The sequence below is a fragment of the Hypanus sabinus genome, unplaced genomic scaffold, assembly GCF_030144855.1.
Source record: "Hypanus sabinus isolate sHypSab1 unplaced genomic scaffold, sHypSab1.hap1 scaffold_81, whole genome shotgun sequence".
NCBI classification, from domain to species: Eukaryota; Metazoa; Chordata; class Chondrichthyes; order Myliobatiformes; family Dasyatidae; genus Hypanus; species Hypanus sabinus.
Genome location: NW_026781662.1, coordinates 1,147,651 through 1,219,739, shown reverse-complemented (window position 1 = coordinate 1,219,739; position 72,089 = coordinate 1,147,651). Strand labels below are relative to the sequence as shown.

The following is a 72,089-nucleotide window of genomic DNA, read 5'->3' as shown; positions in this document are numbered from 1 at the left end:
CCGTCCTCAGGACGAAGCCGTGCAACAATTCACGACACAAATTATTGGGGTAAATTAGGTCGTTTCCAGACAGCCGCCGAGCAGATTAGATTGGAACGTGTAGTGGTGTGTGTGTGTGTGTGTGTGTGTGTGTGTGTGTGTGTGTGTGTGTGTGTGTGTGTGTGTGTGTGTGTGTGTGTGTGTGTGTGTGTGTGTGTGTGTGTGTGTGTGTGTACGCCAGAAGCCAGCAAGCAAACAGCTTTATTATTTATCCCCAGCGCGGGTCTTACACAAACACACTGGACAAGGATTGTCTGAATTTGCCCTATCTGTATAACACTCCTCACACTGTATTCCTCAATGAAATTTCCCATCGTGTTTCGAACTTCAAGTCCCCAGCCAACAGTCCCTGTAAATTTCATCAGGCCAAATTTATCTCCCTACTATTAAAGGTTTTTTCCATTATTCACGAGGAAGAAAGATTGCCTCATCAAAAATATTAATATTAGCTCAAGATTGTTTGCTTTCTTATGTCTAATCATACACTAACATATACCATCCTTTCCTGGAGACGTCCGACCTGCATTAATAATAGCGTTCTTAATTCACACATAGACAACTCAACATCACTGATACTATCATTGCTCCACCTGACTGCCAACACACCAGTGCACTCACTGAGAACCTTATCCCTACACATTTAACCTCTTCGCTTAAGTTATCTTGTTTATGAAACGCGGCAAATGACACAGTCAATAACTCAACCGTCTCCATTTGAGTAGCAATCATTTTACCCTCATCAATCAATACTGAAACATCAGGTTCATTACGGACCGTACTACGCATTTCCTTTAATGATTAGCCAAACTTCCCTAAGTTTAATATCCCTTCCAGAATAATCTCAATATGTCCTCCAGTAAAGGCTTTTCGCAATCTTCAACAATTTCCTCAGCACAGCCTGTAGCCTTTTTATTGTTGATAAGGTCACTGGGAGACTGATGCTTCTTAACTTGCCTAAACTCTTCAATTCCCTCCCTAATTTCTCCTATGCACTCTTCAGTCCACCACGGTGCAGCTTTTCTCCCATGAATTCCATTTTAACAGGAATCACTTTCAATACTATTGGATGAATAATGTGACATTACATTTTATTGTTGAAATCGACATCAACCTCAACATTCAGCCCTGACAGACGCTGATCACGTAAAGCTTTAAACTCATCCCAATTTGGTTCAACAACAAAAAAAAAAAATCACGTCCGCCCGATCTGCCTCTTGTCCCTGATATAAATCTAAACAACGGCTTATGAAGACAGACAGATGTCACTTCCCAATCTTTCATCACCCATAGCGTCCAACATGCTGACGACAGCCAATATGTTCTGAACTAAAACTAAATATCTCCGTGTATCAGAGTTATTATAAATATTGTGTTTCGTGGTGAGAGTTTCCTGAACACATATCACATCGGGAGGATTTCACAAGTCAGATATCATGTATTTTTTATAGAGTATGGAACATTAGTAATCATTTTTCTCGCATTCCTCTGCAATATTTTAATCCCATAATGTCGACTGGGATTCAGACACCAAACGCTTCAGAGCTTCATTTACAGCTTCCCACATAGCATCAGTTATAACAAGATACTCCTCTGCAGGTTTCAAAATACTTTCAATTTCCACAGTTTGATGTGACGACTCAGCAACAGAATTCGCCAGGTCGGTTCTAAACATCACGAAATTTATTTTATCCAGCTGTAAAGTACCGTTAATAAGAGAACTGTCATGCCGACATAGGTCCATTGATTTCACGGGCTCTTCTCCCACTGGGAAGAGAAGAAACTATCATCGTTTTGTTTAACTGTGTACAAGATCAATCTCACTGACTGACGTTCATATGAACTGACCGTCGTATGAATTCATATTTGGCGACAGGCACGTCGGCCGCTGACAACTGCGGGAAAAAGTGGATCTGAGCAACGACAGGCCGCGTGCACATCTGCCCCAATCTCAGCCCAACCACTTCTGCTCCTTCGCCATTTTGGAGTTGATCGATTTGCTGCAGTCGGTAGGTCGCCAGCCCGCCGTTAGTCTCTTCGGGCGGAGTTTGTTGTGGATCAGGAACAGTGTTGAGGAGCGAACTAGGAGCAAACGCAATAGGACTGCTGCACCATCGATAACTCTCCGAGACGTGAGCTAAGGTAGGCTTTTATTGGCTGGAAGAAAGCACAAGCAGCAAGTGACTACCACAGAAGCAGTCAGCAGGGGGGCCGTGTCCAGACAGGTATATGTAGTTCACCACAATGACTACAACTCCCAGGCGGCTATGCGCCTCCCCAGCCCACAACCCCAGTTCAACAACTGCCGCTGAGAAAATCCAAAGACTGCCCGATTTCCCGTTATCTGGGCAATATCCTTGTATACCACCGTCCAAAACCTCCAGAACTTTTTTTTTCTCTATAGTTTTATTGCAACACTTCAGTTGCGATTAAACTAGAGATCCATGAAAGTGCAGAGTAACTACTTCACACCAGAACTCAGCGCCGCGACTAGTAGTGACCACTACCCATCATCCTATGCAGCTACTTTCAGTGAGTTATTGTCATTGGCGCTCCGGCTCGCCGGCGAATGTTAACAGTGCCTTGTAAGATTTCTCATCCTGTCTCTCGTCCGTTCTCTTCACCTCAGATTACAAGTTAATTGAAACAAGTGAGTGAACCATTTGCCGATACATTTATAAACAGCAGAACGCGTTAGGAGCCAGGGTTACTTGTGAGATAATGCCAGCTGTATGGTAACGAATCATGGCCAATCGTCCCACCGAGTCCGCACTGACAGCAGATACACCATCGCACTGATGTTTCATTAATGAAGACCGTCTAATCTGTTCTGTCGGTTCGCAATCAGAGCAAGACATTAACGAACAATTAAACGACCTATTGTGAAGGCAAATTATATCGGTAACCACAACCTTCAGGAACGGAGCGTCAAGTCGACCAGCTTTGAAGTCACGCTCCAGCCGGAAGGACGTCAGTAGAATCGAGGAAGGTGTCGTCTCTTTAACAGAGGCTTGGTGAATTCGGGACATGTGAGAAAAATTTTATAATTCGGTACAGAAAGAATACAAATTCATGTTGAGAGAAAGACAGAGAGAGAGATCAGCATTTCGATACCAATTGTGGCCATTGATGCTACGATTAATGTCTCTTTTTTTTCGCCTGTGTCTGAAACAATACACCGAAACAGGTAAATATTGAGTTTACTCGACAGCACAACGAACTAAGGTGAGAGGCCTCTTACAGATATCATAGAACATAGAGCCTATGTATTGCCATACCAGCTAAAAAGCAAATCAAAGGCACTCAAACTCTAATCCCACCATCCTACCATGTCCATATACCTCGATCGTCCTTACATTCAAGTGAATATCAAATCAGTAGATGGGCACATCGTATACCACCTATAAATTTCCTGATATTGCAAGTATTGCTGGTCGAATCTCAGATGGAGACGAGAGAGCGAACAGGGGCGGGATAAGCCAATGTGTGGTGTCACAGCAAAAACCTTGCACTGAACGTCAGAGAGAGGAAAACAGATTTTTGTGGACTTCAGGAAGGATGGAGATACCGATCCTCATCGGGGGTGGGGGGGGCGGGGCGGGGGGGGCGTAATCAAAAGTGCAGAAAAGAAGCAGTTTCCAGTTCATGGGTGTTAAGATCTCTGAGGACATAACCTGGTGCCGGCATATCGATGCGGTTATAATGAAGGCAAGAGAGCGGCTATACAGTACTTCCGTACAATGTCCTCTGTATGTTACTCAAAAGGGCATCTTTGGTTGGTTAAGAGTGGGAATGCTTCTTTGTCTGATAAGCGTTTCTCTCGCAGTTGTTTAGCTTTAGACTTGCTGCCGTGGGGATTGTATTCATTTGTTATACATTTGTTCATTGCTAACCAATGAGGCTGGGAGCTTGGGGGAGGGGTGTCCCGGGTTTTCAGGAGAGGAGGGAAGGGGACGCCGAGGAAGGCGGACGTGCGCTGCACTGCTTGGTTGAACAGCGGGGTGGTCCCAGGACGTGGAGGTCGGAGAAAAGTGACGAGGGGCCGAACGATGTGCACGAAACTGACTGAACTTTGATGTTGGCGCCTTTTACTTTTTCTTTTCTTTCATATATATATATATATATATCTAAAGGTTCCAGGAAGCGAGGGGCGAGTTTCTTAGGCTCGTTTTTGAGAAGGATGTCTTTGGATGAAAGCCACACCATCTGCCCAGGTCGATACTCAGGCGCAGGAGTCTGGGGATTGCGCAGATTTATAGGGATGCTTTCGAAATTCTGAGATCTCACAGAGTTTTGGTGTCTGCGGATTTGGAGTTGTGACGTGTCTAAATTTTACATCATTCACAGATACTTTCATAATAGATATATTTTTAATGTCCAACAGTATTCTGGTTATTTCATGGTGGCGGCGGCAATTTGGTGATCGGTTTGAAGTGATCCTTGCTCTGGTAAAATCTAATGTGCATATGTGCATGTCAACGGGATTGTGGTGCAGACTGAAATTCGGATTGCGCCGGTATAGGGGTGCGAGGTTGAATATGTGACTCCACGCAGATTTGCTGTACAACCATACTTCTGTGTAGTGGTTGATCTCCAAATGTATTCTGGGGCATATGTGAATCTTTATTGTCCAGGCCGGCATTTTCTGAATTCTTTAAAATGATTCGCATTCTGAGATTATGCTTTGGGACGTGTCAGAGTGATTAGGGTGCGCGCCGATTTGGGGATAGAGCAGATTCAGGACGTCACCTACAAATTTGCGAGGCACAGTTACTTACGCAGTCATCATGTGTACTGTTCGAGATGATTATTTTCTGGGATTACGTAAAACGCATTTGAGGTTCCCAGCGGGTTTGATGCACACGTGGATTTTGGGTGCGCTCTTTCTTGAGGATGTGTGCGTATTTGGGGTGCACATGGGTTTGAGATGCGAAATTAATTGGAACTTGCGCAGACTTAAGGGTTTCTTCTCCGATAAAGGGATGCAAACCAATTGGGGGTTTGTGCACCTGCACTCCATCCGCCGAACAGGCGGTATCTCCAAGTGGTCACCCATTTTAATTCCACTTCCCATTCCCTTTCCGATATGTCCATTCATGAGTTCCTCCACTATCACGATAAGGCCACACTTAGGTGCGAGGAACAACAGCTTATAATCCGTTTGGTTAGCTTCCAACCTGATGGCATGAACATTTCTTTCTCAAACCTCTCCTTCACCATTTTCTACCCCTTTGTCTCTCTCTCTTAATATCTCCTTGCCCGCCATAGCCTCCCTATGGTCCAGCTCCCCTTGCTTCATTTTTTTCTTTCCTCCATAGCCTTCTGTCTCTTTCAGCAATCTAATTCCAAGCACTTTGCTTCATCCATCCACCTCCAAGTTTTACCTGTCGTCTGGCGTTTCTCTTTCCCCTCACATCACCTTTCAAATCTGCTCCTCTACTCTTTTTGCCCTCCAGTCCTGCTGAAGGGCTTCAGCCCGAAACGTCGACTGTGTTCTTTTCCATAGATGCTGCTTGGCCTGAGAAGTTTCTCCAGCATTTGGTCTAATCAATCCCCCCCACCCCGTTTTGTTAGGTGCTCAGTTATATTGGGCCGTAATGTACAGCATACAAGTCTGCATATACCTTTGATTCATCTAATCGCATTCAGGAGTTGGGTAAATCTCCAGTTGAATGCTATACACAGGAGAGAAAGTTAAAATATGTTTGTCTTAGGAATGCATTCCTGTGAATGACCGGGACACGCTGTTACATTATCACACTGGTCAGTGTTAAGTCTCCAGAGACAACAACATTATCATCACGGTCAACGGTGGTCAAATGCATGTGCACCCTCATACCCAGCAGCAGTATGCACGTATCTCGAAAATGCGTGTGAGTCAGAAAATCTGCGTACTTCCCCAAGGAAGGACGCACATTCGGCGACTCAGACGAAGAATCATTTCAAACACAAAATGGCTGCCTTGTCGTTAACTGCTCCACGCATCCCAAAGGTCGGGAGCACATCACCAAATCTGCCGATCAACCCGAATCCTTATGAACTCCCAGATACACACACAAAAATGTGGCGACTCCATATTCGCCGACAAACCCCCAAATATGTTATCCCCAAATACGAGCGCATCCCCATAACGAGAACAAACCCCAAAAGCCGTGTGCATCCATGTGCACCCCGAGACCCTGTGCAACCCATTTTAGCTGACACGCAATACCCAATACCGAATGCAGCTCGCACCCTAAACCCGCTGACAACCCCACATGCCCATGAGATTGTTCCGAGCAAGATGCATTCGAAACAGTTGAGAAAATGGCATCGTCGACGTCAATAATCCGCACTCAACACATTCGTGTGCAAATCTTGACCCGCCAACACACCCAAATCTAAGTGTGTGCACGGCCATGCTTGAGACTAAATTTCGAGTGATGTCTAAGTTTCTTCCTGAAATCTCACCGGCGGTTGTTTTTTTTTGCCTTCTCTTAAATTGCACTAATTTCTAAAGGCGCAGCTCAGTACCTTTAATTTTTAAATATGTTACAGTATTGATGAAGAATTAGACCAATAGTCTGTAGAGTTGCCCAGCGCTCCGGATTATCGGAATTTACTTTAGCAGAGGCTTTGCTTCGATAAATCAAAACAGCCCGCCGTGAATCCACAAAACGTGTGCATATCACCAAATCAGTGCGCACTCCAAACACACTGACACACCACATATATAATAGATAACTCTAAAGCAGAATTCCTGTCCAACAGTTCAGAATATGGCTGTTCCAACAATTAAAATTCGCACCACCCGAAAATATGATTGCAACTATTGATTGTTAAACAAACAGCCCCCGGAATATACGAACATCACATCATCTAATTACGTCCCCGTAATTGACTACAGACCCCTAAATTGGCGCGTATCCCCAAATCCTTGTGCGTATTTGCTGCCAAACCCTAAATCTACGCACACCCAAATTCAGCGCTCACCACATATATTTGTGGATTCAATTTTAAATCCGTGCGTATTCCCAAATCCAAGTTCACACGATAGCAGTGTGCACCCCTTATTCTCCGAAAATGCCCAATATCTGCACGACCCAATTCAGTGCGCACCCCAAGGCCGCTGACATCCTGACATGAAGTTTAGAATCCTTTCAAGAATTCATTCCTCGACATTAAAATCCGCACACAGCCCAAAGTTAATGTGCAACTTCAAATGCGCCAACAAGCCTAAATCTTTATCTCACCCCAAATCCCTGATTACATGTACACAGCCCCAAATCCATGTACACCTCAAATACGGGTTCCATCAACTAGGAACGCACCCTAAAATTCATGTGAATATCATACCCGCGGAGAAAACCACTTGCACATTAGATTATCGCAGAGGAAGTATCATTTAAAATAATTCACGTCAAATTTCAAATTAAATTCATTATTCACGTGATCTTTGAGATTCGGCACACTTTCAAACCGCAGGCACCGCAAATACGTGAAAAATCCCCACAACGTCAAAACCGTGGACGCACACGCACTAATTAGATTATCTCAAAAGAAAAAAAAACAGACAAAATCTGTGTACAACGAGCCCCACAAATGAATGTGAAAGTTTCAGCGTGTTTGGGCTGCGCACGGTGATGCGCACCAATTTGACGATGCAAATGGATCTGGTGATGCGCACCAATTTGACGATGCAAATGGATCTGGTGATGCGCACCAATTTGACGATGCACATGGATTTGGTGACGCGCACCAATTTGACGATGCACATGGATTTGGTGATGCGCACCAATTTGACGATGCACATGGATTTGGTGATGCGCACCAATTTGACGATGCACATGGATTTGGTGATGTGCACCAATTTGACGATGCACATGGATTTGGTGATGAGCACCAATTTGACGATGCACATGGATCTGGTGATGCGCACCAATTTGACGATGCACATGGATCTGGTGATGCGCACCAATTTGACGATGTACATGGATTTGGTGATGAGCACCAATTTGACGATGCACATGGATTTGGTGACGCGCACCAATTTGACGATGCACATGGATTTGGTGACGCGCACCAATTTGACGATGCACATGGATTTGGTGATGCGCACCAATTTGACGATGCACATGGATTTGGTGATGCGCACCAATTTGACGATGCACATGGATCTGGTGATGAGAACCAATTTGACGATGCACATGGATCTGGTGATGCGCACCAATTTGACGTTGCACATGAACATGGTGATGTTCGCTGATTTGGGTTGCCTTTTTCAGTCGTGGGACACAGATAGATTTGTTGAGTTGACGGATCAAAATTTGCGTCTGGATTATTAATATCGAGGCTGCTATTTTTTTCCATTGTATTTTATTGATTGTTTCTCCGGGGAAATCTGATGTACAAGTGGCGGAGTCCGCGGGTTTAGGGTGTGCACTGAACTTACGATTGCGCAATTTTATTTCTTGTCGATGAATATGGGTTGCACACGGTCTTGTGGTTCATGTGGATCTGGGGTTGTGCCTGGATTTAGGAGTGTTCTCTAATAAAGAGTTGCAAACTGATTTAGGGGAGTGCTCTGATGTAAGGGTGCGCACCTTTTAGGGATAACAAATTTAGGGTAGAATCTCCACGTTTTTGTGAGTGCATATCGATTTGGTGACGTGGTGGTTTTTACCAGACAGCCATTTTCTGTTAACAATGATTATCCGTCTGGTCTTCTAATATGCCTGTGGTAATTGAGGATGTGCGCAGATGTGGGGCTGCAGGATTAGTGATCGGGATTTTCGTGTAGTCTTGACTACGGGGCTGCATACGGATTTGGGTTGATCGGTGTGTCGTCGATCTGCAAAAGGACTTTGGCGCACACATGGCTTGCTGACCACGAGACGGTCATTTTCTGTATTGGTTAATAATCCCTTATGGCTCTCGGGTGTCAGAGGGTTTGGGTGCGCACCGAATTTGGGTTTGCGCAGATTTAGGGGTGCTTTGGCATATATGGGTGGCAACCGATTTGCGATGCGAACGGATTTAGTGAAATCAGGGGATTTGGGGTTTCATGCAGATTTGGTTTTTTTAGGTGTGTTTCGGCGAGTACTTGTGCACAGTGGTGTGTGGATTCGGAATCTGATGGTGCTTTCTGATTGCACTAAATTGCACAAACCAATATGGGTGCATAGGACGTCAGTATGGATTTGGTCCTCGCGATTTCTTTAAGGTGAACGCTGTCACTCCAAAGCGATCCTTCCTTTGGGAAAACCAAATGTGTACACGTGAGTATCAGCAGGTTTGGTGATGTACACGGTCTTCGATGCTCCCGGATTTGGGGTCCTGACAAATCTCACGGTTGTTTAATTGATAGATACCTTATTAATAAATACACTTCCAGTTTTCTACTCTGCTCTTGCTATGATTTTTAAGTTGGAAGTTGCTACTTTCTGAACTATTTGAAATGATTTCTCCTCTCGGATAACGAAATCTGTAAGTGGGAGGTGTTGACAGGTTCGGTGCGCGCACCCATTTGGGTGTGCATACGGATTTGGGAGTGCACGTGGATTTTGGTTGTCGGTGGAATTGGGTATAATGCCAAAATTGAAATTGCTTATTTTACAGATACTCGGATAAATAATGCACTTTAACGTTGAGCCTTGTTCTTGCTATTTTTTAAAGTAGTTTGAGCTATCTTGTGAAATGTTTGAAATGTTTCTGTGTCTAGGATAAACAATTGTACATATAGGGGCGGACTCGGATTTGGGGATTTGGGGACTCGGATGTGCGCAGCGAGTTTGGGTACACACGGATTTGGGTGTGTCGGTGTATTGGGGGCTTGACGAATTACAATGTTGTTTCACTTATATATACTTTAATAATAGAATTCGGAAGTTTGTTTTAGATTTTTGAAATCGAAGCTATTTTGTGAACTGTTTGACCTGACTCGTGATTTCGGATAATCCACCGTGCATGTGGGTTTGTCGTCAGGATTGGGGTGCATATGGATTTATGGCGAGTTCTTACTCGGTCATGCGCACAGATTTATGGTTGAATACGGACTTCGGAATGTGCGCAGATTTAGGCGTCTGTTGTCTAATATGGAGGTGAACAGGTTACACCCAGATCTGTGTCTGTCAAATGATCTGGAATTGCAGCTGCATTTTGAGATTCGTGCTGATTTTAACGTCAAAGCAGTTATTTTCTGATCGATTTGAAATGATTCCCTCTGAGATAATCTATTATGCATGTTGGAGAATCAGCGTGTATGGAGAGAGCACTGATTTTTGGGATTACGCAGATTTAGGGCGGTACGGCAAATATGCCCTCGCACACCATTCTGGGGATGTGAACAGATTTAGTGATGTGTCCGACAATATAGAGGTGCACGCTTATTTGTAACGCTCATTGATGAGCGAGGAGCGTGCAGGCCAGTATGTGAATGTTTACTGGTTTTGGCAAATATGTCCTCACACAATACTCTGAGGATGCGAACAGATTCAGTGATTTGGAGTTGTTAGATATCTGAAGGTTGTTTCATTGAGAGATAATTTCAGAACCAATGCTCCCTGAACTTTTCACCAGTATTCTTCAAACTTTATGCGGGAGGCAGCCATTTTGTGAACTGGTCGAAATTATTTTTGCCCTGTGACACTGTGTAGGGGTGTCAGCGGGTTTGCGATGCCCATTGAATTGAACATTACACAGAGTTAAGGCAAAATAGTCAAACATGTAATGCCTTTGATGGCTGGATCACAGACGAATGAGGGGGACGGATGTTGTTTCTGGAAATGATCGAATGTTTAAAGGCATCGATAAAGTAGATGTGGAGAGAAGGTTCCCCGTGGCGGGACAGTCAATACCAGCGGACCCACATCGGAATGGAGGTCCGTCCATTCAGAACGGAGATTGGGAGTGTTATCACACACGTAAATGTGTGTGATAAAACCATCAGCAGCAATAGAACAGACCTGGAGTCTGGTATCGTTGTTAATAAACATTATTCAAGAGTTACAGTCTGACGACGGTCTGTAAGAAAGTTCAGTTCAATCCATAGAACTGATTTGAGAGAGAGAGGTATTTGTAATCTGAATAAACAGGGGTCGTCGGTCTTGCCGTTCTCCTCTGAATTCTTCAAGTTAGCCAAATATGACTCCCCTAAGGGTACCGACTTCACTGGTATATCTACTAACGCAGGCCAGGGTTAAACACAGCTGTAGTTTGCACAGCTTCACCCTTGCACTCACTGTGACGGCCTCTGATCAATCTCGATCCTCAAACCACCCTCGTGTACACTCGAAGAGTTCATCCAGTGACTCCTTCGTCACCAGCCTCCGTGAGTCTCTTCTGTTTGTCTTCCAGAAAGACAGTCGACCTGACACACACTGAACATCAGCTGTCCATCATGTAACTCCTCCTCTCTCTCCATAGCAACTCGGGCAGCAGTAGAAGACATCTGCTGTTCGTAAAACTGTATTTCGTCTCTCTCTCTCTCTCTCTCTCTCTCTCTCTCTCTCTCTCTCTCTCTCTCTCTCTCTCTCTCTCTCTCTCTCTCTCTCTCTCTCTCTCTCTCTCTCTCTCTCTCTCTCTCTCGCTATCAAAGGCACAGTCCATAACGAATGAAACATTAGAATCCATCACAGGAAAAATTTATTTCCTCACAGTATGGTAAGTCTGTGGAATGGGTTGCACAGGCGGCTGTGGAGTCGGACTTTAGATATATTGAAGTCAGAGGTGAACAGGTTGTTGATTACTCAGACCATGAAGGAATACGGTGAAAATACAGGAGATTGGGGATGAGATGGACCTTGATCAGACATGATGATGAAGTGTCACAGCAGACTCGATGGCTTAATTCTGCTCCTATATCTCATGGTCTGATTTTAGGTTCCTGTGTTGCCGGGTGTCAGCATCTCAGTCGATATGCCCTTGGACCAACCCAGAGTGGGGGAGAGGGAGAGACTGACAGAGACGCAGGAGAAGAATAGTAGGAATAGTAGGAACAACTGAAATGGATAGTGGTGCACAGTAGAGGGGAGTCAGGGAGTCGGGGTAGGTTTTAGCGGATGGATGGGGTAACATAAAACGGTTTGGATGTCAGAGAGGGAGGAGATGACGGACACGAAGAAGGTTGTAATTGAGTAAGTATTCAGGTTGAGAGGTCACCTTGCTGTTGAAAAAGACGTTCGAGAGCGCCACCACTTTCGGCTCTGCTCACCCCTTCTCTTCTGTGACCTCTTACCCGAAGGCCGATGTGAGAATTATGGCTCAGATGACTGAACACTCGCCGGTCACCGGGTTCCGAATGTCTACCTGGGAGGGCACGGAAAACCTTTGCCACCTGGAAAGTTTGTATTTCAGGCGCTCGTGCTGAGCGCTCAGTGCTCAATCGTAGGAAATCTATTTCCAGCTCTGTTGGTTGTGATCCAACACCTCCCAGTATTCTTATGAAACAGCGCCTGGGCTCCAACTGAGAAGGAACATCTTTGACAGAAAACAGCCTGGCCAAATCCACACTTGCAAGATTATTCATGACGCCAAGAAATGGCAGCCTTCATTCAATTTAGAACTAAACCCGATGTCATAAATACCCTTTTCCATTATCACCTTGAATCTAACGGCAATATCATCACGAGATGCAAAATGTTCACCTGCACAAACTTTTGTCACCTGCCTTGTTCCATTCCGCAGGAGAAGATACAGTATTGCACTCTCTGGTTGGAATTATCTACCTACTGATTAACGAAATTTTCTTGAGAACATTTGAGAAACCACCCCACTGGTCCTTCCACGGGACGGGGCTCACAGTTAATACCTGGAAAAATCACCCAATATCACAAACTTATGTTTCTTTACAGATTTGTTCCTCTGAATCCCCGGGACTATTAGGTGATTGAAAATATGGCCCCATGATCGAGTTCATAACTTTCTTATTCCTCATTTCCTCCCAAATAAACCTCACTGGGACGGGTTCCCCAGTGTGTCCTGACTGAGCACCGCCGTGACATTTTCCATGACGCAAAGCCGCCCCTCATGCTTGCATTGTTTGCTCATTAGCACGACTCAAACAGCCGAATCCCAGAATATTAAGCTAACGGTCCTGCCTCTCCTACAACAAAGTCTCACTACTAGCTACAATGCCATACTTCCAGACTTTGACCCCCGCCCTGAGCTCAACTGCCTTTAGTACAATACTTACTGCATTGAAACGTAGGCAGCTCAGAACATGAGTCCCGGCTGGATCAATCTTTGACTTCCTGGTTTTGTCTGAGGTCTTAGCTACATCTGTTCCAACAAGCTTTTTTCTATCTGTGATTGCATTACGGTTTTCACTCCCTCGTAAGTCTAGATTTATGACCTCTTTTATGCCAGGAAATCCCGCTGAGATATTATTTCAACTTAAGTTGTTGTGCAAACTGAGAGAGTTGCTCGTTGGCAGAGGAAGTGAAGGAGCTGCGCACGGCAGGCCGGTTTGGCGTGGCCTCCAAGCAGGAGTCTGTGCTGCCCCCCGGTGTTCGTTCGGCAGAAGACAGGCTCTGTTGTGGTCGACTGCAGATATCAGTGGTATTCAGTTGACCCAAAGCTTCAAACTGCGTGGGTATTTTTTTTCTATTTTATACATATTTCTGTGCCTTCTGCCGTGTTTGAAAGCTGATAATGCGTTTTGCACCTTGTTTGTGGAGTAACGTTGTCCTGTTTGGCTGTATTCATGGATGTTCATGTGTCGTCCTGTCCTGTGAGACATACCTCGACTTGGCTATTTTAAACTGTGTTTCCCGACCAGAAGTAATCAAACTGTTATACCTGTTATTGAGCCGCTGGGCCACAGGGGGACGCTGTGCAGGGCCTGGAAGTTTTACCCCATTTAATCTCCGGACCGTCACCCAGTTTCCTGCGAACTGAACATTCTGTCTATTTTCCTCCCAATATGACCTGATACAGAGTCATCGTATAACGACAAGATGACGAGAGGTATTGAACGTGTGGACAGTCCGAGGTCCGAGGTTTTTCCCGGCGCTGAAATGGGTGCCACAAGAGGACACAGGTTCCAAGTGCAAGGGAGTAATTATAGAGTAGATGGCAGTGGTGTCTTTTACTCAGAGAGTGGTGAGGGCGTAGAATGGGCTGCCGGCAACGGTGGTGAAGGCGTAAAAATTAGGGTCTTTTAAGAGACTTTTGAATAGGTACATGGAGCTTAGCTCTTTTTAAGGTAGGGACGTGTTCGGCTCAACATTGTGGGCCGAAGGGCCTGCCTTGTGCTGTAGGTTTTCTATGTTCCTATGTTTCTATCTCTAATTTCCCTTGCTGATGAACCCGCCTTGCGGATCTGTTGTTGTTCAAACAAACGCGAGGCACTAGTTTATAATGCACACAATTCCCGCTCCCGAGCTCTGATTGGAGGCTGTCCCAAGGGGAAAATACATATGAGTCTCTGACACCGTCAGTCAGACGCTGAGTGAAACTCCCTCAACAACATTACATCACATAAGTTCCGAGTCAGACAAGGAGTGAATCTTCCTCCGCGCTGTCCCAAATTTTCGGAAAAGGAGTGAAGCTCGCACTCACAGTCGTATAACGCAATTCCGGAGTCAGTCACTGAATGAATCTCCCTCCACACTGTCGCATCACACACTGCCGGTGTCAGACACAGAGTGAATCTCCCTCCTCACCGTCCCATGAATCACTACCCAGGTCAATAGGAGAGCTAAACCCCCTCCGTCCTCCCTCTCCCCTCTCAACAATCCCCAGCGCTCCGCCATCGCAGTCGTCTGGAATTCTGTCCCGGATACTGTGAGTGCGCGTGACAGGATGTGGATTATTCAGCGCGCACGTGCTCCCAGTTTCAATCACCGACTCCAAATCCCGGACTGGGGCCCGTCCCTCTGCAACGGGATGATAGAATCCCTCATCTTGAAACCACAGTCGGTAGCAATGTTACCGAGCGACAGGTTGTATTGAGGACACAGGGGGGCTGGCGAAAGGCTCAGACAGATTAGGAGAATGAGGATAGACGTGGCAATTAGAATACAATGCCGGGAATCGTATGAGCATGGAATTTGAAAAAAAGAAATAAAAGCGTAGACTGTTTTCTAAATGGAACGTTTTTTTAAAAAACCCAGGCAACCTGTTCATATTCTATGCCTTCTCAGAATGGTCTAGATCAATCCCCTCATAACTACTGTTGAAACAAACTTTGAACCGCAGATCTATTTAGAATGTATAAATAGCCTATCTGACATTAGTAAGTGGGTGATTAATCCTTCATCAGTGTTTCAGAGATCTAAAATCTATTTCAATAGGTACGGGTCAAATTGACCAGAACAGCCTCAATGTACAAAAGTTTGTAGCACCTGTACAAAGGTTTAAGTTTTTTAAATATTTCCATGTTAGGTCATTTTGGGTCACTTCAGGAAAAGTTATCAAATTTCGGCTAAAAATGGCATTCGTGCTGTTTTTATTGCTGTCAAATGTCAAAACGTGTCAAATCTGATCCGGCACAGTATGTAAGGGTTAAAAACAATCTGCGGTGCAGAGGGATTTGGGAGACTTCGTGCAGCTTTCCCAGAAGTTTAACCTGCAGCTTGAACCGGTGGTGAGGAAGGCAAATGAGATGACAGCATTCATTTCGAGAGGACTGGGACGTAAAAGCATTGACGTCATTTTCAGGCTCAATACGTCACTGGTGAGGTCACATTTGGAGTTCTGTGAGCAGGTCTCGATCGCTTATCTCACAGGGGATGTGAGCCATGGGAGACGGCTGACGGGAATGATAACGGGATTGGACGTCGTATAATTGGAGTATTTTACAGCTCCGGGAGACAGAACACACACACACAGCGATTCAGGAACACCTTCTTCCCATTCGCCATCACATCTTTCAACGCATCAGCAAGAACTCGACATTTCTGCGGTGTTTATTAATATTTGCAATTTACATTAATTGTACACCTTTGCGCCGTACTGATGCGTCAAAAGTACAAATTTCAGGTGTTATATGCTTCAGATAATAATTGAAACAGCGGTTCCGGTGGAAAACATCCGATAGGGTGGACAGGACACTTGGCACGCTGGTCTTCACCAGTCACACTGAGTACAGGATTCAGGTGGTCTTGTTACCGTGGTACAAACAGTCGGTGAGGCCGCCCTGCTTTATGACAAAATGTCAGTGAACTGGATAAACTGTACATGGAATTCTCCAGGGATACTGCCAGAACTCGGAGGACTGAGTTATGGAGAGAGCGAGGGACATTGGGACTTCAGTCTCTGGAGCGTAGTTGTAAATTTACAGAGTTACATGAACCCGAGAGGGGCACAGACAGAGGGAATGCGCACAGACCTTCATCAAGGGTTGGGTTATCGAGAACCAGACGGCACAGGATTGAGGTGAGAATGATTGGAAAGCAGAAAGAGAGGGAACGATCAGGGAGACGGGGGGGGGGGGTTAGATAGAACACGGAGGGGAGTTAGAGAGTGCTGGGGGAGGGAAGGGGAGAAAGGTGAGAGGTGGGCAGAGGGAGCAGAGAAAGTGCGGGCGGAGAATATTCGAGGAAATAAGGGGAGGAGAGGGGGCAGAGAGAAGTGTAGAGGGAGCGGGGAAAAGCGGCACGGGGAGATAGCGAGAAAGAAGAGGATAGACGGTGAGAGTAATTTGTCGGTGTCTAGTGGGGAGAATATGTTTGCGACAAGAGGATGAGATGGAGTAGGAGGGAGGGGCAGAGAGGGTGGGGAGGGCATTTGACAGGATTTACGAGTGAGAGTGAAGGGGAGAGAAGGAGGAGAAAATGGGGGAGTCACTTGATTCATGTCGACTCCACTGGCTGTTGGCAGAGATTCTGGATCGTTTCAGGAACATCCGGGAATAAAGGTGTCGACTTCTCGCAGATAAAACGCCAATCACGATCACAATGGTTATCCCTTTCGCACTGACTGCAGACGAGCGTTCCAGAGGACGGATTGTACAGGACACTCCGGCCCGCAGTCCTATACAGGAGGGTTAAACAATTTCAACAGAGACAAAACAGCTTCAGTAGAGGACCCGAGCGGAGTCCGTCCGCAAGCTAATCCCATGAATTCGATCTCTCCTAATTGCCTGTGTGAGTCTCCAAACTCATCCCAGTCAACCACTCTCCCCCCATGGGCCTTTGTCAGTACCCAGGGAGAAACCACGGTCCCAATGTCTCCCCACAATCCTGTGACCCCAAACTAATCCCACCGAACCGCTTCCTCACCAGAATCCTCTGTCATTCCCCATACGAGTCGAACAGGACCTCCCTCACCCCTCTGATCTCTTTCAGTCCCCGAACAAATCCCGCTGTCCCACCGTCTAATCACGTTGCCCAGCTCTTTACCCGTAGATCTTTATCATTCAGCAAACGAATCACACTGTTCCTCCCTCTCCTCACAGCCCGGCGACTAGCTCCGAACTAATCACTTTACCTCACTGTGTGCCCATCGCCCTGTACTGGTCTCCAAACTAATCCAGTTGTCCTACTCTCGCCCCTCAGATCTAAGTCATTCAGTAATCCCGCTGTTGCTTTCTCTTCTGACAGGCCGGCGACTGTCTCCAAAATGATCCGACTGCACCGCGCTCTCCTGACCCTCATGGGTCAGTACCAAAATAATCCCTGTGTACTGTTCTCTCCCTACTGCCCCCTGCCATTTTCTGAAATATTCCCACTGCCCTGTCCTTCCCCGGTCCCAAAATGCTACCCCCTACCCACATACAAACAAATCCCAATACCCCTCACTTTTTCCACAATATTACGTCAGACCGTAAACGAATCCTATTTTCTCCCATCAGGACGATCACAATACCGAACTCTCACCCGACAGATCAGTCCAACTCTCACCTGTTTTCGCATTTTCCAATCCAGTATGTATGGGTTTGGTTCACAAGGTTGCGGGATACAAAGTTCTAGGAAATTTAAGTTTATTGTATTAATGCCAAGAATCGAAAACTATGATACGGAGCTTCTCTCAGTTGGTTACAGCAGGAATCTCTTTCTGTGTGTGTAAGACCCCATGACTGTGTGATGGGAGAATGTGGAGGGTGATTCACTCTGTGTCTGACCCCGGGAGTGTGTGATGGGAGAATGTGCAGGGAGATTCACTCTCTGTCTGATCCCGGGAGTGTGTGATGGGAGAATGTGCAGGGAGATTCACTCTCTGTCTGATCCCGGGAGTGTGTGATGGGAGAGTATGGAGTGAGATTCACTCTCTCCGACCCCGGGAGTGTGTGATTGGACAGTGTGGAGGGAGATTCACTCTGTGTCTGACCCCGGGAATGTGTGATGGGACAGTTTGGAGGTAGATTCACCCTCTGCCTGACCCCAGGGGTGTGTGGTGATTCCTGTGGTTCTGTGGGATCTTCTCGTGCTGTGACACATACCGCTTCATCCCTTGAATTGATTTCGAGCAGACTTGAATCACGTTTTGAACATTCTTGAATCGCTTTGTATAAAGATGTTTCAAACGTGGAAAAGTAATAACACCGGTCTTTATTTGTAACATAGTCCTTGGAACAGTTTTGCTCTGAAAATCATGAACAAGGAACAGTGAGACACAGAGTGAATCTCCCTGCACACTTATCCCTCACACACACCCGGGATGACGCACAGAGTGAATGTCATTCCATGCGGTCCCATCACGTTCACCGGAGGTCAGGCACAAAGAGAATTTCCCTGCCCCGAACATCGTCCCATAGCACATTAACAGGATCAGGCACAGTGCATATCCCTCCACACCATCCATCATACACTCCCGGAGGAAAATACCTCAGCACACACGTCAAATAGACACAGATATAAAACATAGATTAGTACTGCACAGAACAGGCACTTCGGCCCACCATGTTGTACCGACTCTTAAACCCTGCCTCCCAAATATCCCCCAACTTACGTTCCTTCATATACCTATCTAGTCGTGTCTTAAGTTTCACGAGTGTTTCTGCCTCCACCACTGACTTGGGCATTCCACCCACCAACCACTCTCTGAGTAAAAACCTTCCTCTAATAACCCCCTTGAACTTCCCTCCCCTTAACTGCAAACCATGTCCTCTTGTATTGAGCAGTAGTGCCCTGGGTAAGAGGCGCTGGTTGACCACTCTATCTATTCCCCTTAATATCTTGTATACCTCTATCATGTCTCCTCTCATCCTCCTTCCTTCTGCAAAAAGTAAATCCCTAGCTGCTGGAATCTCTGTTCATAACTCGTACTCTCTAAACCAGACAGCTTCCTGGTAAATCTGCTCGGTAGCCTTTCCAATGCTTTCACATCATTCCTACAGAGAGGCAACCAGACAGGACACAGTATTCAAAGTGCGGCCTAACCAGGGTTTTATAGAGCTCTTTCATTCCCTCGCGACTCTAAAAACACTATCCCTTGAATTATGAAAGCCAACACCTTAAATTCTCTATCTACCTGTGAGGCAACTTTCAGCGATATGTGGACATGTACACCCAGGTCTCTCTGTTCCTCCTCACTACCAAGTATCCTGCCATTTACTTTGTACTCTGTAATGGTGTTTGGCCTTCCAAAGTGTACCACCGTGCACTGCTGCCAGCTGAACTCCATCTGCCGCTTCTCTGCACATTCCTGCATCCTATCCATTTCTCTCTGCAATCTTCAAGAATCCTCGACACTACTTACAGCCCTATCAACCATTGTGTCGTCTGCAAACTTGCCAACCCACCCTTCTACCCCCACATCCAGGTCGTTAATAAAAAACCACGAACAGTACGTGTTCCAGAACCGATCCACTTGGAACACCAGTATTCACAACCTCCATTCGGAATATACTCCGTCCGTCACGGCACACTGCTTTCTGCAGGCAAGCCAAACCTCGTGGGATCACATGCCTTCTGACTTCCTGAATACGTCTATCGTGTGCAAACATATTAAATGCATTTTTAAAATCCATATAGATCGCATCCACTGCACTACCCTCATAAATATGCCTGGTCACCTCTGCAAAAACTCTACAGGTTTCCTAGGCACGGTCTACCCTTCACAAAAGCATGCTGACTGTCCCTGATCAGACCATAATTCTCCAAATGCAGGAAGATCCTATCTCTAGGAATATTTTCCAACATCTTTCCCTTCGCAGACATAAGAACTATTATTACCTGAACAATCCCTACCACCTTTTCTGAACAAGAGAGCAACATTCGCCTCCCTCCAATTCACGGGTGCCATTCCAGTGGACAACGAGTACAGAACGATTCTAGCCAGTCAGCAATCTCTGCCCTTGCCTCGTGGAGCAGCCTGTGGACTATTCTGTCAGTCCCCGGGGACTAATCCATCCTATGGTACTACAACAAATCCAGCACCTCGTCTCCCTTAATATCGGCACATGGTACAGGTAGCAATCCTGAGATTACCACCTTTGAAGTCCTGCTTTATAACTTCCCACCGGGCTCTCTATACTCACTCTTCAGGACCTCCTCACTCTTTCTTCCTACTATTGGTATCGATGTGTACAATGACATCTGGCCGTTCACCCTCCCACATCAGAATGCTGTGCACGCGATCAGAGACCTCCCTGACCCTGGCACCCGTGAGTCAATAAACCACCCGGGAGTCTCTGTCACGACCACAGTATCTCCTGTCTGTACCTCTAACTATCGAGTCCCTTATCACTATCGCTCTCCTCATCTGCCCCCCTCCCTTCTGCACTGCAGAACCTGTCAGTGCCAGAGATCCTTCTGCCGTAGCTTGTCCAAGGTGAGTCATCCCCCCCAACACTATGCAAATCGGTATACGTGTTGTTGACGGCAAAGGCGACAGGTGAGCCCTGCTTTACCTGCCCTTTCCACTTCCCTGGCCTGACGGTCACCCAATTGCCTGTGCGCTGCTCCTTTGGCATAGCTACCTCCCTGTATATTATCTATAAACTTCCCATTCTCCGGAATGATCCAGAGGTCATCCAACTCCTGCTCCATTTCCTGAACGCGGTTTGTTAGGAGCTGCAGCTGGATGCTCTTCTTGCGGCTGTCCTTGTAAGGGACGCCAGAGGTCTCGCTGACTTATAACCTCCTGCAAGAGGAGCATTCCAGCATCCTGCCTAGCATTGTCTCCACTCTAAACGAGCAAAATAAAATCTAACGGATTAAGGGAGCTAGGACATTACTCTCAGGGAAGAAGGAGGATGAGAGGGGACAAGATAGAGGTGTACAAGTTATTGAGAGGAATAGATAGAGTGGACAGCTGCGCCTCTTCCCCAGGGCACCACTGCTCAATACAAGAAGACCTGGATTTAAGGTAAGGGGAGGGAAGTTAGAGGGGGATATTAGAGGAAGGTTTGTTTTACCCAGAGGGTGGTTGGTGCGTGTAATGCACTGCCTGAGTAAGTGGTTGAGACAGATACACTAGTGAAATTTATGAGACTACTAGACAGGTATATGGAGGAAATTAAGGTGGGGGATTATATGGGAGGCTGGGTTTGAAGGTCGGCGCAACATTTTGGGCCGAATGGCATGCACTGTGCTGCATTGTTCTTTGACTGAGGAGGACAGTTGGTTAGGAGAGATGGGTAGAAAGAGGGAGAGAGTTGGGGAAAGGAGCGAAACTGAAACATATTAGAGGCATCATGGACGGTAGAGAGAGAGTGCGAAAGGGCAAGTGGGCAGAGATGTACAGGGGATAGCAGGGAAAAAGAGATGGGAGAGTGAAGTCTGAGGGTGTTCGGAGAGAGAGAAAGGAGGCGATAGAAAGGGAGTTGAGAGGAGGGGAAGAAACATTTGGTGGTGGAACAGCGTACATTGAGAGGGAGACGAAGAGGTGCGGTAGTGATACTGGGAGGTGAAAGAGAGGCGGAAAGGTTGGGGAAAGAGAGAAGCAGGGGAGTAGCATGTGGGAAGAATGGAGGGGAGTGGTGCCGGAGAGAAGGTGAAGGCGACAGAGGGAGGGAGACAGATGAGGAAGGAGGACATCAAAGGGACTGAGGTGGGGAAGAGGCAAGGAGGGGACAAATGAGATTTTGGAGGTGAGGAGAGGGAAGACCGTAAGACCATAAGACCATAAGCCAAAGGAGCCGAAGACGGCCGTTCGGCCCATCGAGTCTGCTGCCATTTCATCATGAGCTGATCCAATCCCCCCTTTAGTCCCATTCCCCCGCCTTCTCACCGTAATCTTGGATGCATTGACTATTCAGATACGTATCAATCTCTGCCTTAAATACACCCAATGATAGCCTCCACTGCTTCCTGTGGCAACAAATTCCACAGATTCCCCACCCTCTGGCTATATATTAAAAAAATCGCAGGGGAGGTGAAAATAAGTGAAGGTGAGCCAGTGGGTCGGATGAATGAAGACAGGACGTCCGTCACCTCCGACCATCTCCGCATCTCCCGGTTCAGCATGACTCTGAAGAAATCATCTCCCGTTCCTCGGTGCGCCGGAGGGATTACCCCATACCTTACGGTCATGGGAGTACCCACTCCTCCTCCTTCTCCTGTTCCCCACTCGTCCCCCTCTAATATCCTTCTCCGCTCTGACCCTCCGCATCCTCTCCGGCGCTCTCTCCCTCACCTTAACTGTCCTGTGTGAAAGGCGGCGGCTCCTGCAGTGGGACATCGCGAGGTAAAGGGGGTGAGAAAGGTGGGGGGTGAAAAAGAAGTGGAACGCGAAAGGTGCAGGAAACTCGTCGTTGGAATCCCGGCTCCTGGGGAAATCCGGAAAAGCTGCCTGCCCTTCACAATTCCACTCGTCCTCCCACCCCGGAGGGATGTGGCTGCCCACCAGCGTGGTGCGTGGTGCACAAGACGGGTGGGGCTCCCTCAACACAGCGCTTCGCAGTGCTGTACGCAGCACGACACCGAGAACTGAGGAGAGCCGTGCAGAGGGAAAGTGATGGAAAGGAATGGAGAAGGGAGGAAGCGAGGGTGAGGGAAGAAGTAAGAATGACGGAGGTGCATGAGGAAAGGGGAGAGGTGAAGGGAGAGCGGACAGGTGTGGGGAAGGGGACGGGGTGTAGAGATGACGGAAATGGAGAGGTTGAGAGTTGGTGGGGAAGGAGGAGAGGCAAGGAGGGAAGAAAGTGCAGATACGGGCGATGTTGGTCGAGGGGAGAGAGGGAGTGAGTGTGGCAGACGTAAGGAGGAGGAAGAGGGCTAAAAGAAAAGAGGAACGATGTGGTGCAAGAGAAGGAGAGGATTGGGGGAGGATTAAGGAAGTGAGGGATGGATATTGGGCGACGGAGGGGGAGGGTGGGAAATGGGAAGAAGGGAGAGTGATTCTGACAAACAGCTGGAAGTTCGGGGCTGAACGTTACCAAATTCCCAAACACCACCTACATCCCAACCCCTGAAAAAACGGAATGGAGGGGGATAATGCAGGGAACTGTGATCGGGGTGCAAACGGTGGATAGGCTGGGGGTGTATCACTAGTTTGGGGTGACACGGGAGGTGGAGAGGAGAAAGAGAGAGCGGCAGAGAAATGGGAGAGTGAGTTGTGATAATGGGGAAGAGGTGAGAGAGAGGGAAGGTGGGAAAGAAGGGAAGAGAGGAATGGTGGAGGCAAAGTGGTGAGAGAGAGAGAGTCATGGAGAGAAAGAGAGAGAGAGAGAGAGAGAGAGAGAGAGAGAGAGAGAGAGAGAGAGAGAGAGAGAGAGTCATGGGATAAAGAAAGGAAGATAGAGTGCCCCACTGGAAGAGAAAGTCGTGGACACCCCGTGGGGGACACGATTTACCAGGGGAGCTGTTCACGTTACTCGGAAGGAGGGGCAGCTCACTCACCTCGGTCGGGCATGGGTGTTTGCCCTGGGGCCGTATTTTCTCGCAGACCCGACGATGAACAGGAGCAATGGGAGTGTCCTTTGCACAAACCATGAACCAACCGGTTATTTAAATCTCCTGAAGAATAGAGGCTCTGTATGAGTGAAACAAATCACATCGACGTTCCTTCCACCCGCCCTCCTCCTCTACCTCCCACCGTCCATTCCTTTCGTCTCTCTGCCCATTCGACTGCTCCCTCCCTCATCGTCTACATTCCTTCACACTCATCCCTACCACCCGCCCTCCTTCTCTACCTCCTACCGTCCATTCCTTTCGTCTCTCTCCCCATTCGTCTGCTCCCTCCCTCATGGTCTACATTCCGTCTCCCTCATCCCTCCGTTCGCTTCCACCCGCCCTCCTTCTCTACCTACCACCGTCCATTCCTTTCGTCTCTCTCCCCATTCGACTGCTCCCCCTCATCGTCTACGTTCCTTCACTCTCATCCCTCCCTTTCCTTCCACCCGCCCTCCTTCTCTACCTACCACCGTCCATTCCTTTCGTCTCTCTCCCCATTCGACTGCTCCCTCCCTCATCGTCTACATTCCTTCACACTCATCCCTACCACCCGCCCTCCTTCTCTACCTCCTACCGTCCATTCCTTTCGTCTCTCTCCCCATTCGTCTGCTCCCTCCCTCATCGTCTACATTCCTTAACACTCATCCCTCAGTTTCCTTCCACCCGCACTCCTGCTCTACCTCCCACCGTCCATTCCTTTCGTTTCTCTCCCCATTCGTCTGCTCCCTCCCTCATCGTCTACATTCCTTCACACTCATCCCTCCGTTCGCTTCCACCCGCCCTCCTTCTCTACCTCCCACCGTCCATTCCTTTCGTCTCTCTCCCCATTCGACTACTCCCATCCTCATCGTCTACATTCCTTTTCCCTCTTACATCACTTTCCTTCCACCCACCCTCGTTCTCTACCTTCCATCTTCTATTCCTTTCGTCTCTCTCCCCATTCGTCTGCTCCCTCCCTCATCGTCTACATTCCTTCTCCCTCATCCCTCAGTTTCTTTCCACCCGCACTCCTCCTCTACCTCCCACCGTCCATTCCTTTCGTCTCTCCCCCATTCGACTACTCCCATCCTCATCGTCTACATTCCTTTTCCCTCTTACATCACTTTCCTTCCACCCACCCTCGTTCTCTACCTTCCATCTTCTATTCCTTTCGTCTCTCTCCCCATTCGACTGCTCCCGCCCTCATCGTCTACATTCCGTCTCCCTCATCCCTCCCTTTCCTTCCACCCGCCCTTCTTCTCTACCTCCCTCCGTCCATTCCTTTCGTTTCTCTCCCCATTCGTCTGCTCCCTCCCTCATCGTCTACATTCCTTCACCCTCATCCCTCCCTTTCCTTGCACTCGCCCTCCTTCTCTACCTCCCTCCGTCCATTCCCTTCGTTTCTCTCCCCATTCGTCTGCTCCCTCCCTCATCGTCTACATTCCTTCACACTCATCACTACCTTTCCTTCCACTCGCCCTCCTTCTCTACCTCCCACCGTCCATTCCTTTCGTTTCTCTCCCCATTCGACTACTCCCCCTCATCGTCTACATTCCTTCACACACATCACTACCTTTCCTTCCACCCGCCCTCCTTCTCTACCTCCCACCGTCCATTCCTTTCGGCTCTCCCCCATTCGACTACTCCCATCCTCATCGTCTACATTCCTTCTCCCTCATCACTCCCTTTCCTTCCACCCGCCCTCCTTCTCTACCTCCCACCGTCCATTCCTTTCGTCTCTCTCCCCATTCGACTGCTCCCGCCCTCATCGTCTACATTCCGTCTCCCTCGTCCCTACCACCCGCCCTCCTTCTCTACCTCCCACCGTCCATTCCTTTCGTTTCTCTCCCCATTCAACTGCTCCCCCCTGATCGTCTACATTCCTTCTCCCTCATCACTCCCTTTCTTTCCACCCGCCCTCCTTCTCTACCTCCCACCGTTCATTCATTTCGGCTCTCCCCCATTCGACTGCTCCCCCCTCATCGTCTACATTCCTTCTCCCTCATCCCTCAGTTTCCTTCCACCCGCCCTCCTTCTCTACCTCCCACCGTCCATTCCTTTCGTCTTTCTCCCCATTCGACTACTCCCATCCTCATCGTCTACATTCCTATTCCCTCTTACATCACTTTCCTTCCACCCACCCTCGTTCTCTACCTCCCATCTTCTATTCCTTTCGTCTCTCTCCCCATTCGACTGCTCCCGCCCTCATCGTCTACATTCCGTCTACCTCATCCCTACCACCCGCCCTCCTTCTCTACCTCCCACCGTTCATTCATTTCGGCTCTCCCCATTCGACTGCTCCCCCCTCATCGTCTACATTCCTTCTCCCTCATCCCTCAGTTTCCTTCCACCCGCCCTACCTCTCTACCTCCCACCGTCCATTCCTTTCGTCTCTCTCCCCATTCAACTGCTCCCTCATCGTCTACATTCCTTCTCCCACTTCCCTCCCTTTCCTACCACCCGCCCTCCTTCTCTACCTACCACCGTCCATTCCTTTCGTCTCTCTCCCCATTCGACTGCTCCCTCCCTCATCGTCTACATACCTTCACACTCATCCCTCAGTTTCCTACCACCCGCCCTCCTTCTCTACCTACCACCGTCCATTCCTTTCGTCTCTCTCCCCATTCGACTGCTCCCTCCCTCATCGTCTACATTCCTTCTCCCTCATCCCTCAGTTTCCTACCACCCGCCCTCCTTCTCTACCTCCCACCGTTCATTCATTTCGGCTCTCCCCCATTCGACTGCTCCCCCCTCATCGTCTACATTCCTTCTCCCTCATCCCTCAGTTTCCTTCCACCCGCCCTCCTTCTCTACCTCCCACCGTCCATTCCTTTCGTCTCTCTCCCCATTCGACTGCTCCCTCCCTCATCGTCTACATTCCTTCTCCCTCATCCCTCAGTTTCCTTCCACCCGCCCTCCTTCTCTACCTCCCACCGTCCATTCCTTTCGTCTCTCTCCCCATTCGACTGCTCCCTCCCTCATCGTCTACATTCCTTCTCCCTCATCCCTCAGTTTCCTACCACCCGCCCTCCTTCTCTACCTCCCACCGTTCATTCATTTCGGCTCTCCAGCATTCGACTGCTCCCCCCTCAACGTCTACATTCCTTCTCCCTCATCCCTACCACCCGCCCTCCTTCTCTACCTCCCACCGTCCATTCATTTCGGCTCTCCCCCATTCGACTGCTCCCCCCTCATCGTCTACATTCCTTCTCCCTCATCCCTCAGTTTCCTTCCACCCGCCCTACTTCTCTACCTCCCACCGTCCATTCCTTTCGTCTCTCTCCCCATTCAACTGCTCCCCCCTGATCGTCTACATTCCTTCTCCCTCATCACTCCCTTTCCTTCCACCCTTCCTCCTTCTCTACCTCCCACCGTCCATTCCTTTCGTCTCTCTCCCCATTCGACTGCTCCCCCTCATCGTCTACATTCCTTCACACACATCACTACCTTTCCTACCACCCGCCCTCCTTCTCTACCTCCTACCGTCCATTCCTTTCGTCTCTCTCCCCATTCAACTGCTCCCCCCTGATCGTCTACATTCCTTCTCCCTCATTTATCCCTTTTCTTCCACCCGCCCTTCTTCTCTACCTCCCACCGTCCATTCCTTTCGTCTCTCTCCCCATTCGACTGCTCCCCCTCATCGTCTACATTCCTTCACACTCATCACTACCTTTCCTTCCACCCGCCCTTCTTCTCTACCTCCCACCGTCCATTGCTTTCGTCTCTCTCCCATTCGACTGCTCCCCCTCATCGTCTACATTCCTTCACACTCATCACTACCTTTCCTTCCACCCGCCCTTCTTCTCTACCTCCCACCGTCCATTGCTTTCGTCTCTCTCCCCATTCGACTGCTCCCTCCCTCATCGCCTACATTCCTTCTCCCTCATCCCTCAGTTTCTTTCCACCCGCCCTCCTTCTCTACATCCCACCGCCCATTCCTTTCGTCTCTCTCCCCATTCGACTGCTCCCCCTCATCGTCTACATTCCTTCTCCCTCATCCCTCCCTTTACTGCTCTCCTATTTCTGCTATCTACCAAACACTGTCCTTCCTATCCACTCCGCTCCTCACATTCCATCCCTCCCTCTCTTCCTCCGGTTTACACGTCCCCACATGTCTCCCTCTCTCTCTCAAACGCCTCTCCCTCTAATTTTCTACCCCTCTTCTTCTTCCTCTGTTTTCTCATCTCCATCACTCTTATCTTCCCTTCACTTCTGCCTAACTCGCATCACGTCCCATTCCCCCTCCACCCACTCACTCCACTGTACCCACCTCTCTCTCCGCAAACACCCGATCATTCCCCCATCTCCCTCCCCCTCTTTCTACCCACTCTCACTACTCTTCTCTCCTCCACTTTTATCTTCGTGGGCCACACTCTCGCACACTCTCAGTCCCTCTCCACGGCACCTCCTCCACCGTCTGCTCTCGGTTCCTCTTTATCAGCCTCTCATGTCGTGTTTGTTGGTGTCGGTCTGACTCCTTTGTCAAAACAGGTTTCCTCTGACAACGGTCCTTCCCCTTTCTGAGCTCAGAGACGCAGAGTATCCTCGACAGGATGGACGATAGCGAGACTTACATGAATGTGAAGTTCTCAAAAACACGGTCTTCCTCCCGAAGTGAGTGGGCAGAGAGACGGAGGGAGGGAGGTTCACTCTGTGTCTGGTGGGACGGTGTGGAGCGAGATTCACTCTGTGTCTGACCCCGGGATTGTGTGGTGGGACGGTGCGGAGGGAGCACACTAAAATATATTTTAATCCTCTCTCGCCCCTTCGCTCTCCTCGTCCTTCTCTCACTCTGCACAATACTTATCCCTTCCCACCTTTTCTCTTCCTTTCCCTCTCACGCTTATTCTTCTTTCCCTCTCTTCTCCGCTCTCTTCTCCTCAGTCAGACCCTTGTCCACCATCTCCCTTTATCTATTCTCTGTCTCACTTCTCCCCATGTTGTTTTTTCTTTTTCTCTCGCTCCCCTCTAACGCCACCCTCCTCTCTCTCTCTACTAAACCACAGACTCCTCCCTGCCCACTCTCCCCCGCCATGTCTCTCACGGTATTCTCTCTATTCCTTCTCTCCCACTCTCTCTCTCTTCCCCTTCCTCTTTCCCTCCTTTCCTGCCTCAATCTCACTTATAAATTCAGCCCGCTCGATAAATATCTCCGAGCCTCTCTCTACTCCTTCTATACCGGGATGAACATTCGGAAAGCGAACGCCTCATCAATACAGAAACAGGTCATTTACTCTATTCTGCACCTCACTGTCCCCGAATTTCTGCTGCGCTCTCACTCTGCCTTGTCTATCTCTCTCTCGCAGACTATCAGACCTCCACCAACACAAAGTTGAACATTCGGAAATTCGAACCCCTCATCAATATACAAACAGGTCAGTGATGCAGCAATGACGTCATTCCAGATGGCTCACGTGTCATACTCCCAAAGGCCCTATTGTGTGAGGCATTCGTGTCCACCAATTCCCTGGCCGCTCGTTCCACTGACTGACCACCAACTGGGTAACAAACCGTTGTCAATCGGCTCACCAGCTGAATCATTTTTCCCCTCTCTCCTTATACCTGTGCGCTCTCGCTCTCGATTGTCCAGGTCTAGGGGAAATAATTGCACCATTCACTCTGTTTGTGCTCCTCGTGGCTTCATATACCTCTGAAAGTTCATCCCTTCGCTACAAGGAATAAAGTCGGAATCTACCCAACCTCTTTCCCTAACTCAGTCCCTGGAGTCCAGGCGACGTGGTCGTAAATCTCCCGGTGCACTCATTTTCAGTTTGATTGCATCTTTCCGGGAACAGGACGACCAACACTGAACACCGTACTCCAGGTGTATCAACGTCATGTACAACTACAACATGGTCGCCCGACTCCTGTAGTCGGTGACACTCTGATGAAGGCTTGCGTTCAGATGCATTCTTCACCTCCCTGTCTACCTGTGACTTCACTTTCTGGGAACCGTGTTCCTGGATCGCGGGTCCTTCTGTTCTCCAACACTCTTCAGTGTTCCCCCGGAACGCTGTGAAAGTCCAACCCTGGGCTGTGTTACTGAAATACGATAACTCGCACTTTTCCGATTTAGACTGCATTTCTTCTGCTAGTGACGGGTTCCAGGTCTGAGAGAGGAACTGCAACCATAAACCTTTCCTCCTCACACAGCCCCAATTGTGTATCAGTCAGTCAATCGTGCCTGCATCGCGCCCATCTTCCAGAGCCGTGTACCATCTGGGACATTGTTAAAATCTAGGTATATTACATCTACCATCCCGATTTGATCGGTCCTCCGCAATCAAATAAGTCAGAAATATCTCCTGGGTTCCACATCATCATCCAGAGCAGACAACCATTGAAGCAATTGTTCATATCTGTATTAAATACGCTACATACACTACCGGTGCTTGATATGTCAGACCGGTAAAATCATCCCGACAACTCACCCCGGGTCTCACACCATTCAGAATCTCCATATCTCTTCTATCTTCCACCATCCCTCTATTCCCTTCTCCCTCCCTCTATCACTGCTCCGTTCCTCCTACGTCTCTCCCTACCCCTCTCTCTTCCATCTTCCAGAACGATCAACTATCTGCGACCTTGTGAAGGGACTTGTAAAATTCAGCGTACATTCTGCCTACCAATCTGCAGAAATCAGTCAGTAAACTCTCTCTGGGCCCCAGAGCATTCTACAGATTAGCTTACAGCTGGAAACAATAAACGCCTTATTGAGTTCCCTACACATCGGGTCTACCACCTTGCTCTCATGAACCGTCCTGGTTCCTGAACCCTCATACAGAGACTGCAGAGCACTGTGGACACACCTGAGCACATCTCGGCAAACTGCCTCCCCTCCAGGAACTCTGTCCACACCTCCTGCTGTCATCATCATCAAAGAACCAACCCCACTACCCGGTCATGCTGTCTTCTGCACCCACCCCATGGGGAAGAGATACGAAAGCATGTCTCACTAGAACATAGAACATATAAATGTATAGCACATTACAGGCGCAACGGTCAACAATGTTGTGCCGACGGATCAGTCAACCTATTCTCATAATGTACGCCACCGAATCCAGGCAACTACCTTGTAAATCTCCTCTGCACTCTCGCTACAGTGTCCACATCCTTCCCGTAGTGAGGTGAGCACAACAGAACACAGTGCTCCAAATGGGATCTGGCCATGGTCTTCTATAGCTGTAACTAGGCTCAAGGAGGTTTTCTATCCAACTGTTAACAGAGAACCGAACAGTCCCATATCAGGATATTAGGGACGCTGAACTTCACAATCGTCACCTCGTGACCCTTCCACCTTACTGTCTGCCTGCATGCACTTTATCTGTAACTGTGACACTTTATTCTGCATTCTGTGACTGATGCACCGCCTTATATCCCAGCGAAGTGATCTGTATCTCTGGAAGTCACTGACACTTGTCCTGATTCTGCTAAAAATAAGTGATATTGTTGAAAACGTAGATGGGGGCTTTGTAGTTCTACACATGATACGTGAAGTTAAGTGGTGTTGTGGACCGTGTAGAAGATCTGCAAAGATTTCAGTAGGATGTGGATCAGTTTCTGATGTGGGTTGGAGAAATGGCGGGATGAGCTTAACCCGGACAAACTCAGAAGTTGAACTTCGGTCAGTCAAATGGTAAGAGATAGCGCAATATTAAAGTCAAGAACCAAAACAGTGTTGATTATCAGAGTGATGCCGGGGTCCAGTGTCATTGTTCGTGCCCATGCTTACTGACAGGGACTTATGCAGGTACATAGCATTCCTGTATTAGGCTGCATCACGCGTATTATATGAGGATTGGGAAGATTTTAGAAACTTGCTGGAGGAAACTAAGAATGTCACTAGGAAGGAAAAGATGAATTATGAAAGGAAGCTGGCGGCGGATATCAAAGAAGATACTAAAATAATGGCATGTTATAGAAAGCTAATGGCATGTTGGCCTTCATAACAAGCCGAGTTGAGTATATGAGCAAGGAGGTCGTTCTGCCGTTGAACAGGGCCCAGGTGACTCCACTGGGAGTTCTGTGTGCAGATTTGGTCTCCAATTTTGAGGTAGGAAATTCTTGCTATTGGGGTAGTGCAGTGTAGGTTCACGAGGTTAATTCCCGGGTTGGCGACAATGTCATACGTTGAAAGATTGGAGCGACTGGACGTATACACTAGGAATTGGAAAGATGAGAGGGGATCTGATTGAAACATATAAGGGTGTGAAGGGATTGGACACGCTAAAGGCAGTAAACCTGTTCCCGAAGATGAGGGAGTTGAGAAATAGAAGCCACCGTTGAAGAATAAGCGGTAGGCCATTTAGAGGATTTTGTTTACACCCAGAGAATTGTGGATCTGTGGAATGCTCTGCCTCAGGAGGCAGTGGAGACAGCTCTCGGGATGCTTTCAAGAGACAGTTAGATAGAGCTCTTAAAGATAGCGGAGTCAAGGGATATGGGGAGAAGGCAACAACGAGATACTGATTGTGGAAAATCAGCCATGATCACAGTGAATGAGCGCTGCTAGCTCGAATGAATTTTTATTTATATAAAATGTAAAAGAGAATCAAGGGTAGATATTTGATAAATAGAAAACGTCGCCGGGGATATTGTAATGAGAGACCCAGAGAAGACAGAGGAACTGAAAGTATCCTTTGCATTGGACTTCACATTGGAAGGTCTGCAGTATAACAGACATTCAAGAGTGTCAGGGAAATTACGTCTCTGCAGTGCAAGTTACGATTGAAAAGATGCTCAGGAAGCTTAATGGTCTGAGAGTGGATAAATCTACTGGACCCGACGGAATGCACCCTCGGGTTCAGATGAAGGTAGCTGGACTGATTGCAGAGACAATGATCTTCCAGGAATCGATAGATTCTGGCATTGTACAAGATGACTGGGAAATTGCAAATGTTACTCCGCCATTTAGGTAGGGTGTACGCAGCAGAAAGGAAACTATAGAACTGTTAGCCTGACAGCAGAGTTTGGAAAGTTGTTGGAATCCATTGTTATAGACAAACTGTGCGCTCTAATCCTCGATTCTCCAGGTCTATAGGAAATGACTCTGCGCATTCACGTTGTTTGTGCCCAACGTGGTTTTATAAACCTCTGTCAGTCACCCATGAACTCCAAGGAATAAAATCCTAACCTGCCCGAATTATCTCAATAACTCGGTCCCTCGAGTCTCGGCAATATCCCCGTAATGCTCCCTCTGCAGTCTTTGCTGCTCAGTGGCATTTCTCCTAGCGCAGGTGGACAAACACTGTTCTCCAAGAGTGGCCTTCCCTACATCTTGTACAAACGCAAAGTCACCTATCGACTCCTGTATTCAGAGCCTTGATTGATGAAGATGAAATCTTCACCACCATATCCAACCTTGACCACAATTTCTGGGAACCGTAAATCCGTCGCCGTGGGTCCATCAATTCTATAATACTTCCCATATTTCCTCCTCTTCAATGTGAATGCCCCACCCTAGCGTGTCTTTCTGAAATACGACAGTTCGCACTGATCTCAGTCCATAACCGCCCACTCCTTTCCTGTCCGCATACCTATCCATTTTTTTAATGACAATAACGAACCTGCCTCCACCACTTCTACTGGAATCTCATTCCACACAAAGCTACCACTCTCTGTGTAAGAGTTCCACCCTCGTGTTACCCATAATCTTTTGCACCTTTACTCTCAACTCATGTCCTCTTGTTTAAGACTCCTCGACTCTCAATGAAAAACGGCTATGCACGTCAACCCTATGTATCCCCCTCATAATTTTAAATACCTCTTTCAAGTCCCCCTTCAATCTTCTCTGCTCCAAAGAATAAAGACCTAACTTGTTCAACCTGTCTCTGTATCTTAGCTGTTGAAACCCAGAAAAATCTCTAGTAAATGTCCTCCATACTCTCTCTATTTTGTTGACATCTTTACTATAATTCAGTGACCAGAACTGCACACAATAGTCCAAATTTGGTCTATCAATTCCTTGTACAATTTTAACATTATATCCCAACACCTATACTCAATTCTCTAATTTGTAAAGGACAGCTTTCCAAAAGCTTTCTTCACCACCCTATACACATGGGATTACACCTTCAGGGAACAATGCACGATTATTCCTCGATCATTCTGTTCTACTGCGATCCTCAGTGCTCTAACATTTACCATGTATATCCTACCAAAATGTAGCATCTCACATTTAACAGCATTAAACTCCATGTGCCATCATTCAAGCCATTCTTCTAACTGAACTGTATCACTCTGCAAGCTTAGAAAACCTACTTAATTCCCCACAACGCCACCTATCTTGCTATAATCTACATACTTAATAATCCAACTTAACCCCCCATCATCCAGATCATTAATGTATATGACAAAAAATGGACCCAATACAGATCCCTGAGGCACAGTACTACTCACCGGCCTCCAACCTGACAAACAGTTCTCCACCAGTACTCTCTGGCATCTCCCATCAAGCCCTGTGAATCCATTTTACTTCTTCAATATTAGTACCGACTGATCCTTCCTAAATAACCTTACGTGTGGAACTTTGACAAAGGCCTTACTGAAATCCATATAGACAACATCCACTGCTTTACACTCGTCAACTTACCTTCTCACCCCTACAAAAATTCAATAAGATTTGTCAAACATGACCTTCCACACATAAATCCATTTGACTGCTCCTAATCAGAGCGTGTCTATCCAGATATTTATAGATACAATCTCTAAGAATACTATCCATTAATTTATACGCCACTGAGTCAAACATGCAGGCTGATATTTGCTAGGTTTAATCTTAGAACCCTTTTTAAACAATGGAAGCACATGAGCAATACGCCAATTCTCCGGAACAATCCCCGTTTCTAATGGAATTTGAAATATTTTGTCAGTACCTCTAACATTTCTGCAGCAACTTCAGTCAAGGCCCTAGGGAAATCCCAAATGGACCAGGAGACTTATCAACTTTTATATTTTTTTAAAAGCGCCAGTAATTTTATAATCATAGTTTCCATAACTACGCTACTAGTTTCCATTATCTTACACAAAACAATATCCTTCTCTTTAGTGAATACAGAAGAAAAGAAATTGTTCAAAAATTCCCCCCTCTCTTTTAGCTCCACACATGATTTCCTAAGGGACGAATTTTATCCGTCACTGTCCTTTTGCTTTTCATATAACTGTAGAAATCCTTTGGATTTACTTTCACCTTACTTGCCAAAGCAACCTCTAAGCTGCTTTTAGCTTTTCTAATTTATTTATTTAGATTTTTTTACATACTTTATATTCCTCGAGCACCACATTTACAACATGCTACCTATATTTATTGTAGGTACCTCTCGTTTATACGAGCCAAGTTTCCAATATCCCATGAAAGCCATTGCCCTCTCAAAATTTTAACCTTTCCTTTCAACCTAACAGGAACATAAAGATTCTGTACCCTCAAAATATCACATTTAAATGACCACAATTGTCCCAATCCACTCCTTCTAAATCCTTCCGCATCTCCTCAAATTTAGCCTTTCTCCAATCAAAAATCTCAACACTGGGTCCAGTCCTATCCTGCTCCATAATTATATTAAACGTAATGGAATTGTGATCACTGGATCCGAAATGTTCCCCAGCACATACCTCCGTCACCTGACCTAGTTCATTCCCTTAAAGTAGATCCAACACAGCCCCTTCTCCAGTTTGTTCCCCAAGTATTGCTGCGATAAACTATCCTGCACACATTATACAGACTCCGAACTATCCATCCCTTTGACTGTATGGGCTTCATAGTCTATGTGTGGAAAATTCAAATCTCCCACAATCGCAGCCTTGTGCTTACTATAAATATCTGCTATCTCCTTGCACACTTGTCCCTCCTATTCTCGCTCCCCGTTAGGTTATCTATAATACACCCTATAAATGTACTACACCTTTCCCATTCCTATTCCTTAATTCCACCCAAAAGCACGACGAGCACTGTAACCTATCCTGCCAGAGCAGCGTTCTAATATGTTCTATGACAAGCAACGCAAACCCTCCCCCTCTTTTCCCTCTGATTCTATCTCACCTGAAGCAAAGAAATCCAGGAATATTTAGTTGCCAATCACCCGGCTCCTGCAATCATGTTTCACTAACAGCTACAACATTGTATATCCATGTATCAATCCATGCTCTAAGCTCATCCACCTTTCTTACAAAGCTCCCAGCATTAAAATAAATGCATTTAAGAAATTCCCAACCTCGTCCTCTCGGTTTATCTCTAACAGTGCAAAGAACTTTAATGTCTTCTTTTTCTTCCATCTCCCATACATCCGTTCCTACACTCTGTTTCCCCTCCCGCCGCAAAACTAGTTTAAATCCAACGGAGCCTCTCTAGCAATATACCTGCAACAATACTTGTTACCCTCCATTTCAGATGTAAACCGTCCCGCCCGAACAGATCCAACCTTCCCTGAAAAACTGCCCGATTATCTATAAATCTGAAGCTCTCCCTCCTGCACCATGTCTGCAGCCACTTGTTAATCTGCACTATCTTACTATTTCTAAACCCACCTGTACGTGGAACTGGTAGCAATCCTGAGATTGCTCCCCTGAAGGTCCTGTCCTTTAACTCAAATCGAGCCCAAGCTCTTAAGCCTTCACACTGTTCCCGGCTCACTCTTGTGCCCGCTGTGTAAGTCTGTGTTCCTTTAAAATCTTCCGCTCTTCACTGCGCGACGTCACACGCCTGCGCAGTCCCGCATCTCTTACCCCCAATGAGAAAAAAAAATCAAAATGGCTCCCTCTTCTCAAGCCGCCATTCGCTCTCTCCTTTCTCTTTTCGTTTGCTTTCCCCCATTCTCTCACATTTTCCCGCCCATCGCTCCCCTCGCTCCATAACCTGACTTCTACTTCTGTTCATCTGCATGGTCTCTCCAAAGGTCCGCATAAGCAAGAGCCGAACGAGAACTTCGGAGATGGACCGGACCGTAGAATCTGCATACTCTGCCTCGTTACGTCCGTCCTCTTCGTGACCGTGGTCGGGCTGTCGATCTATGGTGAGTCGATCGGACTCCGGTTGGAGTCAGACCGTAAACCAACAGTGTGGAATGAAACGTGAATGTAAAACCTCACTGTGACACGGACTCGCAGCTCAACGTATCGCAACACGTATCTCAATATGACACCGACACGTACCTCACCGAGACACGGAGACACCGCTTACTGTGACACGACCGGCTCCGCACAGTGACAAAGACTCACATGTCACTGTCACACCCCTTACTGAGACGGGATAACATAACACCGATGCACCACTCACAGAGGTAATTACCCACACCTCACCCTGACACAAGAAAATCCTTACCGCAATTGGGACACTGAAATTCACTGCGAAACACACATAGTACACTCCATGACAACGGCGCACACCTCAGCTTGACACTGTCACACCTACCGTAGCGATGGTATGCCTCTCACCGTGACAAAGACACACCCCACACCATGACACAGATACTCCAACACCGTCACTCCACAACGCCACTCACACTGACATTTCTGTCGCCATGACATCGAGATGCACTTCATTTTGTCCCGCCTCCGGGCACAGGAACTTCTAACACAGTAACAACGACACGTTCCTCACAGGAACTCTGAGATACTCCGCACGATACTCGCTCAGAACCCCATGGTAACAACAAAAACTTCACCAGGACATTGATAAATCCTCAGCGTGACAGACTCGTCCCTCAACCTGGCGTCGACACCTCTCACTGTGCCCCCAGCACATCTTTCACTGTGCCACCCTTCACCGTGGCGGTGACACAACCCTCTCTGTGACCCTTTCGGTAGCGTGACGCTGACTCACGAGTCACGGTAAACGCTAAACATCCTTCACCATCTCTCTCAGTATCGCAGATTCATCAGTCTCTTAAACGAATGCACATCGATCTCCATCACCAGTTCACTGACATGGAAACGAAGTACAGATCTATTAACGAAACCAAGGCTCAAATCTGTAAATTTTTGATCGGCAGAAGAGGTGAGGCATCATCCCCCCTCTTTCACCGTCTCCCCATCACAGGGCAGGCATGGGGAGAGGAAGCGTCGCTCCGTGCTTGACATCAGGAGTGTGTGAACAGATGGTAATAGAGGGTGATTCACTTTGTGTTTGATCCGGTGAGTGTGTGATGGGACTGCGTTGAGGAAGTTTCACTCTATCACTGAATCCAGGAGAGTGTGATGGGACGTTGTGGAGGTGGATTCACTCTGTGTCTGATCACGGGATTGTGAGACGTAACATTACAGTTTCACTTCATGTCTTTCTCCGGGAATGTCTGAATGGACAAGGTAGACACAGATTCACCCCGTGTCTGACCCCGGGAGTGTGTGATGGGATGGTGTGGAGGGAGATTCACTCTGTGTCTGACCCCTGGAGTGTGTGATGGGACGGTGTGGAAGGAGCTTCACTCTGTCTGACTCCGGGATTGTGTGATGGGACAGTACAGAGGGACTTCCATTCTATTTGACACCGGTTTCTGTGATTGGATATTGTGGATATTGGGGATGGTTTCTCACCCCGTGACTGTGCCATTGGAGGAGGTGGGGGTAGCATTGCTTTGTGTGAGAACACAGGTGTGTGTGATAGGACGGTTTAGAGACAGCTTCACTCTGTCACTCGCCAGGAACTGTGTGATGGGAGGTAAGGAGGGAGATTCACACTGTTAAACTCGGGAATATGTGATCGGACCGTGTAGATGCAGCTTCCCTCAGTTTCTGACACTTTGCTCTGTGGTGTGTTAAGAATCCTTCGAGGGGCAATCTCTCTTATTCTCAGACAGCGGGAGAGCTAAAAACGCTAGCAGATTGAGAGGGGGGTAGTCATATCTTCTGTAGTTTGAACAGGGCGTTTGAAGGTCGGCCTCGGAGACAGCAGGAGAATTTAACGAAAACGAACAGATTACCGGAGCTGGCAACGGATTAGTGGGAGTCAGAGTAGGAAGGCTTTCGCTACAGAGGCCACGGCGAGCAGAGACTAAGGTCAAGCTTGCTCCCGGTGAGGTAAGGCCGGGTCTGCTCCTTTAATTAATCTATTTAGTTTAGTATTAGGTAATGGAGGCAGCAGTTAGGGCAGCTGAGTGCTCCGTTTGTGGGATGTGGGAAGTCAGGGCGAGCACTTTTGTCTCTGATGACTACACCTGTAAAAGGTGCATCCAGCTGCACCTTCTAACAAACCGGGTTAGGGAACAGGAGCTGGAGCTGGATCAACTTCGGATCATTCGGGAGGCAGAGGCTGAGATAGACAAGAGTTTCAGGGAGATAGTCACCCCTAAGAGTCATGTGACTGGTAGATGGGTGACTGTCATGAGAGGGAAGGGGGATAGACATAAAGAGCAGAGCACACCTGTGGCCGTTCCCCTCAACAATAAATACACCGTTTTGGATACTGTTGGTGAGGATGACCTACCAGGGACAAGATGCAGTGGTCACGTCCCTGGCACCGAGACTGGACCCTCAGCTCAGAAGGGAAGTAGGGAAAAGAGGAGAGCAGTAGGAGTAGGGGATTCAATAGTTGGTGGGGGGCAGATAAGCGGTTCATTGGGAGAGGTTGAGAATCTCGGATACTCTGTTGCCTCCCTGGTGAAAGGGACCGCGATATCTCGGATCGAGTTCACAGTATTCTCAAGAGGGAGGGTGAGCAGCTAGATGTTGTGGTCTATATCGGGACTAGTGTCGTGGATAGGAAGAAGGGGGAGGTCCTGCAAAAGGATTTCAGCGTGTTAGGTGCAAAATGAAGCAGAGGACGGCCAGGGTTGTAGTCTCAGGATTGCTTCCAGTGCCACTTGCTCGTGAGGCGGGAAATAGGTGATAATGCAGCTAAATACGTGGCTAAGGAGTTGGTGCAGGAGGGAGGGCTTCATGTATCTGGACAATTGGGTCCGGTACATCTTCCGACGGGACTGGCTGCAACTGAACGGTAGAGGGACTAAAATCCTTCCGGGAAGGTTTGCCAGTGCTGCTCCGTGAGCTTTAAACTAGATTTGCAGGTGGAGAGGAACCAAAGTGTTAGAACAGATAGTGAGGTGCAGAATGATAAAGGTCATGGGAGAACTGCAAGTACCGTGCATGGAGTAAAGCCAGAACTAGCATTTGAGGAAAGAGAAACAGAATAAAGGTTGTAAAGGTAGTTGGGTAGAAGGGCTGAAGTGTGTGCACATCAATGCAAGAAACATCAGGAACAATGGGGATGAATTGAGAGCTTGTATACATACATGGAATTATGATGTCGTGGCCATTACAGAGACTTGGCTGGTACCAGGGCCGGATTGGATTCTCAATATTCCTGAATTTCAGTGTTTTAACAGGGATGGGCGGGGGTGGAGGGTGGAGGGGCGGCGTTACTAGTCAGGGATACTACAACAGCTACAGACAAGTTGGGTAATGTAGCCGGATCCTCTTTGAATCAGAATGGATGGAAGCCAGGAACAGGAAGGGAGCCGTTACTCTGTTGGGAATATTCTATAGGCCCCTTGGTAGCAGCAGAGTGACCGAGGAGCAGATTGGGAGGCAGATTTTGGAAAGGTGCAAAAATAACAGGTTATCATAGGTGACTTTTACTTCCCTAATATTGATTGGTACTAAATTATTTCCAATGGTTTAGATGGGCAGAGTTTGTTAAGTGTGTCCAGGACGGATTCCTGTCACAGTATGTTGACTGGCCGACCAGGAGGAATGTCATTCTGGATCCAGTAAAAGGTAACGAACCAAGTCAGGTCACCGATATGTCAGTGGGTGAGCATATGGGGAGCAGAGATCACTGCTCCCTGGCCTTTAGCATTATCAAGGAAAAGGAATGAATCAGAGAGGATCGTCTTTTTTTAAATGGGGAACGGAGAATTATTAAGCTATAAGGCTAGAACTTGCATGTGTATTGGGATGGCGTTTTGCAGGGAAATGAACTGTGGAGACGTGGTCGATATTTCGGGATCTCTTGCAGGATGTTAGGAATAAATTTGTCCCCTTGAGGAAAATAAAGAACGGTAGGGTGAAGGACCCATGAGTGACAAGTGAGGTGGGAAAACATTTCAGGTGGAGAAAGGCAGCCTGCATGAGGTTCAGGAAGCGAGGTTCAGATTTTTCTATTGAGGAATTTAGGTTAGCAAAAAAGGAGCTTAAGAAGCAAACTGTGAAGAACTAGCAGGAACTAGCAAGAGTAAATTGGAAACGGATGTTCAAAGGGGAAAGCACAGAAGTAATGTGGGAGAAGCTGAGGGACAACTTGAGCTGGGTTCAGGATAGGTTTTTCCCACTGAGGCAAGGAAAAATGGGAGGAAAAGGGAACCATGGCTGACGAAACATGTGAGGCAAGTCGTCAAGAGGCAAAAGGAAGCATTTGTTAGAAATAGCAAGAAGCAGGTAAGAGGGGCTTATGAGAAATATAGTCAGGAAGGAGCTAAAGAAAGGACTAAGGAGAGCACGAAGCGGACATGAAAAGGCCTTGGTATGTAGGATTAAGGAGATCTCCAAGGCGTTCTATGCATATGTGAAGAATAGGAGGATGGGACCGCAAAAGAATAAAGTGGGCAACATGTGCCTGGAAGTGGAGGAGGTTGGGGATGTCCAAAATGGATACTTTGTTTCAGTATTCACAAGAGAAAAGTATCTTGATCAGGATGAGTTGGAGGTAGAGAGGGCCTGTATGCTGGACAATGTGGAGATTAAGGAAGAAGTGCTGGATCTTCTTAAAAACATTCAGATTGATAAATCCCCAGGGCCGGTTATGATGCACACCAGGTTGTTGTGGGAATTAAGAGAAGAGATCGTAAGGTCCCTCATGGGAAACTCATCCAGAATGTCATAAGGCATGGGATAAGTAGAGCCTTGGCTGTTTGGGTAAAATAAAAAACGGTTTAAAGGAAGAAAGCAGTGGAAGATACGTATTCTGCCTGGAGGTCGGTGACTAGTAAAGTGCCGCAGGGATCTGTCCTTGGACCCCTGCTATTTGAGATTTTTATAATGACCTGGATGCAGAGGCGGAAGCATGGGTGAGTACGTTTGCGGATTACACGAAAACTGGAGGAGTTGTGGATGGAGCTGCGGATTGTCGAATGTTACCAGAGGATATAGACAGGCTTCAGAGTTGGGCAGAAAAATGGCAGATGGAATTCAATCCGGACACGTGTGAGGTGATGCATTTTCGAAGGACAAACCAGAAGACTGAGTACAGGACTAATGGTCAGTTACTTAAGAGTGCGTATGAACAAAGGGATCTTGGGGTTCAAATCCATAGATCCCTCAAGGTCGCTGCACAGGTTGATAGGGTATTTAAGAAGGCCTATGGGATGCTAGGATTCATTAAAAAGAGGATTGTGTTCAAGAGTATAGAGGTCATGCTGCAACTCTACAAATCTCTGGTGAGACCGCACCCTATCATGTTCAATTCTGGTCACCTCATTATAGGAAGGATGTTGCAGCTATGGAGAGGGTGCAGTGGAGATTTGCCAGGATGTTGAATGATTGGTGAAAAAGTCACATGAAGCAAGGTTAGCATAGCTGGGACTTTTCTCTTTGGAGCGTAGAAGAATGAGAGGGGACTTGATACAGGTCTACAAGATGCATGGATACGATGGATAATCAGTACCTTTTTCCCAGGGCGCCAATAGCAAACACCAGAATGCATATCTACAAAATTAATGCAGAGAGTTTTAGGGGAGACATCTGGGGTAATTTTTTTACACAGAAGATTGTTAGTGCCTGGAATGACTTGCCAGGGATGGTGGTGGTGGAGAAAACATTAGAGGTATTTAGGAGCCTCCTGGACAGGCACATTGATGAAAGAAAAATGTATGGTTATGGGGTAGTGTGGGTTAAGTACTTTTTTTTTTGGATTATATGGGTCGGCGCAGAATGGAGGGTTGAAGGGCCTGTTCTGGGCTGTAGTGTTCTATAGTTCTATGGTTCTATGGTAAGCTTCATGGAATGTAATGGATAGGTTGTATAAGACATCTCTGAGACCGAATTTGGAGTATTGTGTGCAGTTTTGGTCAACTAATTCCAGGCAGGATATTAATAAGGTTGAAAGAGTGCAGAGAAGGATGCTGCCGGGACTTGAGAAACTGAGTTACAGAGAAACGTTGAATAGGTTGGAATTTAATCCCTTGAGCACAGGAGAATAAAGGGTGATTTGACAGAGGTGTATAAATTTAGTGGGTATAGATCAGGGGTGGGCAGACTCTTTGACTTGAGGGCCACAAATTGTTCTAAAATTTGACAGGGGGGCCGGATCAGGAGCAGATGGACGGAGTGTTTTGGTAATACACCTCATAAGAGAAAATAAAATGTCATGGGATATGTAGAAAACATGAGCTTTAATATCAATTGAAAATGAACAAATGCATTACAACAAAATATCTGTCTGTGAAGTCCCATGGTATTTAGCTATTTATTGAAATGACTTTTAAAACACTGAAAATTAAATGAATAAAAAACAGCTTTTTTTAATAGTATGTTATTATTTTAAAGCACTGAAAATTCTGTTATCCATTAAGATATTATCATCATCACTCTCCTCCTGACTGTCTTTATTTCAAAAACGGTAGGAGATGCAGGTCTACTTGTCCTACTCCTTCTTATTCAATTGTCCCCTGTGCCAAAACTCAACAACGACCCGCACAATGACAGAACAGTGACAGCGCGCCAGTATGCGGAGCTCTGCGCTCGCAATTCCCCGCAGGCTATCTCCCTTAGCCGGAACGCTGGCTAATTGTGAGCCGGTTCGGATGTGCCAGGAAATGGGTCGCCACAAGGTCACAAAGTAAAGCGCAAACTTGGAGTAATACTCTGCACCTCAACAAAGGTCAATGTATATAGACTGCGTCATCTATTGGGAAAACGCCAGAATTGTGGGGAAGAAACGTTAACAAGGTTAATTAATATAATTTCATCACGTTCTGCGGGCCGGTTTAAAAAACTTAACGGGCCGCATATGGCCCGCGGGACGTAGTTTGCCCATGCCTTGTATAGATAGAGTGAATGCCAGCAGATTTTTTTTTTCCACTGAGGCCAGGGGAGACATAAAAGAAAAAAAAAATCAGAGGTCAGGGGATAAGGGTGAAGGGGGAAAAGTTTAAAGGGAGCATGAGGTGGGGCTTCTTGTGGCGGGAGTGTGGAATCTGCCAGATGAAGTGGTGAATGCGGGCTCACTTTTGACAGTTAAGAAAAACTTGGAGAGATATATGGATGAGAGGGGTGTGGGGAAATATGGCCCAGGTGCAGGTCTGTGGGACTAGGCAGAAGAATGGTTGGGCACAGCGAGGAAGGGCCAGAAAGCCTGTCTCTGCGCTGTAATGTTCTCTGGTTCTCTGTTTCTAAGGGGCTGAGGAGAGCAGGAAGTGGGTATGGGAAGGCCTTGGCGAGTATGGTAAAGGAAAACCCTGGGCATTCTTCTATTATGTGTAGATCAAAGGGATGACAGAACTGAAGGTAGGACCGATTAGAGATAAATGTGGGAAGATGTGCATGGAGACTGTGGAAGTGAAGAAGTTCCTCATGAATACTTACTTCGGTATTCAGAAATGAGGGACAGTTTGATGACGGTGAGGACAATATGAGTGAATTTGAAGATCTGGATCATGTTGATATTAACCGAGAGGAGGCGTTGGAGTTCTTAAAATACATTAGGATGGGTAAGTCCCCAGGGCCTGACCGAATATTCCCCAGGCTGCTCCAAGAGGTGGGGGAAGAGATTGCTGAACTTTTGGCTAGGATCTTTATACCCTCGTTGTCCACGGGGATGGCACCAGTGGCTTGGAGGGAGGCATATTGTCCCCTTCTTCATAAAAGGTAGTAGAGATAGTCCGGGTAATTATAGACAGGGAGCCGTACGTCTGTGTTGGGAAAGCTATTGGAACAGATTATTAGAGATAGGATCTATGGGCATTTTGATAATGATGGTCTGATCAGGGACAGTCAACATGGCTATGTGAAGGGCAGATTGTGCCTAACAAGCCTGATAGTGTTCTCTGAGGAGAACAAGTCATATAGATGTGGGCAGTGCAGTAGATGTGATCTCCATGGATTTTAGTACGGCATTTGACAAGGATCCAAACGTTATGCTTATTCAGAAAATCAGAAGGCATGGAATCCAGGGAAACTTGGCCAGGTGGATTCAGAGTTGGCTTGCCTGCAGAAAGCAAGTGACTAGTGGAGTCCCACAAGGACCTGCTCTGCGACCTCTACTTTTCGTGATTTTTATTAAAACCCTAGATGAGAGGTAGAATGGTGGCTTACCAAGTTTGCAGACTACACAAAGGTTGGTGGTGTTGTGGATTGTGTAGAGAATTGTCAACGATTGCAGAGAGACATTGATAGGATGCAGAAGTGGGCTGAGATGGAGTTCAACCCGGAGAAGTGTGAGGTGGCACACTTTGGAAGGACATATTCCAAGGCAGAGTTCAAGGTATAAGGCAGGGTACTTGGTAGTTCGGAGGAGCAGAGCAATACGGGGGTACATGTCTACAGATCCCTGAATGTTGCCACTCAGATAGATAGGGTAGTTAAGAAAGCTCATGGGGTGTTAGCTTTCATATTTTAAGAGTCGCGAGGTAATGATGGAGCTCTATAAAACTCTGGTTTGGCCACATTTGGGTATTGTGTACTGTTCTACTCGCCTCACTATAGAAAGGATGTGGAAACATTGGAAATGGCACAGAGGAGATTTACCAGGATGCTGACTGATTTAGAGATTATGGAGTATGATTAGAGAATAAGGGGCCTAGGGCTTTACTCTTTGGAGAGACAAAAGTTGAGAGGAGACATGATAGAGGAATGCAAAATATTATGAGGAGTAGATGGAGTGGACAGCGGCGCCTCATCCCCAGGGCACCAGTGCTCAATACAAGAGGACATGGCTATGAGGTAAGGGGTGGGAAGGAGTGTCTGGTGCGTGGAATGCACTGCCTGAATCAATGGTGGAGGCTGAAACACAAGTGAAATTTAAGACACTATAGATAAGTATATGGAGGACTTTAATTTGGGGTGATATATGGGAGGCAGGGTTTAAGGGTCGGTATAACATAATGTGTCAAAAGTCCTGTACTATCGTGCACTATTCTACGTTCGATGTCTAAATCTATTTCGTGTCTGTGCTGAGGAATTTTCTTTCAATGGAGTGTGTGATGGGGACGTGGAGAGAGAGATTCACACTGTGCCTGACACAGGCTGTCTATTATTGGACGGTGTGCAGGGCGCTTGACTCTGTGTCTCACTCCGTTTGTGTATGATAGGTCTCTGTGTTTGACACATTGTGCGTGTGGTGAGGAGATATGGCGGACAGTGGGGTGGGTGGATGCACTTGGGGGGAGGGTCATGCGTGTGTCTGACACCGGGAACGGTGACGTGTGTCTGGATAATGTTCTGCTCTGTCTGATACCAGTGGTGTGTGATAGGACGGTGCGGAGGGAGTTTACTCGTTTTTTGACACGTATGTTGTGTGATGTCACTAGGTTGAGGTATCAGCATACTGTGTTTGGCCACGTAAGTATGCGGCGGGATTGTGCAGACACTGCTTCATTTCCTCTCTGATCACAGGCGGGTGACCAGACGGTGTGGAGGGAGATTGTCTCTGTGTCTGATCCCGGGAGAGGACGGAGCTGAGGGGGTTTCATTCCGTGTCTCTTCCGGCTGTGTGATGAGACGGTATGGAGGGAATTTCACTCTGTGTCTACCAGCAAGAACGTGTGATGTGACAGTGAGCAGCGGGCAGTCTGAAGCCATGCATGTATGATGGGGCCGTAGGGACAGAGAGCTTCACGCTATGTCTGACCTCTGTTGGGTATGTTGTAACATGTAAGGGAGTCTCTCTTTGTGTTTGTCTCCTGGGTTCCGTGATGGGACACCGCTGAAGGAGATTACCCAAAGTGTCTGGCAACGGATTGGATGATTGGAAGTTCCTGTTTCTCACCCCAGAAGCGCGTCACTGGACGGTGTGGATTGAAATTCTGTTTTTATGTGTCCCCCAGTCAGTCTGTGATAGGATGGTGGGAAGGAAATGTGTAATTGACTCCTCTAGTTTAAGATGGGACGGTGTTGACGGAGCTAAACCTTGCAAATTGAGTCTGTCAGCAGTACAGTGTGATGGGACGGTGAAAACGCATATTCAGTCTATGGGAGGGTGTGGATGGTGTTTTTATCTGACTCCGGAAACGGGTAATGGTCAGTTCAGAGGGAGCCCCAGGTTGTTTCTGACCCCAGGAATGTGTGTTGGGACTTTGTAGAGGGAGCTTCACTCTGTGTCGAACCCTGGGAGTGAATGATGGTACGGTATAGAGTAAGCTTTACTTTGCATTAGATGCAGTTTCTCTGCGATGGGATGTTATGCAGGCAGCATCACTCTGTGACTGATCCCAGGAATGTGTCTTGGGAGAGTCTGGAGGGAGCTTCACTCCGTGTCTTATACCGGGAGTGTCTGATGAGAGAGTGCCATGCGATCCTCGCACTGTGTTCAACGCCCGGGATTAAGATGGGAGTGTCTGGAGAAGAGCGTTACTCTTCACCTGACGTCCATGTTCTGTGAAATGATGTAGTAGAAGATGCTTCACTCTGTGACTGGCACAGTGTGCGTGTGAAGGAATGCGACGGAGGGAGCATCACTCTGTATCTGATCCTTGGCGTGTGTGATGGGATTGTGTGGAAGAGCTCCACTCTGTGTTGAGCACCGTGTTGTGTGAGGGTGAGACGGTTGCAATTACCAGCCACACCATCAACCGGTCATATTAAAGTGTCCCGTAGCCGACCATCCCCCTGATCATCTGGCAAATGACTGAGCTTTTGCACTCACTGCCCATTCTCTTGTTGGCTCCTCTATGTATTGTTGCAAACAAAAACAAACAAGCAAACAAACAAACTATTTTGCTCACACTTTACAGGCTCCAATGCGCCCAGCTCTTTTACAGAATGGGCTTCCCGACGCTTACTACAAATATCTGCTAACTCCCTACAAAATTGTTACTCCAATTCTCGCTCCTCATTAGGTGGTCTATAATACATCCCTATAAGTTTTACCACACCTTTCTAGTTCCTCAATTCCATCCAAAAAGTTCCCCTAGACAAGCCGTGTAATTTATCCTGCCAGAGCACGGTTGAAATATTTTCTCTAACAAGCAATACTACAACTCCCTCCCTTATCCCTCCGATTCTATCACACCTGAAACTACGAATTCCTGGAATATTTAGTTGCCAATCACACTCCTCCTGTAGCGATGTTTAATTAATTGCTACAACATCATATTTCCAGGTATCATTCCATGCTCTCGGCCCATCTACCTTTCTTGCAGTGCTCCTAGCATTAAAATAAATACATTTAAGAAATTCTCCACCTCTTCCTCTCTGTATTACTCTGACCGTAGAAATAACTTTACTGTCATCTTTTTCTTCCTTCTCACATAAATCTGTTCAAACTCGGGCCCGGGCACCTAAACACCTGTCACAGTGACACCGACACGTTCCTCACAGCAACTCGGATTGACCGACAGGATACTTATGTAGACCCCCATTGTAACATGACCTAAATCTTCATCGTGACATTGATATACCCCTCAGCGTGACACAGACACGCCTCTCATTTCCCTCGGGATTACCTAATTTCGCTCGGGATCAATATGTCTGCCTGTTTGTCTCAAGTTGACGCCGACGCCTCTCACTGTGCCACAAGTACATCCTTCACCGTGACACTGACACAACATTCTCTGTGACCCGTTCGGTAACGTGACGCTGACTCACGGGTCACTGTAAACGCTAAATATCCTTCACCATCTCTCTCAGTATCACAGATTCGTCAGTCTAAGGAAACCTGCCACCGAAACAACCATGAGTAAAACTCAGCCCTTCAATCCAGGCTTTCTGGGCTCAACTCTAATCTGTCCGTTTTTAAACAAATACACAGCGATCTCCGTCACCAGTTCCGTAAATTTTTGACCAGCAGAAGAGGTGAGGCATCATCCCCCTATTTCACCCGCTCCTCATCACAGGGCAGGCATGGAGAGAGAATGGGTCACTCTGTGCTTGACATCGGGAGTGTGTGAAGAGATGGTATGGAGGGTTATTCTCTCTGTGTTTGACCCGGTGACTGTGTGATTGGAATGCGTGGAGGAAGATTCACTCTATCAATGTATCCAGGAAATTGTGATGGGACTTTGAGGAGGTGGATTCACTCTGGGTCTGACCACGGGGTTGTGACACGTAACATTACAGCTTCACTCGATGTCTCACTCCGGGAATGTCTGATGGGATAATATGGATTCACCTTAAATCTGTGTCTAACAGCGGGATTGTGTGATGGGACAGTGCCCAGAGAGATTCACCCCATCTCTGACCCCTGAAGTGTGTTATGACACAGTGGACAGAGAGTTTCACAGAGAATCCGGGACTGTGTGACGGGATGTCATTCTATTTGTCACCCGATTGTGTGATCGGATGTTGTGGAGGGAGTCTGACCCCGGTGCTGTGCCATGGGAGCTTGTGGGAGAAACCTTGCTTTCTGTGAGAACACAGGGTATCACGATGAGTCGGTGCAGAGATAGTCTCACTCTGTGGCTCGCCAGGAAGTGTGTCATGGGACGTAAGGAGGGAGATTTACATTTTATTAAACCCGGAAGTGTGTAATGGGACCGTATGCAGGCAACTTCCCTCTGTGTCTGACACTTTGCTCTGTGTTGTGTTGAGAAGCTGTGGAGGGAGAATCACTCTCCCTCGGACATTTGTCGAATGTGCTGAGGGAGTTCCTTTCTGTGTCTGACCGCTGGAGTGCGTGATGCGGCCGTGGAGAGTGAGATTCACACTGAGCCTGACCAAGGCTGCGTTACTGGACTTTGTGGAAGGATCTAAATTCTGTTGTCAGACCGCTGTAGTGTGTGATGAGACGGTGTGGAAAGAGTAATACTGAGCATCTGACCCGGGATCAGAGTAACGGGACGGTGTGCTGCAAGCTTCATCACACATCTGAAGGCTGAAATGTGTGATGAGTCTAGGGAGAGAGAGATTCATTCTTGTCTCATAGAGGCAGTGTGAGTCGAGGCTTTGTTCAGGGAGCTAATCTCTGTGTTTGACTCCAAAAGTGTGGGACAGACAGTTATGGACTGGAACTTCACTCAGTGTCTGATCCCGGGATTGTGCAGGGAGCTTCGCTCCACGTCTGAACCTGGGGTGTGTGATGGGTCCATGGAGAGAGAGACTCTGTCTGCGTCTGATCAAATAACCATAAGACAATTACAGCACGGAAACAGGCCATCTAGGGCCTTCTGGTCCGTGCCGAACGCTTACTCTCACCTTGTCCCACCTACCTGCACTCAACCCATAACCCTCCATCCATTTCCTGTCCATATACGTATCCAATTTTATTTAAATTACAATACCGAACCTGTCTCTACCACTTCGACTGGAAGCTCGTTCCACTCAACTACCATTCTCTGAGTAAAGTAATTCCCCCTCGTGTTACCCATAAACTTTTGCCCCCTAACTCTCAACACATTTACTCTTGTTTGAATCTCCACTATTCTCAAAAGAATAAAAGCCGATTCACATCAACACAATCTCTCCCCCTCATAATGTTAAATACCTCTATCAAGTTCCTCCTCAACCTTCGACGCTCAAAATAATAAAGACATAACTTGTTCAGCCTTCCCCTGCAACTTAGGTGCTGAAACCCACGTAACATTCTAGTAAATCTCCCCTGTACTCTCTCTATTTTCTTGACATCTTTCTTATAAGTTGGTGACCAGAACTGTACACAATTCTCCAAATTCGCCCTTACCAATGCCTTGTACAATTTTAAAATCACATCGCAATTCCTATACTCAGTGTTCTGATTTATAAAAGCCAGCATACGAAAAGCTTTCATCAACACCCTATCCACATGAGATTCCTCTTTCAGGGAACTATGCACCATTATTCCGAGATCACTCTGTTCTACTGCATTCTTCAATGCCCTGCCATTTACCATGTATGTCCTACTTGGATTATTCCTGCCAAAATTTAGCACTTCGCACATATCAGCATTAAGCTCCATCTGCGATTGTTTAGCCCACTCTTCTAAATGGCCTAAATCTCTCTGCAAGCTTTGAAAAACAACTTCATTTTCAACAACGCCACCTACCTTAGTATCATCTGCATATTTACCAATCCAATTTAATAGCCCCTCATCCAGATCATTAATGTATATGACAAGCAACATTGGATCCAATACTGATCCCTGAGGCACACCACTAGTCACCGTCCTCCAACCTGACAAACAGTTATCTACCACTGCTCTCTGGAATCTCCCCATTCAGCTACTGTTGAATCTATTTTACTGTTTCAATATTCATACCAAACGATTGATCCTTCCTAACTAAACATCCATGCGGAACCTTGTCAAAGGCCTTACTGAAATCCATATAGACAACATCCACTGCTTTACCCTTGTCAACTTTCCTCGTAACCTCAGTAAAAGCAGTAAGATTTGTCAAACAGCACAAATCCATGCTGACTGTTCCTAATCAGACACTCTATATACAGATAATTATATATACCATCTCCAAGAATACTTTTCATTAATTTATCCACCACTGACGTCAAAATGTCAGACCTATATTTGCGAGATTTACTCTTAGAACTCTTTCCAATCAAAAGAACCGCATAGGCAATACGCCAATCCTCCGGCACTATTCCCGTTTGCAATGACATTTGAAATATTTCCGTCAGAGCCCCAGAAATTTCCACACTAACTTCCCTGAAGATCCTATGGAATATCCTATCAGGATCCGGAGATTTATCCACTATTACATTCCTTAAAAGCGCCAGTACTTCCTGCTCTTTAATTGTCATGGTTTCCATAACATCCCTATTTGTTTCCCTTACCTTACACAATTCAATATCCTTGTCCTTAGTGAATACCGAAGAAAATAAACTGCTCAAAATCTCCCAAATCTCATTAGGCGCCGCACATAGCTGTCCACTCTGATTCTCTGAAAGACCAATTTTATCCCTCACTATCCTTTTGCTATTACTATAACTGTAGAAACACTTTGGATTTATTTTCATCTTACTTGCCAAAGTAACCTCGTATCTTCTTTCAGCTTTTCTAATTTCATTCTTAAGATTCTTCTTATATTCTTTATATTCCCAGAGCACCTCAAATACGCCATGCTGCCTGTATTTATTGCAGATGTCTCTCTTTTTCTTAACCGTTTCCAATATCCCTAGAAAACCATGCCTCTCTCAAACTTTTAACCTTTCCTTTCAACCTAACAGAAACATAAAAATTATTTCCCCTCAAAATTTCACCGTTAAATGACCGCCATTTTTCTACTACATCCTTCCTATAAATCAAATTGTCCGACTCTCTCGTTTTAATCCTTTCGCATCTCCTCAAAGATAGCCTTTCTCCAATAGAAAATCTCGGCCCTGGGTCCAGTCCTATCCTTTCCATAATTATATTGAAACTAATGTCATTGTGATCACTGCAACTGAAGTGCACCCCAACACATACTCCCCTCACCTGACCTATTTCAGTCACTAACAGAAGATCCAACGCTACCCTTTCTGTCTTCGGTACCTCTATGTATTGTAAAAAACTATCCTGCACACATTTTACAAACTGCAACCCCATCCAGCCATTTACAGAATGGGCTTTCCAGTTTAGGTGTGGAAAATTAAAATCCCCCACTATCACAACCTAGTGCTTACTACAAATATCTGCTATCTCCTTACAAATATTCTCCTCCATTTCCAGCTCCATATTATGTGGTCACTAATACACCACTGTAAGTGTTACTAATCCCTTTCACCTTCCTCAATTCCACACAAATAGTATCCCCAGACGACCCCTCTCATCTATACCTCCAGAGCACCTGCTGTAATATTTCCCTGACAAGCAACGCAACACTCTTGTCCCTTTGATTCCATCACACCTGAAACAAAGAAATCCAGGAATATTTAGTTGTCAATCACATATCTCCTGCCACCATGTTTCACTAATAGCTAAAACAACATATTTCCAGGTATCAATACATGCTCTAATCTCATCCAATTTTCTTGCAATGCTCCTAGCATTAAAATAAATGTATTTAAAAATTCTACAGCACTTCCTTTCTGTTTATCTCTGACAGTACAAAGAGCTTTATTATCTTCTTTTTCTTCCTCCTCCCATACATCTGTTCCTACACTCTGGTTCACCCTCCCCGCTTGTATCTACTATAAATCCACTGGATCCTCTCTAGCAAACCTATCTGCAAGAATATTTGGCCGCCTCAAGTTCAGATGTAAACCGTCCCGCCGGAACAGGTCCCACCTTCCCAGGAAAAATGCCTATTTACCTATAAATTTGAAGCCCTCCCTCCTGCACCATGACTTCAACCTTCTGTTGATCTGCTCTACCTTACTAATTCTAAACCCACCTGCACATAGCACTGGTAGCAATCCTGAGAATGCTAACCTGGAGGTCCTGCACTTTAACTTGGCACCTAACTCCCTAAACTCCCCATTCAGGATCTCCTCACTCTTCCTACACACGTCATTGTTCCCTACATGGACTACGACATCTGTCTGCTCACCCTCCCTCTTGAGAATGCTGAGAACTCCATCCGAGATACCGCGGACCCTGGCACCACGGAGGCGACAGGCCATCCGGGATACTCGATCTCTTTTACAGAACCTCCTATCTGTCACACTAACTATCGAATCCCCTATCACTACTGCTCTCCTCTTTTCCCTCCTTGCCTTCTGAGTCCATTCTCGGTGCCAGAAACGCAACCACTGCAACTTGTACCTGGTTGGTCGTCGCCACCAACAGTATCCAAAACGGTATATTTATTGTTGATGGGAACAGTCACAGGAGTGCTCTCCCTGTCTATTCCCCTTCCCTCTCCTGACACTCACCCAACTGCCTGTCTCTTGATTCCTAGGGGTGGCTATCTCCTTGAAACTACTGTCTATTTCTATTTCTGCCTCCCGAATTATCAGAATTTCATCAGGCTCAAGTTCCCTAACACGGTTTGTCAGGTGCTGCAGCTCCATGCACCTTTTGCATGTGTAGTCACCAGGGACATCAGAGCTCGCCCTGAGTCAGCCTCAGCTCGCTATTTAAATTCTCCCGCTGCCTCACAGGACGACTTTCACGCTCTTGCGCAATTGTGCCCCGTTCAATCCTCGTCTCTGTCTGTTCTTGCCGAAGCCTGTTTGAAACAAAGCCGACCCAGTCTGACTCAGTCCACTCCGACTATTGCCGCTGTATATGGCGGTCTTTCATTTAAAACTTTAGCGCGCTACGTCACGCGCCTCCGCAATCCAGCATCCTTGCCAGGATCAGTTAAAAAAAAAACTGCTTCGCAAAGAACTTCCGTCTCCACCTCTTGATGCGATTTAAATAACCACGGGGGTGTGTGAAGGGACGGCGTGGCTGCAGATTCACTCTGTGACTGACACCGGAAATACGTGATGGGACGGTGTGGAAGGTGATTCTCTCTGTGTATGACCAGGGCAGTGTGTGATGGGACAATATGGAGGGAATTGCACACTATGTCTGACCGCGGGACTGTGTTGCGACCGTGTGGAGAGAGAGCTCCACTCTCTGTCTGTCCCCGGGAATGTTCTGCCTCCTTCTGCTATCAATCGTGCTATGCCCTTAAATTCCTTCTTCACCTTTTCACGCTATCCCCTGCTCTCCGCCCACACACCTTAATCTTTTCCCTTACTGGTTCTTCACGTTGCACCTGCGAACCTTCTTCCCATCCCGGGGTCAGACACAGAGTGAATCTCCCTCCACACCGTCCCATCACATACTCCTGGGGTCAGACACAGAGTGAATCTCCCTCCACACCGTCCTACCACACACTCCCGGGGCCAGACACAGAGTGAATCACCCTCCACACCGTCCCATCACACAATCCCAGCGTCAGACCAGAGCGACTCTCTCTCCTCAGTTTCCCATGACACAGTTCCTGGCTCAGATACAGACTGAATCTTCCCCCACACTCCCGGGGTCAGACACTTGATGTCGCTCCCTCCATACCCTCTCAACACACATTCCGGGTTCAGATACAGAGTAGATCTTCCTCCACACCGGCCCATCACCCAGTACTATGCTCAGACAAATGTGAAGCTTCCTCCGCACCGTCCCTAAACACACCCTGGGTCAGGCACAGAGTGAAACTCCTTCCGCACCATTCCACACACTCCGGGGGTGAGACACAGAGTGAATGACCCCCTTCATCGTCCCATCATACACTCCCGGGGTCAGACGCAGTGTGTATCTCCCTCCACACCGTCCCATCACACTTTTCCAGTGTCAGACACAGAGTGAAATTCCCTCCACACCGTCCCATCTTAACCTCATGGGCTCAGACAACAGTGAGGTTTACTCCTCAACGTCCCAACACACACTCCCGGTGTCAGACGCAGAGCGAATCTCCCTCCACACCGTCCCATCACACACTCTCGGGGTCAGACACAGAGTGAATCTCCTTCCACACAGTTTCATCACACACTCCCGGGGTCAGACGCAGAGTGATTCTCCCTCCACAACGTCCGATCACACACTCCCGGTGTCAGACACAGACTGATCTTCCACCGCCAGGCGGAGTCAGGAGTGAGCTAGGTACCTGGAGGAGGAGGCATAGCGAACATTGAATAAGAGTAGGGAGGGCGAGGTCATAACCGGAAGTTGGACAATTGAAGGAGGCTTCATCCTGTGTCTGACACTGTAAAGTGTGAATGGACAATGTGGAAACAGCGTCCCTTACTGTCTGATCTCGGGAGTGCGTAATGCGGCAAGTCGGATACTGAATCACTACACTTTGCGTCTGAATATGACTGTGGGCAGAGATGATACCGAAGGACAACTAGAATGAGTGAGGAGAATGACTGTATGAAGTGAGGTTCGGTCTGCGTCCTATCCCAGAAGAGTGTGATAGGATGGTGTGGATGGAGTTTCACATCGACCACGGGAGTGTGTGAAAGGACGGAGTGAAGGGAGATTTATTCTGTGTCTGACCCCGGGAGTGTATGAGGGGACGCTGTGGAGGCAGCTTAACTCTCCGTCTGACCCGTGTGAGTATGATTGGACAGTGTGGAGGGAGTTTAACTTTTTCTGATCCCAGCTGATGCAAAGGGATTTATGTAGGGAAATTCACAGTTTGTTGTTCCTGAGTTGCAGAGACAACGTGTCCCCAGGAATGGATCAAAAATGAAGACCGTTGTTATTTCATATCCACGTTTGGAACCTTTTATGATGGAGCGAGGCAAAATTGTTCGGAACTTGATTCAAGGCCCCTCGAAATAAATTTAAACAAGGAAAAGGTATGTCTTACCGCGAGAAGAGGTGTTAATAATCTCGCGGTCGCGGGGTGAGACAGACACTGAATCTCCCTACACACAATACCACCACACACTCCAGATGTGAGACGCAAAGGGAATTTCCCTACACTAATTCCCACCACGCACTCCAGGTGTGAGACACAGAATGCTCCTTCCACACCGTCCCACCACTCACTCCCTGGATCAGACACAGTGGGAATCTCCCTCCACACCGTCCCATCTACACACTTCCGGGGTCAGACACAGAATGAATCTCCCTCCAAACTGTCCCACCACACTCTCCCGGGGTCTGACGAAGAGTGAAACTCGCACCATAGTCCCAGGCTAAGACACTGTGTGATTCCCTCTCTGTACCGTCCCTTCACATGGATATGCATTGTTAGAGTCTTGTTCTAAACATTAACAGAAGGGATTTAATTTCACAGAAGTTTGTTTCCAAAGCTGTCGAACGATACGTAACATACTGGATTGGAAAATGCGCCGACAGGTGAGGTTTGGACTGTTGCAGCTCTGTGATGTGGAAGTGGGTCAGTGAGATTAGTTTGGAGTGAAACGAGGTCGTGGGGAGTGAGTAACGCAGTGGGATTAGTTTGAGCTCTGACACAGATCTGTGGGGAAAGAGTGAGTCAGTGAGATCAGTTTGGAGAAAGAAGGTTGTGGAGAGAGTGAGACGGTGGGATTAGCTTGGAGACTGAAACGAGGTCGTGGGGAGAGAGTCGGGCTGTGGGATTAGTTTGAGTTCTGACACAGGGTTGGCGGGAGAGAGTCGTGCAGCGGGATTAATTTGGTAGCTGATTCGGGATTTTAGGGGAGAGCGGTGTAGTGGGATTCGTACGGCGATGGACCCGGGACTGAGGGGAGAGCGCGGTATCTTAGGATAAATTTAGAGTCTGACAAGTGGCTGTGGGGAGAGCGCAGATTAGTGGGATTAGTTTGGTGACGGTCTCCGGTTGTCTGCCTGATCTGTTTTGTCTCTGTTGAAATTGTCTAACCCTCTTTAACAGGAATGTGGCCTCTGATCTTGTGTACGAGTTAAGCTATGAAACGCCCACCTGCATTAAGTGCGGATCGAGTTACCGTTACAGTTGCAAAAGTAAATTCAGATTCATCTGCGAGAAGACGGCATATTTATACCCGGATATTCCTGAAGAGGTCCAAGGTCTCTGTCAACTGCCTTTCGAGCCGAATTCAATCAAGTGACTTCACCCCACTTCTCCCCATTCAATCTAGCTCACCTTCAATCTCCATTCTTTCATCATCTCCTACCCTCACTTCCCCTCCTTCCTACCCCAGCCTCCACTACTCACATCCCCATTCTGCACCCTACTCTCCTTCTCCCCACCTAGACCACTCTTCTCCCCTTCCTGCCCCGAACTACCCCACATCCCTCCATTTACTCCTCCTTCCTACCGACTCCTCTTCTCACTCTGCCCTTCTTCTCACAAACTCATTCCGCTTCTCCCCATCTATCTCTTTCTCTTACCCCAGTCCCTGCCTCTCCTCTCTCCGTTCTCTCCACCCACTCTCACGTCAATACTGTGCATACAAGCTCTCGATGCCCCAACCAAGAGGAAAAAAGGCTGTGTATTCACCCTATCTATGCCTCCCCTGGCTTCATACCCACGCTCCAAGGAACAAAGTCACAACCTTCTTGTCTTTTCTGCTTAACTCAGACCCTCGAGTTCCGGCAACATCCTCGTCAATCTCCCTCTGCGCTCCTTCCATCTCAGTGGCATCTTTCCTAAAGTAGGGCGACCAGAACTGAACACCGCCCTCCAAGCGCGGCCTCACCGACGACGTGCACAACTACAACGTGACTTCAGTGCGGTGCAAAGATGTAAAAATAACGTAAATCGGGGAAGTTAGTAAATAATGCAAAAAGGAGAATACCGAAGGTGTGTTTAAGTGTTCAGGGAGCGTTCGCAATCTGATAGCGGAGGGGAAGCAACTGTTTGTAAATTGGCGAGTTTTCTGGCTCCTGTCCCCCTCCCCGTCGATACCGATGAGCACATGGTATTTCCAGGCTGGACAGGGTCCTCGCTGATGGATGCGGTCTTCCCGAGTCTTTCCTGCTTGAACATGTCCTCGATGGAGGGGAGGTTTGTGCCCGTGATGGGGCTGGCTGAGCCTGGAACCCTCTGCAGCCTCTGGCGGCCCTCTGCGTTGCAGCCTCCACACCGGGCGGCGATGCGACAAGTCAGAACGCTCTCAACAGTACATCCGGAGAAATTCGCGAGTCTTCAATGACAGTTCATATCCCCTAAAATTCCTCACTCTCTAATGCGTTTTGTAACGAGAGAGATATAACCATAAAACCATATAACATTTACAGCACGGAAAGAAGCCATCTCAGCCCTTTTAGTCCCTGCCGGACGCTTACTCTTACCTAGTCCCACCGAACTGCACTCAGCCCATAATCCTCCATTCCTTTCCTGTCCATATTGTCATTACTTTAAATGACAATATCGAACCAGCCTATACCATTTCTACTGGAAGCTCGTTCCACACAGCTACCACTCTTGTTTCCCCTCTTGTTGCCACTACACTTTTGCCCCCTAACTTTCAACTCATGTCCCCTTGTTCAAGTCTCCCCTACTCTCAATGGAAAAAGCCTACCTGCATCAACTCTATCTATCTACCTGATAATTTTAAATGCCTCAATCAAGTCCCCCCTCAATCTTCTACGCTCCAAAGAATAAAGACGTAACTTGTTCAACCTTTCTCTGTGACTTAGGTGCTGAAACTCAGGAAACATTCTAGTAAATCGCCTGTGTACTCTCTCTATTTTCTTGATATATTTCCTATAATTCGGTGAACAGAACTGTACACAGTATTCCAACGTTCACCTCACCAAGGCCTTGTACAATTTTAACATTACATCTCAAATGCTTTACTCAATCCTCTGATTTATAAAGGCAAGCATACCAAAAGTATACTTCACCACCCTATCCACATGAGATTTCAACTTCAGGGTACTATGCACCATTATTCTTAGATCACTCTGTTCGACTGCATTCCTCAATGCCCTCCAATTTACCATGTATGTCCTCATTTGATTAGTCCCACCTAAATGTAACACCCCACACTTATCAGCATTAAACTCCATCTGCCATCTTTCAGCCCTAACTGGTTTCAATCCATCTGCAAGCTTTGAAAACCTTCTTCACTCTCCACTATACCTCCAATCTTTGTATCATAAGCAAATTTGATGAACCAATTTGCTACATTATCATCCAAATCATTGATATAGATGACAAATAACAATGGACCCAGCACTGATCCCTGTGGCACACCACTAGTTACAGGCCTCCACTCAGAGTAGCAATCCCCCAATACCACTCTCTGGCTTCTTCCATTGAGCCAATTTCTAATCTAATTTACTACCTCTCCATGGAAACCTAGCGATTGAATCTTCCTAACTAACCTTCCATACGGGATCTTGTCAAAGGCCTTACTGAAGTTCATGCATACAATATCCACTGCTTTCCCTTCATCTACTTTCCTGGTAAATTCCTCGAAAAACTCTAATAGATTGGTTAAACATGACCTACCACGCACAAAACCTTGCTGACTGTTTCTAATATGCACCTGTCTATTCAAATACTTGTAGATCCTATCTCTCAGTATTCCTTCCAATACTTTACCTACTACCGATGTCAAACTTACCGGCCTAGAATTTCCTGGTTTACTTTTTGAGCCTTTTTTAAACAATGGAACTACATGAGCTATCCTCCAATCCTCCGGCACCTGACCCGTGGATATTGACATTTCAAAATTTTCTGCCAGGGCCCCTGCAATTTCAATACTAGCCTCCCTCAAGGTCCGAGGGAATAACCTGTCAGGTCCCGGGGATTTATCTGCTCTGATTTGCCAAAAGACAGAAAGCACCTACTGTATAAGTTAATACAGTTTAATCTGTATAAGTTCCCTTGTACAGACACAAAGTGAAGCTCCCTCTTCCCCGTCAAATCACGCACTCGCGTTTCCGACATTGGCTTCAGATCCTCGCTTCAGAAACACATCATCAAACTCTATCCGAGTGGATTGTTGACTGGCCTGTAATGTAGCCCCATGAGCATGGTCATGCATTTCTCATTCCTCATTCTGTTCTGACGCCTCTCAGCCTTCGCCGCTCCGGAGCAAATAAGCAAAAAAATTCTGATCTCTGCTGACAGATTGTGCTACCGATTGGTGGCAGCATCCTAGTGAATCCCTTCTGTATCCTCTCCAAAGACACCCACACTATTTCTGTAAAGTGGCAACCAGAAATGACTTAGTGAACTCGGAAACGTCAAGCCCAGTCCCAATTCCCATCTACTTTGTCGGTCAGTTTCTCGGCACCCCAACCTTGTTCACTGAAGTCGCTCTCTCATTCAACACTTCCATCTCTTCACGGTCCGGTCCTTTCCACTCTACACTGAGGCTGAACAGCGCTTCCGCTCCAACTTGCGATGAACAGCAGAAAACAGCCTGGCCGGATCCACACTTGGCAGATCTCTCCTGACGTCAATAAAGTTGGTCTTCCTCAAATTCGGAAACGACACTCAACGTCACACTTATCCTTTTACCTAATGGCATCACCATCACTAGATGGAAAGTGGTCCCCTACACAAACTTCTGTCCCTTGCCTTGTCCCATTCCGCTGTAGGAGATCAAGTACTGCACTCCCTCGATGGGACTTTATACGTATTGATTCGGGCACTTTCTTCCAAACGCTTGACAACCTATCTCACTGGTCCTTTCACAGTATTGACAGTATTCACAGTCAATACCTGCTAAAATCACCCAAGATCACAGCGATATGCTTCTTGCAACAGTCTGCGACCTCTTACAGGTTTGTTCCTCTGAACTCCCAGGACTGTTGCCCCATGAACGAGTTCATCCCTTTTTATTCCTCAGCTCCACCCTTAAGTCCTCACGTGGACGAGTTCTCCTTTCTGTCATAACTGACCATTGCCGTGATATATTCAACGACTAGTTCAATATAACCGTAGCCCTTGAATTATCCCCGTACCAGTACGTCTAAAACAGCACATACCGGGAATGATGAATTAACGGTCCTGCCATTCCCGCAAACAACTCTCACTAATTTCTATAATATCATGCTTCCATGTGTTGCGCCCTGCCTTGAGCTCATCCTCCTTTCGTACAATACTTCCTGCATGGAAATGGACGCATCTCAGAACATGAGTCCGAGCAGGATCAACCTTTTCCTTCCTGACTTTGTCTGACGTCTTGACAACATCTGTACCAACAACCACTCCACTGTCTGTTATGGGATTATTGTTCCAAAACCCTACTCCAGTGTAAACCCCACCATTCTCCCTTTCTAATGGCGAAACCCACGCTGGGGTGTTACTTCTACTTCGGTTCAGGTGTAAACTGGGAGAGTTGCTCGCTGGCGGAGAAAATGAAGCAGAGGCCAAACGCGGAGCCGTGTTTTGCGGCCTCCAGGCAGCAGACTCTGCTGCCCCCAGGTGCTCGTTCTGCAGAAGACAAGCTCTGTTATGGTCGAATGCAGATTTGCATAAATGTGTGCATACATGTGAATGTATATACAATCTAAATTGTGTGATTGTATAAATACTGATATTCACCCAGTGTTTTCTATTTTACCTGATGCATTTTTACTGATGTCTGGTTGAATGACAATTAAACTCCGATTGGATTGAAACGCTCTCTTATGCACAGTTCTGACCTTCCATAGAAACCCCAGTGATTCAACTATCTGAAGCCCTCAATTCCACCCCAACACCTGAGCCACGTGTTGATCTCTATTACCCTCCTATTTCTGGCGACACCAGCCCGTGCAGAACTCGGTCGCTCACCCTCCCATTTGACATCGCTGAGGACCCACTCCGAGAGCTCGCGGGAGGCAAGAATCACAATCCTGCACAGAAAGCCAGTATTATGTTCCCCCAAATATGAATCGCCGATAACCACAGCTTGTTTCATCTCGCCTTCCCTTCTTAACCACAGAGACAAAGTCGGTGCCAGAGACCGGAACTGTGAGAGTTTCCTCTTCTCGGTCATTTCCACCCGTCTCCCCCACCCAGACGTATAGGAAGTGGTAGACCTGTTATTAAGCCAGTTGGGCACAGGGGTACTCTACAGTGGGTCTAGTGGTTAACCCCTTTCAACCTCCTGACTGTCTGCCAGTTTCCTGTTATCTGCATATGGGGTCTAACATCCTCCCAATATATCTCCCAACTATTCCTCCACCTACTCGAATGATCCTGAGTTCATCCAGTAGCAGTTCCAGCTCCATAAATCCGAGTGTTAGAATCTGCATCCGGAGGCAATTATCAGAGGCAAGGTTGTCAGAGACACTGGAGGTCTCCCTGTCGTCACAGATCCTGCAAGAGGAGCATTCTACTCTCCTGCCAGGCATGCCTTCTGTTCTAACAGTGCAATTATAAACGATAAATAAACTGAAAACAAACCTACCAACAGTTTGCCCTGACAGTGATATGCAAAAGTTTGGGCACCCCTGGTCACAGTTTTTGTTACTTTGAATAGCTAAGCGAGTAAAAAAGGACCTGAATTCCAAAAGGCATAATGTTAAAAATGACACAGTTCTTTAATATTTTAAGCAAGATTGCCTTTCTAATTTTCCATCTTTTACAGTTTCAAAATAACAAAAAAGTATTAGCGCCCGAAGCAAATGTTTGAGTCCCCTGCATGGTGCATGGTCAGTACTCAGTAACGCCTACTTTGGCAAGTGTCACATCTTTTAAATGCTTTCTGTATCCAGCTAAGAGTCTTTCAATTCTTGTTTGGGGGAATTTTCACCCATTCTTCCTTGCAAAGGCCTTCTAGTTCTGCGAGATTCTTTGCCCGTCTTGCGTGCACTGCTCTTTTGAGGTCTCTCCACAGATTGTCGATAATGTTTCGGTCGGCGGACAGTGAGGGCCATGGCAAAACATTCAGCTTGCGCCTCTTGAAGTAGTCCATTGTGGAGTTTGAGTTTAGGGTGTATTTCAGATGATTATCCTGTTGTAGAAGCCGTCCTCTTTTCATCTTCAGCATTTTTACAGACGGTGTGATGTTTGCTTCCAGAATTTGCTGGAATTTAATTGAATGCATTCTTCCGTCTCCCAGTGGAATTTGTCCCGTTGCCACTGGCTGCAAAACAACTATGATCGATCCACCCCGTGTTTAACAGTTGGACAGGTGTTCTTTTCAGGAAATTCTGCACTTTGTTTTCTCCAAACCTACCTTCGACCGGCACAGGACAGAGGGATGTGAATTCGCAACAGAGATTTGGAGGAATTTATTTGCTAGAGAAGAGAGAATATGTGGAATTCCTTGTTACAGGCGGCCGTGGACGGGAATCTGCTGTGCATATTTCAGAGTGATAGATTCCTGACTAGTCAGAGCATGAGGAGATACGGAGCGAAGGCTGAACATTGGGAATAAGGATGGATCAGCCATGATCAAATGGTGGGCCGACACGATCGAGCAAATGGCTTAATTCTACCACTCTGCCGTATGATCGTATTTGAAGTTCCTGGGATAGTGGGTATCAGCGTCTCAGAGGGACTACACTGGGCACGACAAATTCATGTAATACGAAGAACGTGTCATGTTCCTGTCAGAACAGCCTCAGGTACCCAGGTTTCAGCACTCCCATTCCTCGGAGAGTCGTTCGCTCTCACTTTCCCTTTAAGACTCAGACTGCCAATTATCGTCGGCCAGTGTTCCTTCATGGACTGTCTGTCGGTAACGGCCTCGTGCCTATAACTCAGTGCTCAACCGTACGGGATCCATTTCTTGTACTGCTGCTTGTGAATTTATCTTTGGATTTCATCACTGTGCTCTTGCTTAATTCCAGTCTGAGCCGTAGTGTATTCTAGACTCTGCTCGGCCCTTGCCTTCTCCACCATCCATACCTCTCACGGTACAGAAGAGATTGCAAGGTTAGGAGTATTAGGGGATGTAGTCTCTCATTGAAGACTCGCGAATTTCTCCGGATGTACTGTGGAGTGCGTTCTGGTTTGTCGCATCGCCGCCTGGTGTGGAGGCTGCAACGCAGAGGGTCGCCAGAGGCTGCAGAGTGTTCTAGACTCAGCCAACCCCATCACGGGCACAAACCTCCCCTCCATCGAGGACACGTTCAAAAAGGAATGCCTCGGGAAAACTACAACCATCAGCAAGTACCCTCTCCAGCCGGGTAAGTTCGTTGTGCTCATCCGTACCATCGGGGAGGGGGTACAGGCGCCTGTAAACTCAACAATTTACAAGCAGTTGCTGCCTCTTCGCCATCAGTTTAAGAACGCTCCCTACACATTTAAACGCTCCTTCGGTGTTCACCTTTGAACTAGTTTTTATTATTTTTCGCTATTTACGTTAATTTTGCATCTTCGACCGTGCTGAGGTCACGTTGAAGTTTTACAAGGTGTCGGAGAGTCCGCACTTGGAGTCCGGTGTTCAGTTCGGGTCGCCCTGCTGAAGGAAAGATGCCACTGATCTGGCAAGAGTGCAGAGGGAGATTTACGAGGATGTTGCTGGGTCTCGAGGGTCTGAGTTATGGAGAGGCGGCAAGAAGGAGGGGACTTTGTACCTTGAAACGTGGGTATGAAGCCAGGAAAGGCACAGATAGGTTGAACGTACACAGTCTTTCCCCGTGGTTGGGAGCTGAAAGCCAGAGTGCACAGAATTGAGGTCAGAGTGTGTGGAGAGATCGGAGAGCAAGGAAAGGTTAGAGAATGGAGTCCGAGGGGAAGAGAAGGGGTGGAAAGGGAATGAGTTGGTGAGACGGGGAGAAAGAGAAGAGGAGTAGAAAGGGGGACTCAATGCGGGATTGGGCGAGTTCGGGTCCGGGAAGGTAGAAGAGTTGACTAGATGGGGAGAGGAAGAGCAGTGGAGGAGTATGCGGATGCGAGTAGAGGAAGATAATGGGGTAGGAAGGAGGGGCGGAGAGGGTGGGAGTGTAAGAAAAGATGGGGTAGTGAGAGTGGTGTAGATTGAATGGGAAGAGTGGCGTGAAGTTACTTGATTGAAGTCGGCCCGACAGGCAGATGACCCAGACCTCGGATCTCTTCAGGAATATCCGGGTATAAATGTGCCGACTTCTCGCAGATGAATCTGTGTTTACTTTTGCAATTATAGCTCCAGTACTGCACTTACTGCAGCTGGAACGTCTCTCGGACATCGAGTAGGAAGAGAGCGGAGGGACGACGTAGATGGGGAGTGTTTAGCGGGCGGAGTGTATCACGGAGACGGGGCGGGGCGTATGTGTACGTACGGGATGATGGAGATGGCGAAGTGTGCAGGAGAGGATGTGGGTCAAGGAGACGGGGTTGCTTGTAGGCGAGGGATGGGTGACGGAAAGAGGAGCAGTGCACTGCAGTCTGTCCGACGGTGACTGGGAATAGTGTAGGAGTAGGGTAACGGAGTCGGGTTGTGATTTTGGAGAGGGAGTGTGTTATGACGACGGGGAGGTCAGTATTCCAGTTACAGTGCAGGGCCTGACTCTGTGTTGGTATCGTTGAGTGGTGAGATCCTTCTGTGGTGCAGAGCCTGTCAGTGTGTCAGTGTCACGATGAGGGGCGTGTTCATGTCAGATGTGGGTTGTGGCAGTGACACCGAAACACTTTCAGTGTCCCATTGCAGAACGTCTCCGTGTCACACTGAGAGTAGTGTGTCTCGTTCATAGCTTATGCAAACGGTACTGTCCCTCTTGCAATCCAGTCTCACTGATATCTGCCGAGTCAGGCTCAGGGGCGTTGACCCTTGACCTGAGCGCATCGGCCCTTCGAACAATACTTCCTGCATTGAAGCTCACGCAGCTCAGAACATGAGTCCCAGCAGGCTCAACCTTTTGCTTCTTGACTTTTACAGAAGACTTAACAACATCTATCCCAACAACCACTCAGCTATCTGTAAAGGCGTTCATGTGTAATTGTCCCTGCAACTATAATTTAAACCACCACTCTCCCATTTTAATGGCAAAAAAATACCCCTGGAATATTAGTTCCAATCCAGTTCAGGGAGAGGAAATGAGCTGAGAAAGGTAGAGGCGGTGTGGCGCGGCCTGCAGCCAGGTGTCTGTGCTGCCCCCCGGAGTTCCTCGGCAGAAGACAATCTCTGTTGTGAACAATTGTAGATTACCGTGGCATTCAAAATGCCCAGGGGGTCTCAAGCTGCAGAGATGTGTATGTGTGTGTGTGTGTGTGTGTGTGTGTGTGTGTGTGTGTGTGTGTGTGTGTGTGTGTGTGTGTGTGTGTGTGTGTGTGCAGAATGCGAAAATGTACTTACAGATTTCCGACATATGCTTGCTATCTTAATATTTTATCCATATTATGTGCGTTTCAACTCTAACAATTTATCCTCGTTTTAAACTGAATGTCCTTTCTAAATTTGGCCACACCTGCACATACATACGTTTGCAGAACCGGCTCGTTTCATACCTAAAAACTGGCGACGATAACGACCGCACAAGATCGAGGAATAACTATTTAACCATATAACCAGGCCATCTCGGCCCTTCTAGTCCGTGCCGACGCTTACACTCACCTAGTCCCTCTGGCCCATATAACCATATCACAATTACAGCATGGAAACAGGCCATCTCGGCCCTTATAGTCAGTGTCGAACGCTTACTCTCACCTAGTCCCTCTGGCCCATATAACCATATCACAATTACAGCACGGAAACAGGCCATCTCGGCCCTTCTAGTCCGTGCCGAACGCTTACTCACCTAGTCCCACTGACCTGCACTCAGCCCATAACCCTCCATTCCATTCCTGTCCATATAACTAGCCAACTTTATTTTCAATGACAATGCCGAAACTGCCTCTACCACTTCTACAGGAAACTGATTACACACAGCTACCCCTCTCTGAGTAAAGAATTTCCCCCTCGTGTTACCCTTAAAATTTTGCCCCCTAACTCTCAAATCATGTCCTCTTGTTTGAATCTCCCCTACGCTCAAAGGAAATAGCCTATCCACGTCAACTCGATCTATCCCCCTCATTATATTAAATAACTCTATCGTCCGCCCTCAACCTTCTGCGCTCCAAAGAATAAAGACCTAACCTGTTCAGCATTTCCCTGTAATTTAGGTTCTGAAAACCAGGCAAAATTCTAGTAAATATGCACTGTACTCTTTCTACTCTGTTGATATATTTCCTTTAATTCGGCCTGACCAATGCATTGTATAATTTTAACATTACATACAAACTGCTGTGCTCAATGCTCTGATTTATAAAGGCCAGCATACCAAAAGCTTTCTTTACCACCCTATCCACCTTCAGGGAACTATGCACCAATATTCATAAATCAGTCTATTCTACTGCATTCATCAATGATCTTCCATTTATGATGTATGTCCTATGTGGATTATTCCTACCAAAATGCAGCGCCTCACACTTATCAGCATTAACCTCCATCTGCCATCGTTCAGCCCACTCTTCTAACTGTCCTAAATCTCTCTGCAAACTTTGAAAACCTACCTCATTAGCAACAACGCCACCTAACTTAGTATCATCTGCATACTTACTAATCCAATTTACCACCCCATCACCCAGATCATTAATGTATGTGACAAACTGCATTGGACCCAATACAGATCCGTGAGGCACACCACTACTCACCGGCCTCCAACCTGAGATACAGATCTGCACCACTGCTCTCTGGTATCTCCCATCTAGCCACTGTTGAATTCATTTTACTACAAATGTACTTTAATTTTAATACATAACGATTGAACCTTCCTAACTAACCTTCTGTTCGGAACCTTGGCAAAGGCCTTACTGAAGTCCATATTGACAACATCAACTGCGTTGCCCTCGTCAACTGTCCTCGTAACCTCTGCAAAATATTTCGATAAGATTTGTCAAACATGGCCTTCCACGCACAAATCCATGCTGACTATTACAAATCAGACCCTGTATATCCAGATATTTATATATACCATCTTTAAGAATACTTTCCATTAATTTACCTACGACTGACGTGAAACTTACAGGCCTATAATTGCTAGGTTTACACTTAGATCCGTTTTTAAACAATGCACCCACATGATCAAAACGCCAATTCTGCGGCACCACCTCCGTTTCTAATGAAATTTCAAATATTTCTGTCGGAGCCCCTGCTATTTATACACCAAGTTCCCTCAAGGTCCTATGGAATATCCTATTAGGAGCCTGAGATTTATGCACTTTTATATTCCTTAAAATGTCAGTACTTCTTCCTCTTTAATTGTCATAGTTTCCGTAACTTCCTTACTTGTTTCCCTGACCTTACAAAATTCAATATCCTTCACCTTTGTGAATACCGAAGAAAGGAAATTGTTCAAAATCTCCCCCATCTCTTTCGGTTCCACATATAGCTGTCCACTCTGGTTTTCTAAGTGTCCAATTTTATCCCTCACTATCCCTATGCTGTTAATATACCTGTAGAAACCCTTCGGATTTATCTTCACCTTACTTGCCAATGCAATCTCGTATCTTCCTTTTGTTTTTCTAATTTCCTCCTTAAGATTCTACTTACATTCTTTATATTCCTCGAGCACCTCATTTACTTCATGCTGATTATATTTATTATAGATCTCCCTCTTTTTCGAACCAAGTTTCCACTATCCCTAGAAAACCATGGCACTCTCAAATTTTTAATATATCCTTTAAACGTAAGAGGAACATAAAGATTCTGTTCTCTCAAAATTTCACTTTTAAATGACCTCAGTCCTTCCCATAAAACAAAATGTCCCAATCCACTCCTTCCGCCTCCTTTCGCATCTCCTCAAAGTTAGCTTTCTTCAATCAAAAATCTCTACCCTGGGTCCAGTCCTATTCTTCTCCATAATTATATTGAAACTAACGCTATTGTGATCCCTGGATCCGAACTTCTCCCCAACACATACCTCCATCACCCTACCTATTTCATTCCGTAACAGAGATCTAACACTACCCGTTCTGTAGTCGGTACCTCTATGTATTGCTGCAAAAAGACTATCCTGCATACATTTTACAAACTCCTAGCCATCCAACCCTTTTGCAGAATGAGCTTCCCAGTCTATGTGAGGAAAATTAAAATCTCCCACAAACACAACCTTGTGCTTTCTACAAATATCTGCTATCTCTTTGCAAATTTGCTCCTCCAATTCTTGCTTCCCATTTGGTGGTCTATAACACACGCCTATAAGTGTTACTACTCCTTTCCCATTCCTCAATTCCAACAAAATAGTCTCTCTAGATGTGCCTTCTAATCTATCCTGCCAAAGCACCGCTGTAATATTTTCTCGGACAAGCAATGCAACACCTCCTGCTCTTCACTCTCCGATTCTATCACACCTGCAGCAACGAAATCCAAGAATATTTAGTTGCCAATCAAACCCCTTCTGCAACCATGTTTCACTAATAGCTACAACATCATATTTCCAGGTATCAATCCATGTTCTAATCTCGTTCTCGTCCAGAATACCTCTTTTCTGCTCCCCTGACAAAGGCAAAGCTATCGATACAGCTCGCCACTTTTCACCCTCTTCCGTGCTGAGCCACAGAAACATACTCAGTGCCTGAGACCTGCCCGCTGAGACTTTCCCCTGGTTGAGCATTTGCACCTCTCTCCTCCCATCCGGAAGTATCCAAAGTGGTCTACCTGCTATTGAGAGGATTGGCCAATAGTGGCCTCTGCAATGACTCTGGCTGTTTAACCACTTTCACCATCCTGTTAAAGTGGTCAAAGGAACTAGGGTAAAGGACGAACTGAAGGACTTTTAAATTAGGCAAGAAATGGTGTTGTATAGACTGTTGAGTCTCGGTTGATAATTCCCCGGGACCTGATGGTCTGCATACCAGGGTACTTAAAGAGGTGGTTCTAGACATTGTGGACGCATCGGTAATCATTTTACAATGTTCTACTAATTCAGGAATAATTCCTGCTGACTGGAGGGTGGCTAATGTTGTCCCACGTTTCAGGAAAGGAGGGAGAGAGAAAACAGGGAATTATAGACCGGTTTGCCTGCCGTCAGTGGTGGGAAAGATGCTGGAGTCAATTATAAAAGATAGAATTACCTCAGATTTGGATAGCCGAATAAGGATCGGTCCGAGTCAGCATGGACTGATGAAGGGAAAATCATGCTGGACTGATCTGGAGTTTTTTTGAGGATGTAACTATGAAAATGAACAAGGGAGAGCTAATGGATGTAGTGTACCTGGACTTCCAGAAAGCTTCTGATAAAGTCCCACATAGAAGATTAGTGGGCAAAATTAGGGTACATGGTATTGGGGGCAGAGTACTGAAATGGATGGTACATTGGCTGGCTGACAGGAAACAAAGAATAGCGATTAACGGGTCCGTTTCGGAATTGCAGGCTGTGACAATTAGGGTACCGCCAGGTTCGATGCTGGACCTGAGCTGTTTACAATATACATTAACGATTTATATGAAGGGATTAACAGTAACATCAGTAAATTTGCTAATGACACAAAGTTGAGTGACAGTGTGAAATATCAGGAAGATGTTATGAGAATTCATGGTGACTTGGACAGGTTGGGTGAGTGGACAAATGTATGGCAGATGCAGTTTAATGTGAATAAATGTGAGGTTATCCACTTTGGTGGCAAAAACAGGAAGGCAGATTACTATTTAAATGGAGTTAAGTTAGTAAAAGGGGAAGTGCAACGATGTCTTGGTGTTCTTGTACATTAGTGAAAGAAAGCAAGCATGCAGTTACAGCAGGCAGTGAAGAAAGCTAATGGCATCCTGGCCTTTATAACAAGAGGAATTGAGTATAGGAGTAAAGAGGTCCTTCTGCAGCTGTACGGGGCCCTGGTGAGACCCCACCTGGAGTATTGTGTGCAGTTTTGGTCTCCAAATTTGAGGTAGAACATCCTTGTTATTGAGAGAGAGAGCTGCGTAGGTTCAATAGGTTAATACCCGGAATGGCGGGACTGTCAGATGCTGAAAGACTGGAGCGACTGGGCTTGTATACACTAGAATTTAGAAGGATGAGAGGGGATCTGATTGAGACATATGAGGTTATTAAGGGATTGGACACGCTGGAGACAGGAAACATGTTCCCGCTGATGGGTGAGACCAGGACTAGTGGCCACAGTTTACGAATAAGGGGTAGGCCATTTAGAACTGAGATGTGGAAAAATCTTTTTCACCCAGAGAGTGGTGGATATGTGGAATGCTCGGCCCCAGATGGCAGTGGAGGCCAAGTCTCGGGATACATTCAAGAGCGAGTTAGATAGAGCTCTTATAGATAGCGAGGTAAAAGGATATGGACAGAGTGCAGGAACGGGGTACAGGTTGTGTATGATTAGCCATGATCACAGTGAATGGCGATGCTGCCTAGAAGGGCCGAATGGCCTACTCCTGCACCTGTTGACTATTGACTATTGTCTGTCACCCAGTTTCCTGTACACCGTGGATGTAAAGACCTCTCTATACGTCTTCCCTATCAACCCCTCAGCTTCCCGAATGATCCCGAGTTCATCCAGTTCCAGTTCCAACGCTGTAGCACAGAGTGTAACGGCGAGATGCGCGTGGGTAACATACTATGTGGTCGTTTAGCGTCTGGTCGGGGTTGTGTCCATGTCATGGTGAGGGGTGCGTAGGTGTCACAGTGTCAGCTGTCTGACTCCATCACTGCCTATGCTGTCTGTGAAGTGGCTGTTCTCTGTGTTTCGCAGCCTATCGTCTAAGAGCTTGATCTAACCCATCCCCTGATGAGTTTAAATCTGTCATTTTGCCCCTGTCGCAGAGCAGTGAACGTAAATCACGGAACAGAACAGACCCTTCGGCCATGAATGTTGTGATATACCACTTGAGCTGAATCACTTCTGTCTGCACAACAACCAACCCCCTGCATTCCCTGCACAGTAACATCCCTGTCAAAGAGGCACATGAACTCCTCTCTCGTTGAGTTTGTCAGTGAATCTCACGTGACTAGGAAAGCCACCTCTCAACTTTCAATACTTCCCGCTCATCACGACTAATACAACGGAAACCGTGAATGTTGAGCTGACGCTCCTGCCCGCCCTGCAACGGCGCCTCACCAATGTCTAC

The 72,089-nt window shown here is 47.0% G+C and overlaps 1 protein-coding gene across 1 annotated transcript; it reads left to right on the top strand.

Annotated features, from left to right (window-relative positions):
* Positions 1-28,327: 28,327 nt before the first annotated feature.
* On the top strand, positions 28,328-57,671 carry LOC132390238 (C-type lectin domain family 12 member A-like). The gene is made up of 6 exons (XM_059962849.1): positions 28,328-28,388; positions 36,665-36,781; positions 37,633-37,764; positions 55,909-56,051; positions 56,495-56,556; positions 57,074-57,671. The coding sequence occupies exons 1-6, from the start codon at positions 28,328-28,330 to the stop codon at positions 57,267-57,269; spliced, it is 711 nt and encodes a 236-aa protein (XP_059818832.1). The 3' UTR covers positions 57,270-57,671.
* The last annotated feature ends 14,418 nt before the right edge of the window (positions 57,672-72,089 follow it).

Bases quoted from the DNA above. Each gene is read 5' to 3' on its own strand.
- LOC132390238 (XM_059962849.1), top strand. From the start codon at position 28,328: ATGGACGATAGCGAGACTTACATGAATGTGAAGTTCTCAAAAACACGG. The intron at 28,389-36,664 runs GTGAGTGGGCAG...GTCTCTCCAAAG, and splicing joins AACACGGTCTTCCTCCCGAA to GTCCGCATAAGCAAGAGCCG. The intron at 37,765-55,908 runs GTGAGGCATCAT...CCTGAGTTGCAG, and splicing joins ATTTTTGATCGGCAGAAGAG to AGACAACGTGTCCCCAGGAA.